The following is a 71,153-nucleotide window of genomic DNA, read 5'->3' on the forward strand; positions in this document are numbered from 1 at the left end:
TGGCATGCAATGATGCAAAATAAAAATAATCATTAATTCCCCTCAAATGCATCAAAACAGAAGTAATAAGCTTGTTTTGAAAATGTAAGAAGTAGAATCTACAGATGCAAATTTCGAGCAACTGGGTCATGATTTCTGGAACGAGACCCTGGTTTATTTATTTTTTTATTTTATTTTATTTTTTCTACAGTTTTCTACAGCCAATATCTCCAAAACTCTGCAACTCACACCAAAACAATATAGATGGATAAATAGCACTACATGCCACGGGAAAAATAGATATTTTTGATTCTGGAGTTAACCCTGCTTTTAATGCTCATACATTTGAATGACAGACTTGGGCTTCATGTGCAACTGGTTTGCTGTCTTTATTGATTCTACCACTGGGGGCGCTAAAGTCAGGCATTTTCAACTCCTACAACAGTGACTTTAAAGAATCACTAAAAACTAAACATGCATACTACAAGGGAGATAGACAGAGTATGAAATGAAAATAAAAGTTTGAGGATGATACAAGCGTTAAATCAGGAGTGTGTGGTGCAGACCTCCCCCCTCCTGCAGCCTCCTCCCCCCCCCCTCCCCTCTCAGTGTCAGTATGGAGTCAGGCAGTCAGCCGTGGTGAACAGTCAGTCAGTCAGTCAGTCTGCACGGCGGACTTCACGAAGAGGAGGTGAGGCCCCGACGCACAGATGAAACAGGAGCGACACTTGAGGAATAAACACACAAAATGTCCAACAAAAAGTCCTCGCTGATGCCCGGAGACGTGGAGAACCTGCGGAGAAGACCCTCGGCCGATACCTCAGGTGAGAACAAACTACTTTCTACAGTCATTCATGACCTCCATTCAACGTTTGTCCCTTTAAAAACGGATGTAAAAACACAACCAAAATTTGTCTTTGCGTTTTGTGTTCGCTTCTTTGTTTCTTGTACATTTGACTTTGTCTTAATCAGTCATTAAAGTCACCTGTGCTGTCAAATTGACCTCAGTTTAAGTCGTTTTAATCAAACATTTGTTTGAACGTCATATTAAACCTCTTAACTTCTAACTTAAGGTCACCTCTGCTTTACCTTTTATGTTTAGGTTTATGTGAGGATACTTTAATGGCCTTGTGATAATCACAACTTCGCAGTCACACTATTTTATTATCTTGCTCACACCATGCTTGTTTGGTGGTTTGTTTCATTAGGAGGAAAGTTTAAGACCGCAGAGATGAACAACCATTCATTGTTTCTGTCCTACATTCTTTGGCCAACACAGGCCTGTCATCTCCCCACAACTCATGACTTATTAAATCTCCCAGTTGCACCATTAAATAATCAATTTTTATTTTGTGTACCTTTTACTTTTACATCTTTTATCTGGCCTGGGGAGTAATGGTGAACACTTTCCATGAACAGCATTATAAGTAGTTGACTAGGCCTGCATATAGTATATGAAGCATACCCTTATTTTTAATTTCAAAGCATAGCACAGTCCGCTAAGTTCTCTTATCTTTCTCCGTTGCAATGCATTGATAATGTGATCAGTCATGGCAGTTGACAGCGGGGACACCCTGCATGACTCTCAGGAGGTTTACATTAGTCACACACATCTTCATGGTGCAGCCTGAGGGCGTTGGTGTTGTATGTCAGTCAACTTCAACAACTCTAGAGTGTAGGGGGTGTAGCTTTATCATTTCCCCTCTTAATTTCAGTGTTTTTTCGCAGATGAGCTGGAAAATCATGTGAAGAATATTGTGTGATGTACAGTGGCTTTTCAAAATCTGTCCTCCGTGACATTTACTTTTTCAGAGAACTATGTAGATCCTGAGCAGCATCACCGGTTTCCACGGCAACAACCCCAAGCCGATTTGCTCCGTGGTGGCTCCCAGCATCCAGAGCTAGGCGAAGCGGCAGAGACGCCCTCCCCAGATGCTGCTGCCCACCACTTCTGCCACTACACACCCAAATGTTTCCTCACCGTCCACAGAGGTGAATGAGACATTAGCTGATACTAGAGCTGCAACAAATACTCGATGAATCGATTAGTTGTTAACTTAATTTCATTTATTTTGGTCATGTCTGTCTGTTAATCACCAGCTATTTTGGCATCATTGATTAATCAATTTTTTAATGTCCAAATTTTCTGATTTCAGCCTCTTAAATGTGAAAATTTTCTGGTTTCTTTACTTCCCTATGACAATAAACTGAAGAAATATGAATTGTCAAATAAAACAAGACATTTGAGGACATGATCTTGGCTTTGGAAAATGATGATCAACATTTTTCACCATCTTCTGGACCAAACAACTAATCATGAATATTGGAAATTGAACAGATGAGACAAGGGATAAATGCTGTTTTGTCTTGATGTGGATGAGTTTTCTCACAGTTGTGATCTGCACAGGAGGACACTCGAGCCGGTCTACACCATCACGAGGTGCCCGGACTCCTCCGTCACGGTATGGAGAAGAGGGTTGGCATGAAGGCACTACAAAGACCACAATCAGAGCTGAGAATGAGGTGGAGGCGCACAGGGAGGCCAACAACTACAAGGTGGGCTGTGACAGGGTTAAGGAGACACTTTTGCTGCACACTTTTACAGCTACCCTTAGAAGATACGTACTGTTGCATGTGGTTTGCAAACAATTGTGATATACTGCTTCATCAGAACGTTGCACCTTGAATTTTGAGGAAAAACAGGTGATGCCCATCAAGCAAACATTCAAAAAGTCAATAAAAATACAATAAAGCCTTGTGTCTAAACACTGTGGCAAAGAAATCAAGGTTTTTCAGGTTTGTGTGACATATTTTTAACCCCAAATCACACTTTTTTCCAGTTTGGCTTCAGGAAGTGGAAGGGCAATGTAACGGAGAGGCCCATTGAAGACCGATCAGACGTCGTCAAAGAACTCTACTCTGATCTTAGCATTGTGAAGCCTCGAGAAGGTCTTTTCTTTCTTTTCTCTTCTCTTCCTGTTTGCACTTACCTACATATCATTACAGACAAACACGGGGTTGTTACTGAAAAGCACTAACCTGTATTTATGAATTCTCTTCTCTCTCAGGCTCAGTGTACACCTTTGGGAACATAATTTATGTATTTTTGTTTGGATGGTGGATATCTCTAATCTACTTCCTCATGTGTCCAGTAATGTTTCTAACAATCCTTGGTGCCCCTTATGGTATGTATCCTAAAAATGGCTGTATCACACAGAATATCGCAGGTTCCTCTGAAATTAAGAACATGATGCTATGTTGTTTTTTGCTTCTTTTTTTTTTAAGGCAAACTTTGTTTCAAGATGGCGAGGTACTTTATCTGGCCATTTGGGAAGTCACTAGAAAAGGTAGTATGATATGCAGTATTCTACCTTCTCAAATAACTTTGTGTCTCAGGAATCCAATATTTAAGTGACATGCAATGTTAATAATGTTCTTGATTTATTAGTTTTTTTGGTCCATAAAATGTAAAATATTGTGAAAAAAATCACATTTGAGAAACTGAAATCATAGAATTTGGACATTTCTCTCTTAAGAAATCACTCAAATGACTAATTAATGACTAAAATAGTTGACAACAAATTGATTAACCGACTAATTGTTGCAGCTCCACTTGCAGATGCAGCTGCCTCTTGTTCTTCAGACGATACCGGCAAGTAATTATTCACCTTATCCTGTTGTCATCTCTGTCTTTTTCAGGCTTGTGATGTTAAGAGACCCACGTTGAGGCCTCCAAAGATTGAGGTCATTCCTGAGGAGCAGGACAGTGAAGACAGCAAAGACCCTGTCAGGGACAAGGACACAGAGCCCCTTCTGGTGTCTTCCCCTATCCCTGTTCAGATCCCCGTCCCAGAGCCACCAGCTAAAAAATCTTCTCACTGGGTTAGAAAGTCAGAATGACCTTAACCACTGGGTGCAATGAAATGTAATATTCATATAAATATTAATCATTTTCAGTGTTCTTTGTCCTTCTCTGCAGCGTCGCATCAGTACTTATGTTTGGTTGATACTGGGTTACCCTGTCCTGGCTGTGGTCCATGCCCTTGCCTGTGTTCTCTCCTGGCTGCTGGTCTTCACCATACCTGTAGCCAAGATGAACGCTCGCATACTGACCACCAACCTCCTCATGGCACCAGAGGACATTCAGATTCACAGACTGGAAAAAGTACGTGGTCATTTTCTGAAATGTTGAAAATTCATAAAATCAGATAATAAGATCATTCTCCAAGCAGAGCATGGAAATGCATCGTAGAATAGTGTCAATATTAGTGATAGCATTTGGTAATAATAATATCATAAAACATAATTAGCTATGCCAATGTCAGTGGTTAGTCAAGAGACAGATGTCAATGCAAGAATGTGCGATATTTTGCCTCTTTCTTTCTGTACTGGTCACGCTTTTCTACTATAGACTTTTTATAGCGTCCGTGTTAGCCATGGTAACGTGTAACTGAAGTTTTCCACATCTGTTAGTGTGAATGATGGCACTGGTTGTTGCAGAGTGTAAATGGCCAATCTAATGCATCTTCTATGGCTGTTCAACCAAATCACAAAGAACATAGTTGTCACTGACACCCATGTGGTGTGTAACATGTACTGTTACAGTTTTTGATTGTATTTATAAAGAATAGACAAATAGAGACTGACAGATTAACACGCACAAAATGTTGCTTTTTTTTTGCACTGATTCCAAAAAGACAGTATCCCCACTAAGCTGTTTATATGGCTAATAAAAATTAATATTCCACTTAATTCCCATTTACATGTAACCATGCATACATAAGATTTTCAAATCTAATTTTTAAGTGCTTTTAGTGTCATAAATGAAATTTTGGAGACAGCCAGGATTACACAGGTGATTATCTTAAAACTTCAGCACAGCAAAATGGTGTGCATGACTAGATACTACTACAGGTATTTAATTTGTGTAAACTGTTCCCATTAAACCTGATCTGTTAATTGACTGTTTACATCTAAAATATGTGATTGTCACTTGTTCTCTCTTGCAGACACATGGGTGCGAGACCAGAGTCATCTTGTGTTGTTATCAAGCATTCAATGTGTTTTACTACAAATACACAGTCCAAGGAATCAACATTTTTGCTCTCAGTATCCTTTTTTTGGGTTGTTGGAGTACAGTGCTTGTGAGCAAAATTCTGAGGTCACTTCAATGTCATTTCTGGAGCTGAGACTTGGAAACATCTAGCCATCCTTCTCTATATATTTTCCATCTTCAATCAGTTATAATTTCCAACAAGGCAATGTTTTAACAAGTTTCCACTGTGTACTGTATAGCACTGGCCTGTCCGTTCATTTGTTGTCCTTAAGTCTATGTTCCCTACAGACCTGCTTCCACTGGTTTTGATAACTCTAATTATTGGCTATACTGACCATGAACATACTTTCTTCAGTGCTGAGACCAAGTTTGCCATGGCCATCACTTCCATCATTCCTCTATCCTACTATATTGGCATGGGTATAGCTAGGTAAGTTTTTTTAATACATTTTTTATGTATTCCTACCAATTCCTCATGAATTCTGATGACCACTATATTGTTGTTGTTGGTTTTTTATTGGTAACCATGCACGCTCCCACAGCATTTCTGCACAGAGTAACTTTGCCGTGGGAGCGGTGGTGAACGCCACGTTTGGCTCCATCACAGAAATGACGTTCTACATCACAGCGCTGCTGCAGGGATACCGTGCCTCCACCAAATGTTACGAAGAGATTGTTAAAGCGGCGCTCACTGGCACCTTGCTCGGGTGTATACTGTTCATACCTGTAAGTGACTGAGAAGGACAAATAACATGTGTACATGTCAGTTAAAGGGTCAGTGTGTAGGATTTATGTGCATATATGGGAGAATATTTATTTATATCTACAGAGGACATAGATACTCTTCCATGGAGTCCACTACAGTATATTGTACTGCCCTGTTTCTACAGTAGCCCAGAATGAACAAACCAGACACTGGCTCTAGATAGGACCTTTCCCTTTTTTTATTTCAGGGCCATCATAGGTTCTCCTGCATGCTAGGAAGGCGGGGGTAAAGACGATGTGTTTGCAATCTGCAAGCTAACTTCTAGATGCCACTAAATCCTACACACTGATCCATTAAACATAGCATTATGATTCTCTCTGTGAACTTTACACGCACTAACCTCTTGCTGACTGTCTTTTTGTCCACTGCACAGGGGATCTGTATGATCATTGGTGGCATTAAGCACAGGGAGCAACGATTTAACAGCCGTTCAGCTGGAGTGAGCTCAGCTTTGCTCTTCATATCTGTAGGAGGTATGACCTGCATGGCAGCTGCACATGTAACTAATTTTTAAACAATACGTGCTCCACAAGCAGATTCATAAAACTCTCGACTTGACCTTCATGCTGTCATATCGTCTCCAGGTGTGTTTGCTCCCACGCTGTTCTCAAAGACCTTTGGGAATCTGATGTGTGAAAGCTGCACCAATGTTCCAGGGAATTCCAGTGTGCCTTTCATCTGCAAGGACTGCCACTATGACACGGTGGGCTTCTTTGCTTAACCTTCATACAGTATAACTTCATGTTTTTTTGGCAAGTTTGAGAACATGTAATTCCAGGTCATCGCCTTGATGTTTGTGTTCCAGGAACTCAGACCATGAAAATTAAATCTTTGTCTGCCCAAATTAAATATTTTTAAAAGGCTTTTAATAATGATGGGTTTACAAAAAATATGGAACACACTCTGAGGCTGAGCTCATCTGAGATGGACTGATGGAAAATGGAAAAGTGTGTCGGTTTGAACAAATAATATCTTGTGTTTTTACTGTATTTGATTATAGGTCACTCTTTGCAAATAATTTCATTTTGTTTTAATTAAAATTTTACTAAGTGTCCTAACTTTTTTGAATTGGGATTTGTAATTTTCACTTTTTGTTTTTTTGTTTTTAACAGAGTCAAGCTGACCCACATTTGATTCTGTCCCAAATTGAGTAAGTCCGGGTTTTACATACAGATTTATTATATTTTGCAGCAGTTTTTCAAAGCAATAAAGTCAAAAGTGTTAAAACTAATTATTACATTTTAAAACAAAATGTTTTCCAGGCCTCTGGTGTACACAATTTCTGTGCTGCTGCCCGCTTCATACCTGATTGGCCTCATCTTCACACTGAAGACCCACTCGCACATCTATGATATCCATATCAGCGATGGCCATGGGGCCCAAGCACACGGTCAGTACGCAAAAGAGGGCACCAGCACTTCCCACCCCACTGGTGAGGTCACCACTGGCCGTCTCCTTGCAGCCAACTCGTGTATTAATGCCAGCATTGTTGCCACCGGCCAGGTGGTTGCAACAGGTGTGTGTGTGTTGTGTGCATGTAATCTTATGGTTGAATGAACATGAAATTGCACTGACTGCCTGTTGCCTGCTATATTCACCTGTATGTGCATGTCAGGAAAAACGTTTTCCCCTGCAGTGAGGTAAGGTTGTGCTTGTGCATGAAAATAGCATGTGAGGCTGAAAAGCATAAATACCGGGCCAAATTCAGACTTTGAACTTGATTGGACGTGACAGCAGAGGAAAAACTTCTCAGCAGTGAGGTAAGTCATAAATGTTAAACGCCTGTAAACCTGCAAATGTGTCTGCCACCTGCAGGTCATCATGTAGTCCACTGGTCCCGCTGGAGGGCTCTCGCAGTGCTGATTGTTGCCACGGTGTTGATGGCTTGCTGCGCTGACCTCAGCACACAGAATATTGAGCCCATGCTGACCCATTCCTCCATTTCTCAGGTATTCAGAATGATTTATTTATAAAGAGGAATGTATTAATGAAACTGAGAGACAATTTTTTGCTTCCAACTTTCACAAATAATTATAGCTCAATGTGATGACAGATTGCTTCTTTTGTCCAACCAACAGTCCAAAATCAAGACTCTTCATTTCTGATCAGAAATGGCAAAGAAAGCAGCAAATTATCACATTTAAGAAACTTGGACCAGCAAATATTTGACATATTTGCTTGAAAAATGACTGGAACAATTACTTGATTGTCAGAATAGTTGGCGATTAATTTTATTTTGATCAAATAATCGATGATAAATGATTGAATAATCATTTCAGCTCTCAACTAAATCCACCTTGCTGTTGCCAGTAAGAGAATTAAGAAGACATTTTGTTTTATGGAGCTTCACTATACCTGATATGTATAGAAAGGAATGCATTGTTAACCTCATTGTGTTTCCTTGTATTTTACACAGTACTTCATTGGTGTCACAGTGTTGGCCATGGTGCCAGAGCTTCCTGAGATTGTCAATGGGATCCAGTTTGCACTGCAGAACAACATCAGCTTGAGGTACACGGAGTACTCTGTGTTGCTGTGGTACCATTTTAAACAACCACCTGACTTATTCCTCTTTGTAAAGTCCATACTTTAGTTTTGAGCAGGGGGCGATCCAGCAAGCAAACACATATATTTAACATATAATTGACAAAAAATGCTAGATAGTTAAATGTCTAATTTTCAGCATTGTATTTTATACTTTTTTTTCATAAGCTGATGCATTAAATTTATCCAACCATTGTTAAATGGAGTGTTAAAAATATTTAAACTTGTATATTCTTGTGTCCACAGCCTTGAAGTGGGCAGTTGCATTGCTGTGCAGGTCTGCATGATTCAGATTCCACTGCTCATACTCTTCAATGCCTTCTATGTAAGTGTCCAATTTTGCATTTGTTTTTTTAATAAACAATACATTTCTTATATGACTTGGCTTTAACCTTTTTTTTTGTCCAGGATGTTGGATTCGTGCTTGTGTTCAGTGACATTCACCTCTGGGCGAGCATCTTCAGTGTCATTCTGGTCAACTACATCTTCATGGATGGAAAATGTGACTACTTTCAGGGTAAGACATGATTTTTCCCACATTAGAAGCTGAAAATTTAGAGACCAACAGAGAATATTAGATATACTATCAAGAAAAGCCTCTGGTGAGTTTTTCTCTGCTTTAATTGACATGTAGATTATAATAAAGTCTCTTTTGTTTGCAGGCACTGCTCTGGTGGTGGTCTACCTCATCCTTTTGTCCCTTTACTTCTTTGCTCCTTCACCACGCTCTTGTTGATTTTCTTTCCAACAAAAAAAATGCATGCCTCTATAAAGATAATACACCGATCATTTACATTCAGTTAGAGTGTGTGTTCAGTAGCACAGAAGATAGAAAAAGAATTGCGTTTTGAAAATTTGACAGTGGAGCTGTAAATGAATAGCTGTCTGCTTTTGTCAATATGATGCTGACACCTTCCCAGTTCCGTCCGTCACAAAACTTTGTGACGTTTTTGCTCGTTTCAATGTAAATTTATCATGAATCATTGTAATATGTGGTTTGTATTGGACAAAATAAATGTCAGTTTGTAAACCTTTTTTTTCTCCCAACTTTTTCACCACCTACATCATTTTTTAGCTAAGGCGCTTTCTTTTGAAAAAAGATTCCACCATTATAATTTATATAACATTTTCATTTGTTATATTTTTGATACCTTGGTTTTATAAAGCTTGTTATTGATATCTTTGCACATTTAGTATGCTCAACTAACGTGACAAACGGCATGCATGTTATCATGTACATTCATGACAATACAAGTGGAAATAGCAGTTCATGCAAAAATAGAAAATAAAACAATTTGGGTTTTATTTCTGTTACGCATCATGCTTATTATTACTACTTAGCAAAGGAAATGGGGCAGGTGGGGAACAGAAAGCTATTTACAGAACACTTTTATTGACAGAACTCCAATACAACATTCACACAAGCCTACTGTACAACATTTTAGTGGTCACCTTTAAAACTATGTCCCAAAGAAAAGGTTTGATGATGTTAATATAAAAAGCAGGTAATGACATCATGCAGAAAGTAGTTCTGTTGAGCGGAACAGAAATAAAAGGGGCAAGAAGTGCAGGCAGATCAAACCATAGGGCAACATCCCATCATGGCTCTCAACTAACCTCTCATTCCTCTCTATAATCACACTTTGTTCAAGATGCAACATTATTTGGCATTGATTAAATCCACCAATTCAACATAGGAACTGTATTTGACACAATGAATAAGTGCTTTTAGGATAATTCCCTAAAGGCTTGATATAATGTCCTGAAGTTCACTCTGCTTAACAGGAACAGAATACAAAGCTTCTGTGTCCTTGAAACAAAATACAAAACTGCTGTTTTTGCCACTGAGATGTTGAGTGATTATATGTAAAATGGTTAATATGTACTTAAACACATTTTCAACATGAACTCTTTGTTTAAACATGCAACGATCTTATACTGCCTGTATTTGTGAAATTTCAACCTCATTAAAAGTTTGAAAAAGGCACTGCAGTATAAACAAGTGTTTTAAGTGTGTAAGCCTGCTACTAAAGCGACTCCCTGTGCAAAATGTCATCAACAGAGCGGGAGTAAAAGTGTGAACAGAATTAAGTCTTTATTCGAATAAACTCATTTTAAATTAATTTTAAAGAGCACCAGATTCACAGTGATGTGTTGCATGGTTTGGTTTACAAATGAGAAATGCGAGCAAACAGGATGGAAATTAAATCATTCTGAAGATAAAAACCTTCCTTTTTTGCACATTGGTTCTGTAACATTGGCTGTGACATAATGGAAAATACAGGAAATACAAGGGCTCAGGCATTGAACCCCTTCTTCACACGGTAATGAAGAGCATACAGTGTTTCTGCATGTTTTAGCTAATTTACCATAAATAACACGACCATTTTAAAGGCATATTATTTTTTTGAAATGTTTTTCATTACTTCCAGACACTGGTTTCCATTTCATATAGTATAAAAACACTCAGAAAGACGTGTAATTTAAGATCGGTAATCCCGCATACTAGAAAAAAACTCAGCTTCAAGGCATCTGCCGTCACTAAATTTTTCAAACTCAAAAGTTTTGGGTGCTTGAAAATTAAAATTTTGTGGGGAGTTTTTAAAACTCAAAGAATCAAGTTGATCTAACAAAGAACAGTAAATTACCTCAACAAAACATCACTAGTGGATAAAACCTTTTCAAAACTTAAGAGTTTGAGTTGAGCGAAAAACTCAAATCTATTGAAGTAAGTTGCCTTGAAATTTTGAGTTTTCTCAACTTTTTACAGTGCACAGTGAACACCGTGTCTGCTTTTATTCATGTCAAAGTTATGTTAGCATAACTTCAACAAATAAAAACACAAATCAGTGCAATGACTGCTATGTTGACTTGATGTAAATTACAAGCTGCTGGAAATTGATTTTCATACCACAGGGAGAAAACTGACATAAAACGGCTGCCTGGAAGGCCACAAAAACATTTTAAAAATCTAAAACACTACAGCATGTCAGCAGTAATGAAAATTACATATGGACTTTAAATTGGCTAAAACATGTAGGAACACTGGTATGGTCATTTGGCAAAACCACTGTCTGCCACTTTTTAGGCTAAAATGATTACTTTGCTTATAGGATCTATTAAAAAAGGTAAATGTCCACAAATATGCAAGACAAAGTGTGCAAACAGCAATATCAGGTGATGAGAATACCCCCAGAAAAACAGATTTAAGTTCTTCAAATAAATACACATGCATTCTTCCTTTGCACAGAATTCTTACTTACTGTAGAAGGCGGAGTTTTTTTTTAAATAATGGGAGAAGACAGTCTTTGAAAGCATGACATGGCAAAATAAAGTATTTCCAGCTGTAACAGTTTGATGGATGAGAAGCAGGGATTTAGCTTGACACAAAGGCATCATGTAAGGAACAATGGTGGTGGGGGCAGAGGGGGTTGATTAAAATCCTTAAAACATTCCACATTTATATTCTTTATCATCACTGAAACTGCAGAAAATAAGAATAAACGGAAAAAAAAGGCATCCCATTGTTTTTGGTTTTAAGGCGGGGCTACGTTAGGCAGGGGAGGGGGAGGGCGTTTTCCCGAGAATTTTGCTGTGGATTAAACTCTGTGCTCTGTCGTCTCCTCCCAGTCCAGCCCCAGCCCATCCCATCCATTCATGTGTCCGTCGTCCTCCACTGTGCGGCCTATTTCAAGCGTTCAATGAGTTCCTGTGTGAGGCCCAGGTTGAGCAGCTGCATGGTGGGTAGTGTAGTCAGGTGGGGAAAGGCCTTGAGGAGTTTCTCCCAGCAGAGCTCCAGCAGGCTGGGCACAGCCAGCCAGATCTTAAACAGAGAGCCAGTTCTCTTGTTCTCATGGATATTCACCACACCGCCATGGATGTACATGCAGCCAGCCTGCACACGGAGCAAAGGACAAAGAGAAAGATTTAAATTTTATATACAGTCAAGCTAATATAAAAATTAACTGGGGCTTAAGGTTTAAAGCCTTTACATGACTCACCGGCAGTGATTTATAAATTGTAATTAATTAATTAATAATTCCATGTCCATTGCTAAACACCTGCCTAAGAAAAGGGGTTCATTTAGAAGCATTGCATATAGCCTCAAGGTCTCCATGCCTAAATGTTTATACTAAGACCAGATATATACTTGCTATTTAACAACATGATTGTGTTCACGAAGCGTTCATTTCTGAGAACTTGCATAACCATTGATCCAAAATACGTGAGGCAGCCATGGTGCGTAGGGTTGTGTGTAGGTGCGTATACAGCCGCGTAGTTAAAAGTGAGTGTATCTCCAGGCTTTCATGGCAGTTACTGTCAAAATACAGCACATGTTCACTTCAATTACCATGGTTACACTTCACACTACACTACATATGATTCCTTAATCTTACCAGACAGCATTATTGTCAGTGTTAGCTGGCTTCTCTGAAGTGGACAACAAAAAGAAAGCAAAAAGAAAGGCGGGCTGGACACAAGATGTGAATGTTTTTCTCCTTGAAGAATACAGAAAGAGCAAGCACATAATCCAAAGTGTATTTAACTCAGCCATGACAAACGGACACAAGGAGTTGTGACAAGAAATTACTGAAAAAAAATTTATGTGAGAAATATGCTGTGATACAAACTGGTGATGAAGAAATGTGAAAATATTACTGTGACAGCAGGAAAGGAAAGCCCAGCATTGAAACTGCTGATTTTCAAGGAAATTATATCATGTTAACATATGAGAGACGTATGTTACTGTTCGGCTAGATTACTACAAAGTGGCTAGTGCCAACATCAGATCTACTTTCCAACAAGCTGTACATTGGTTATAGTGTTCAGTTGGTTTTCTCTGTTCTGAAAAAAATATCTTGGTATCTAATCTTCCTCTTCAATCACCATAACATGCAACAGGCACAGAACTTAAGGAAATTAGACCTGCAAAGGGACTTGGTCCCTGCATATTTGAGTTCCATGGGTTACACAGGCGACTACGTTACCAGCCTATAATTCACTTGCTGTTTACATAATGAAGATTGGTACCACTGATATAGACCTAGTGTCCTCATACTCTCATTAATTAAGCTTAAAAATATTTAGAGAGACCAGGAAGGGTGGTGTTGTACTAACTGGGGTGACAGCAGCACAGTGGAAGTAGGCCGGCTCAGGCATCACTGCTGGTAGTTTACTCCACTGGACAGTCTGCAGGTTGATTTTCCACAGATCAGCCAATATCAATTCCCCATTGTAGCCTCCACAGATAAATACATCTATAACAGAGAAAACAATAAGCATCAGAAACTGTTTATTTAATTGTGCATGTGTTATCTGGCTTATGACTTATCTTAACACTGAAGGTTTAACATAAAAGAATGTGATATCAAATGTCAGGAACACCTGTTTATCTTTGAGGCAAAATAAGAAAGCTGTGATTTTTAACCAGGTGATACTGGCTGCACAGCACTATTGAAAAAATCTCACCATTTCGTATTTGTACACAGCTATGGCATCTCCTAGGAGCAGGATATCCTGTCAAAAGCACAGACATTTTAGAATGGTGTGAACAAGAACCATACAGGCTTAGATAATAAAGAAGTGCAGACTACAGACCTATTTTGTCATGAGGTTTAGTTGTAATCTCCTCCCAGGAATTGGTCTCCAGATTGTACGCATGTATCTATTACAAAGAGACAACATTTACTGTGAGTCTAAGTCAGTGTTTAGTGCAGTGATTAAGATGGATTAAGCTTGTGTACAAAACAAAACTGTAACATAAACTGCAATAAACAAATCTAGGCACGCTTTGTCACTCAACTATATTTGTAAAATCACTGCTGTCTTTCTCTTTCCTCTTCTTCAGCTCACTAACAGGTGTGCTATGAAATAAAAAATACCACATATAGACCAAATACTGCTCCAGCTGTCATTAAAATGAAACTAAGTTGTTCATAGATTTGTGTCTGAAACAATCTAAGTTTGAAGTTTTGCAGACAAGCTAAATGTGTTTGTTGAGTCACCGTATGTGGTGTAGTACCTTGTCCAGAGGGTAAGACGTCCAGGAAGTTCCTCCTCCCAGAATGTAGATCCTCTGTCCATCATGTGCTATTTCATGCCTGTACCTGTAACACACCCAGCAGCACACCATATCAAGGAGTTTTACACCCCTGGAGAAATCCCTAACTTGTAGCAGATTTAGGTATAATAGAGGCGTACCGTTCCTCAGGCAGGTCGTCGGGAGGGTTGTTGGGCTTGAGGTGGATCCACTCCCTGGTGGTCAGGTCCAGCCTGTGCAGGTCTGTGCTGTAAATGTAACCTGTTGTCCCTCCAAACACATACAGGAAACCATTTATGATAACCATTGCCTGAAGGAGAAAAGATATGAAATAACATTATCGTAAGAAGCAGCTCTCATTAATCAGATTTTATATATCCATTGGATCCAAATGTGATTGAGTTTGGCCCTGAAAACTATCGATTGACGAGATGATTTATGAAGCTCCAGAGGAGGGACCAAGTTTACACAAAGCCAGAAAAAATATTCAGGTACAAGAAAAAAAATATCACTGGAGACTACAAAGGAGAAAAGTCTATACACCGTTTTAGAATATTCACTTTAGAGGCAACATTTCAATCTACGCTTTCGATCTGAGGTAGATCTTGTTGATCAAAGTGTTGCCTTTAAAGGGAATGTGCTACAAGAGACTTAAAATGTTTATTTGGAGCCTAACAGTGATTTATGAGGTTACCTGTCCATAGATTCTGTTGGGCTTCTTCCCCCGACAGTTGAGCAGTGACCATCGCTTGTACTTCACATTACAAACATGTACGTCATTGCCGTTATTTTCACCAAAGGGGATCCCGGTGCCCCCAAACACCAGGAGGTTGTTGCCGTGCAAAACAGCTGAAAAAACACAGCAACTAAATTTTCACCTTTTTATTAACAGAAAAAAGAAAAAACACAATCAAATATCAAAATGTTGAAAACAATTAGATACACAATGTTTCACCAACCTGACATAGACGCCAGCTCTGTGGGCATGTAGCCTTCTGTTCGAATCTGCTGCCAGCAGCCTGTGGCAAAGTGATACCGCCAGAGCTCCCTGAACAGTGGATAGTCTTCATTCTCTGAGCCTCCAGACTCATCGTAGTCAGGGTTGTACCCTCCAAACACATACAGGTTAGTGTTGTCTGCAACACAACGATGACCACTGCGGGCAGGGGGAGTACGGTGACCTGGAGAGGGAGGAACAAAGTTTCAGTGAGATAGGTACAAAACTGGACTGATAAGATGAACACATACAACAACCTATCAAATACAAGTAAATATAGTGAGTTGAGGTAAAGTAAATATGATCCACTTGACTTTTCACCTGAAATCCTTCCGCTTTGATCAATATGGAGTCATCACATTGTGCAATCATGATAATAAAAATCTGACAAAGAATGTTGAAAGATATCCCAGCATGCTCTGAAAGGAGCGGTTAACACATGACCACGGGTCACTAGGCTAACACATATAAACAATGCCTTCATGGTCACATGCACAACATTGAGCAATTGTGAATCTCAAGTTTCCCTGCATGACTTTGAACTCATTGTGAGAGAAAAACTATAGGCAACAAACAAAAACATACAAAGTCCCAGTAAATCCTAGCTGGGAGGCGATAGTGTGAATACCCTGTGTAGAAGTTATCTAACTAAAATTAAAAAGTAGTCAAACAAGTGGCTAGAAGAAGAAAACATGTACAAATTTATTCATCTGCTTGGTGGCAAGAAGTTCAATGACACTTAGGTAGGCATGTCCTCCTGATTATACTATATATATGGGCTATGTAATTTACTGCAGTCCAAATTAAATGACACTCTGACACTAAAGCAGACAGAAAAAGAAGTCTTCGTATCATACAGTGCTGTAGTTAAAATAGAAAAGACATTGACAGCATTATAGGTTCACAGTTTTACCTTGTAAGGAAAGCTATGCAAATAACAGAAAACAAAACGCCATAATTTGAAATACTGAGATGCTTTGGCTTTCTATCAGCAGGTGCATGATTGCAGAATACAGAGCACATTAAGCCGAATCTAATAATGTACCTCTGTTTAATGTACTAAGAATAGAACTGAGGCCTACCTATAATTCAACACTGATCAGATGTTCCAGGCAAACAATGCATTTTTAATAATCAGGGCTTGCAACGGACTAGAAAAACAAAGCAATTAAGGGTGACATACAGAGACAAAGCAGAGGAATGTAGCAGCAGTGGGATGATCAAACATCCACACTGACACAAATTTAATACCAGAAACATAACACAAATGAGCAAGTTCATTACTTTGATGGTTTTACAATACCATCTCAAACATAATGAAATAGTTCAGGATTGTAACAGACCACAACTGCTACACATCTGTCCAGGTCTGTTATGCTCATTTGGCAGATGCTTCTGTCCCAAAGACTTCCAGTAGGAGCATTCAAAGTCAGGTGGAACAAGTCTCATGTATAACCAAAACTTGGCAGTGCAACCCTTCTAAATAAGCAGCTAAAAGTGTGATCAGTTTGAGATTAATGTCACATTCACATTCACTTCTGGCATGTGAGACAGGCCTAAACTTCTACCAACATGGCTATTATATGATCAGAAGAACTCATCTTTCTGTCTGGGAAGTCAGAGACATCTGTAACAACTAGTTATTTCTATTGATCTTTTAGAAAAAAAACTGTAAAAATTCTCAATAACATTTCACAGCAAGAGTTTGAGGTTTTTAAGGAATTTGCCTCAGGTTTCTTTTAGCATTTGTTAGAAATGTCAGTGCATTTAACAAAATATGAGACCAATCAGGAGTAATGAAAGTGTGAGTTCAGTGGGAAACAATATAAGAACATCATCTAAAGAAACCAGAAGAGCTGCAATTTAAGATTATTTTAATTACTGATTAATCTGGCAATTATTTTCACAACTAGTCAATTTATTGTTTAGTCTATAAAATGTCAAAAAATGTGAAAATGCTTTTTCCTGGAAGTTGGAAATGTTTGGTATTTTTGCTTGAAAAATGCCTGAAACTATTAATCTATACTTGGGATGAAAACACACCAAGAAAAGGATTTGCACTGAAGATTTAACACAACATTACAACCTAATACAAACAGCTCAACAGAAAATGCAAGAAGTCAAAGAGGAGTTAATTACGGCCGCACATATAGGAAAAAAGAATCATTCAGCTATTGTTTTGACATATATTGCAATGACTGTTTGTTAGGGTCTGTAACAAAAAAACGTGTTTTATTACATCTGGAGCATCTCTGCAGCACTACAGTACTTCCTTACTGCTGTTTTGTCACACATTTCTCTTTTTTATAAGTAATATTTCGATTAATTGTGCATCCCTAGAGTCCACACATGATGGACTATCTGACTCTAATGAGTATATTCTGCAAGTAATAGTTATCAATACATCCTTTTATAAACCGATATAATATAATATAATATATAATTCTACTTTTTTTTAATTGATGCAATTTACTGCCTATATTCTCTTGAAAACGCAGACGTAGCATTGTCATTAAGCCTTCAAATTGGTGCAGATACGCAAAACCTGGTAGGTTAACTAATCAATGATTATGTCAGGCCATATACTAATTAAGCTGGTTGTACAGCTGAAAGACAGGATTTTATATAAGGTGAAATAGTAAGATAACCAGCTCTCATTTTACAATATATAGCATCTTGGGTATAGTTGCTAACAAGCTATTAAAAATAAACCTGCAGAACTGCTGGATGCTGCTAGCTTAAACGTTAACAATATCACCAGTATGAGCACCGTTTAAATTCATGACATACAAAAGGTGACATTGTATGTGAAGCTGCTAATCTCAGTCACACAGTGATTATTCGACTGGTAAAATGTGCTAATGTTAAATTAAAACCTGTCGTTAGCATGTCGTGCTAATGTTGTTGACCGACCTGCCAACGTCTCACCGTGCGGCGGCCTGCCTGTCAGTTTCTCGAATTTATTGAGCTGGTCCGGACTGCGAGCTCCTTCAGCGTCCGACATCTTTTCCGTTACAATCCACTCCTGGAGAACGTCACATCGAATAAAAACTAAATCTGCTAAAGTGCTGATAAAACATTATAAATCATCCTACATCTCAGTCACTGAGCAGAAGCCATTCACAAATGTTACCCCCTCGGCTGTGAGACGCTCGACCAATCAGGGGGCTTGTTATTAGGACGTTGCGTCGTAAGAAAGGGGCGGGACTGCGCGTGTGTCCAAAACAACAACAGTTTTTTTGTTTTGTTTTTTTGTCCAAGTGCAGTTGATCTTAGGTGGTGGAAGTGATTCAGGTGGGTCAAGGTTCAAATTTTATTCTATTAACACTGTAGACAAAATTTAGAAATAACCAACTGAGGTAATGAGTCCAAATTCCGCCAACAGAACCCTACACACTGTAGATTTTAAAAAAAAAAAGCCCACAAATTTCCCCCCTTTTCAACTACATTTATTCAATCATATTTTATTATTTTTATCATCTGTTATTGTCATTTAAATGCTACCAGGTATACAATTCCATTGAAGAATACTTTTTTTTTTTTAAATGTAGGTAATTATTTGGGCCTAAAACACAATAATATGAGAACCAGCCTTAGACACACCATATGTAATCATAAAATGTAAACACATCATAACGTCATTAAAATCCCCCAAATCCCATAAATATTTCCAAGGACCTGACCTCACTGTCCTCAATGGTGTCAGCTTTTTTTTTTTTTTTTTTATTAAAGATGGGTTGAGTCCAGTTGGAATTCAAGATGGCCAAATAGTGCCCTCTACAGGACACATGTTGTGGCATATGGTATGGCATGTTGTATACTGTATGGTGCTCTGAAACTGTTGTTATGATAAAATATCAACAAAAGGTTTGACAAACTAGCAAGCCTGGATTACTGGGCAAAGAGGGCTCACAGTTCACTTTTGTCGTGGGTTCCCTTTGAGGATTAATTCAGCCCTGCTTGGTCATTTGGTTGTTATAGAGCATTTTGTCTAAGATTTCAGCTGAAATGTTTTAACATAATCTGGTACATCAGATATTATTATGGCAGATATTTATTGGCTATAATTTCATTACCAGAAAAATTAAAAGCCGACTGAGACAGAGTGTTTTATATATCCCTACAGAGAAATATAAATCAAAATTGATCACTTAAGGTGCTCAAAAGTGCGTTATTATAGTCCGTGTAAAACTTACGAACAAAATCAAATCTCTTTTTAAGGGGGGGAGTAATTCTGTAGATTTTTTTTTTTTTTTTTTGTAATAAATAATTCCTACTCGATAAATACTTATAAAGGACCAATATAGATCATATGAGTGAACACCTACAAAATTCAGCAGATATTTCAGTGAAGAAGCCAGGCAGGTTCAGCTGACTACAGTGTTTTTGTTGTGCTGGGGGTCCTTCAAGGCGGAACGATTGGTTTCAGGGTTTATTTTCCGGGGAACTTTCAGAGCCGATCATGGCGACTCTCGGCGGCAGTCGTGGGGATCGTCTCGGCAACTCAAATCATCAAAAGTCTTCTTTCGTATCTCCTGAAAAAGTCCGCGAAATTCTCAATGATGGAGTGTCATCTACGAATATCGGATCCAACAGGTGCATTTTTAACGATGGCGTGCTGTTTGTTTGAATTAAAGTTGACATTAGCTAGTTTGGTTAGCCACTTAGCTTGGCAGCTCTGCTACTTTAGCCGCCTGCTTTCACTCAGCGTGACAAGCTCCCACAGATTTATGAGCATGTAGGCCAAGAGCAGGAGTTTTGACACTATTATTACTTCTTGCATGTATTATTTGGTGTATTTATCTGACAAGTTTGTGATGGTAGGTCTTGTTGTTGTCGTCGTTGTGCTATCGCTCACGTGCAGAACAGATAAGGGGGGTGGGGACCCAAAGTTTCACTGTAACATTGTGCTCTTTTAGTTTGCTATTGTTTTGTGCAGAACTGTCCACTTGCTGCCCAACAATGAAGGACAGGTTAAATACATGCAGCTGGATTTTCTGCTGTGCATCAATTTGACTAATAGATCTTGGTTTGATCTTGGCCAGGAAAAATGGAGCTACTCTCCATTTTCTCTGCAGTTACGTAACTTTCATCCAGGTGAAATGTTGGATAACTGCATCTCACTGCCTTTTGAGTTTGCTGCCTGTTTTCTTGGAATTCCTGTTCTTATCAGTAAACTGTTCCCTGATCCATTATCTGTTTAATCACATTTGGCAAGGCCTGCACCCATGGCTGACACCAGATCCCTGTCTGATTGAACTGCTTATGTTCATTTCACATTTTATATCAGTATCGACTTATTTTGCACTGCTGTCTAGAGCCTGACTGACAAAGGAGTTTTGAGGTCAATATTAATTTTAAAGGGGAAAAATCACAAATTACGATGTGGTGGACGATATAATTAATTTTGGAGCTACATAATCATTGCTTCTTACACTTGCCAGGGAGCATTTCTTGTCCTCATGAATGTTTCCCATTGTGCTAAATCTAAGTCACCTCAAGCATCGTTTTCTGCATCATATGTTCTGTAAAAAAAAGTTTCCCTGTTGGTGCATATTGGTAAACATATATGCCGATACAGGTATTTCCATGATAGGCCCATATCAGGCTGATATATTGGTTGAGCTCTGCTGCTCTTTATATTTTTGCACTGTTTTGTGCATTTTGCACCTTTTAGTTTATTCATCCTGTCTGTTGCACTTTGTGCACTGTTCTACACGTTTTATACTATGCTTATTGATGTCCCCTGTGCTCACATTCAGATTAGTGTTGTTAGTATCTAGTAGTATCTAGCTAGTACCTACATGGCACAAAATTAGCATCAGCTAAATGCTGGTAACATACATAAATATACATGCAACATATACAAGCCCTAGTCACTACTTGCCATTTGGCTGGTGGACAAAAGAGTTAATTTTACACCCTGCCTGCGATAAGTATTCCTCACTAACTATGCTAGAGAAATTAGGAATCTTCCAATGTACAGTATACATCAATTAAATCCAACTGAATCTTTTTTTGTCATTTAAATAACTGTGTTGAGTCTAAAGATCTGTTTTTCTCCTTTTGTTGATTTCAGTGGACAAGGGAATTTGAAAGTTCTGGAAGTAAAAAGCAACACTCAAGCACCTTGTGAGGCAACGAACAAAGAGGCCTTTTTCTCAAGAGTGGAATCCTATTCAATATCCTTTTACTCATTTTGACTGTTTGACCCAGTATGAGGCATCCATGTTTTTTATATATTATACAACCATGTGATCATGAGCAGAAATCTACTTTGATTCAGAGTAATAATGGAAGTGACAGTATGTGCTGTGTGTGTGGGTGAAATTTTCCTTAGCATAGCACTGTTTGAAATGGGCAGGCAAACCCCGCATACTGTCCCCCCTGATGTGCGCCAGATACGGCTGGATTAACGTTGGCTGTGACATGCTGAAGTGCTCCAGCTGCCAGGCTTTCCTCTGTGCATCGTTACAACCAACTTTAGACTTTGAAAAATGTAAGTAAAACTTTCAAATGACACAAAAATACAGTGTCACACTTTATTTTGGCAAGGTTAGGCTAATGTTGCTGGTCTGGCAAAAAAATAAAGGTCAAGTAACTTTCCCTCTGTCTTAAATAGATGAATCCCGCATTGCAGAGATATCCAGGCAGCTTCAGACGCAGCATGAAAAGTTCTGCCCCTGGCCTGACTTTCCATGCCCAGGTAGGAGCAACCATTTTGTATTGCATATGTATAACAGTATAAATCAAAATGACTGCATTCCAGCTGAATTGTACTTGAATTATCCACATGATGGTCAAGGTGAATGTTGACGTCATTTCAGAGCGGTTTTGGCTGGTTCCAGCCTGTGAACCTTCAGCACTCCTCACTGCCTTCTTGGAGCGTTTCCAGAGCGCCTGTCTCCTTGCACAGCAGCTGCCAGCCATGAAGCCAGAGCAGCTGAAGTCCATGGTGAGGCAGGAGAGAGGTGTTTTTAGATAGTGGCAAAAATGCCCTCTACAACATTATTAACACTGTTTATATTACAGAAAGCACTTAAAAGAGTACTTCCAGGAGATTCTGGAAAGGATAGCTGGGATTTTTTGTAGAATAATGTGAATTTTATGGGTAGATATAGTAAAAAAAAGAATATTTTCAGTTGTTTGCATGCAATTAATGTCCACTGTTTCCTTGCAGTCACTGACTGAGGATGTTGTCAGTGTTATGCTGCAGCTGATCGAAGAAGAACAAAAAAAAAAGGGAGAGACTGCTTGTTCTGAACCTTTGGCTGTCCAGGTGGCTGCATGCATTGTCTCTCTCTGTGGCTGGGCTGCAAGGTGAGATGAAACATTTCTAAGTGTTTTTATGTGACATTTTCTTGTACAAAGACACTGATAGTGCTATAAATTAGAGGAAGCACACACAGTAGCTAATTTTGGATGTCAAATCCTCGATGATGTGCTAGTTGCATTAAAAAAAATACAATTAAGGGACAGGGAAGGTCATTCAGAAACTGAGAGAAGCATGGCACAAAATTAATTGCACTTCTCTGTTGATCAGTATGTCTGAGCTCTGGATTTCTCTCCCTTAGCCCAGCTCTGCACGCCATGAACCTGCCCATCCTCACCTGCTCATATTGTATGCGCAAGGTGGGTTTGTGGAACTTCCACCAGATGGAGGGAACAGGAGGCGATGGAGATGCCTCACCAACCACTGTGGGTCCCTCTGTTCAGGCAACAGGTCCTGCCTCAGTAGCCACACACGAGGTCCAGGGGGACCAGCCTGCTTCTGCCTCATCCACCCCTACTACAACTCCATGTCGCATGAAGCTGAGGAGCCAGGACTCCACCCGCTCTGACCAGGCAAGCTTTACATATTAAACTTAAGCAGAATTACTTAACTGCATGTATACCAGTGGCAAATGAAGGCTATGATGTGCCAGGCTGCTTAATTTAATATGCTCCGGTGTGTGTGTTACAGGGTGAGGGAACCTCCTCCCCCGTGGGTTTGCGTGCCCGTAGCAGAGACTCGCCGAGCCCCAGTGAAGAGCTGCCAAGTCCCTTGACCAGAGGCAAAAGGCCCGCAACTCGCAGTAGAGGACAAGGGGACAACTCAGGGGGAGATGGCGTTGCCAGCCTGCAACAACCGCCTAAACGATTGTGCTTCTCAGCAGTTGGTGGTCCAGTAAGAAATAACATTACTGCTGATTTAACCCTGTTTCTTTTTTTTTTTTTGGCGGTTTTGTTACTGCACAGGGCTCCATGTGCAGAGGAGAAGTTCACATTTCTAATACTATGCAGCCTGGTCATTGGGACACTGTTTTCAGAATATTTTATTGCTTTATTTAAGATCGGACTGTACAATTCATCAGATTAGAATCACAGTTTCAATTCCTCTATGCGCTTTCATTCTTGCATGACACATTAAGCCACATTTACATTCAGGAGGTATGTTATGTTAAGGTCACTGCTCCCAGACTCTTTAAGCAGCCTCAGCAAATGACGATGATGGTGATGGATTGTCCACAGGTAGAACAGCCAGAAATTATACTGAAATGACGATTACTGTCTAGTTTGAACCTAGTTTGAAAGCAATGTTTAATTGTAATCATAGCACAGGAGTTTATACATTTATGCAAACGCATGAAATACTATCACATAATATCACCATACCTGACAAGCTCACATCGGCACAAGGAGACCACAGATGCTGTATCTTGAGATCTTGAGATTGGGGAAAATCACAGTTCTCACTTCATCCAGTACTTTACCTAATTCCAGAGTTTGTGTCGGTGCTGCAAATCTTTGAAAACACCTGAATCTTAATGTCGTGTTTTCAGGGTTTTGGAAAGTGCTTGATGCTGCTTAAACTGTATTTGCATTACTTTACTAATAAATCACAATCTGACTGAATAGTTGGCTTTTTAGGTAAAAAAATAAAATGAGTCAGAAAGAGCCTACTTGCTTTTTCCTTTCACACAAAATGAAGATGACTCAGTTCGAGACGAGCCTTACCTTGCAATGCTTGAATAGTGCTTGAATTTTACTTTGGGAAAGTTGTATAAACCCTGTACTTCAACACAAGGCTGTATAACTTATATCCTAATGTTAATTCAAGTACCCCACAACCTCTCCAGGTCTCATGTACTGAGGGTATCAGTTCTCCACTGCAGCCCAGGTTCAATTCCAATATGCAGCCCGTTGCTGCATGTCATCCCCTCTTTCTCTCCCCTTTTTCCTGCCTTCATTTCATCTGTCTTTAATCAAATAAAGGTGTAAGAAAGCCCCTCAAAAAATCTGAAAACTGATTTTTTGATTGGCTATTACAAGTATTTTTGACCTTGTATTTCAGGATGGGCTCCTACATAAGAATGCATTCGACCCCCTCGCCCAGCACAGAGATTGGTGCCCCTGGATCTCTGTGAGAAAGGAGAACGTGGATCCAGGGACAGTCTCCTTTTTTGATGGAGGTGCTGCACTTCATCAGCAGGGCTGGAAGGCTGCTCTCGACCTCCTCGTGCCCATGAAGAAGAACTCTAACACAGCAGGAGGCAGTCCAGCACTGGTAAGTTAAAAAGCATTCTCGACAAAAATGACTACATCACATCCTTCAGAAAATCTGACATCTCCTTATTCTTTTTCTTCCCAGGGTCCTCGTGACAAGTCTAAAAGGGTGTTTGCTATATTCCGTCAGTGGCAGGTATCCTCCTCTCCGTCTCAGTAGACTGTTTCCATCCGAACAGCATTGCAACACTGAATTGATGAACTGACCTGCCCTCTTTTTGTGGTACAGAGTCTGTAGTACCAGCAATGACAGGAGTGTGAGTGTCATATCATATCAATTGTATGCCATCCCGTAAAGTCGTGTTTACATTCAAAATGTTTTTGGAGGGAAGGGAAGTTGATTGCGTCTTTAGGCAAAGGAATGCGTGTCTTCTCTGTGAACAGTGAAATATGTGAAGGGTGCCTGTGTGGCATTCAAAACATTTGAAGTCTGTGTTATGAAAATCGGGATGTGCAGCCTACACAGGCCTTGTATCACGTGTATACATAAGTAGACAACAAGTATTAGAACACATCTCAGACTGGCCACAGGCAACGCATCTACAACAAACCTCACATGAAGTCTGCTTCGGTAGTCCTTCATGACATCATGATGGTCCAGCTTTCTGTGGAATATAAGAGACAAGGAGTCCCTGATCGTGAGAAAGGGCCAAATGGCTTGACACTGGAAAGGCTATGTTTACCTTCAATGTATGTTAAGTCATTTGCAGGAGTGGTAAACATTAACCTCAGATTAGCAAAAACAAAAAACTGTGAGGAAGTCTTTTTGTGTGTGTACTGTTGTGGATATGAGTTCTCTTTTCAAAGAACAGAATCCTTTTGGTAGTGAAATGTTTGTTTTCATTTAGTCGATGCTAAAATCCTGCTTATTGCAGGAAAGGTAGAACCATGTGCCATGAACTTCCAATCCATTTTGAATTAGATTCAGGATGTCTGTACTATCTTTATGCCTTCCTGTGACATCTCATTGCTAATTCAGTCCTCTCTATTCTGCATGTGCTTTTATCTCTATAGAATTTCTTAAAAGTGTTTAATAAAATCCTCTTCTGAAAGTTTGTTTCACTTTGCACGTCTTTCCTCGGACACATCAACTAAACAGTGGAAGTAGTGACTCTTCCTAGGTCCCACCCCATTTTGCACTGTCCTCCAATAACAGTGGATCGAGCCTGGTGCCTCGGTCAACTTTGTCCTTTCCTCAAATATTAAGCTATGTTAGCAAAACAATAGCTTATTATCTAGCTAATGATTGATATAGAATATTGTTTTGCTAACATTAGCTAACTTAAGATGTGAATATATGTCCCCCAGCAACCCCTTTCAGCCATCTTCAAAAATGAGTTTCTTTTCAACATAGACAAACCTTGCACATAGCATATCCAAATACAGCAAACAGGAAAGGAGAAATTTGACCGATACCAAGTTAGCTCTACTTTTATTGGAGCGCAGAGAGACAAGAGACAGGATTTGGATTTTACATTGTAAATACAGGAAAAACATTCAGCACATTCAGGTAGAGCAAACCTTTTAGCTCCCACTGATGCAGGTTACACAGTGACTGACTTCTGAGAGGTTTCTCAGTGATTTCACATGGCTGTTACTTGGGCTTATTAGCTCATCTATTCAATTTGTTGCTATTATGTTGCCTTTCAGTACTCACTCCCTGGCAGCCATTTTGTCGCCTGTAAAACTCATCTGTTTGGCTTTGGGGAATGACAGTTATACAAGCACTGTAGGTTCCTTAGACTTGTCTGTTTACACAAATGACAGTTCACTTTATTGAAGTGTAGCCTTGGGACTTGATTGTCTGTGAAAAACTGATAGTACGAAAGCGGAGCATTGGTATATTTTTAGCCTTGGTTGTACTAGTAAAAAGATTCTCTTGATTTGGTCTTATTTGTTAACTGTAATACTGAACATTTTGACCTCTTAAGTCTCATGTGGCATTTTAACATAAGAATTTTGCTTATTTAATCCTAAAAAAAACAAAGCAATGTTTATGTCTTTGGGAGAATGTTTTCCTCCAAGGAATGTCAGCTGTGGCCAGACATTTTGAGGTGTATCCTCTGGCATCCGACATTGTGGAGAACATGGAGGACAGGCAAACCCAAGAGAGAGCCAGTGCCACAGCAATGAGGGCAACCTTTTGAATTACAAAATCCTAAGGCATGTCTCAAAGGAGCGGTTTGCCCTAAAATCTAAAAATACTTATTTTTCATTTGGCCTTTAGTGCTATTTAGCCGTCTAGATAATTTTGGTGTGAGTTGCAGAGTTTCGGAGATACCAGCTGAAGAGATGTCTGTCTTCTTTCACATCTAATGGAACCAGGTAGCACATGGCCTGTGGTACAGGAGTACATCTGAAAAACACAAAAGCAATGTTTATTTCTAGAAATCATGACCTGGTTATTCAAGATAACCCACAGACTTTGTTTTGCGCAGTTTCATGTAGGAACTACTTTCTTCATACCATAGAAAATAGTTCCTATTTGACACTGCTCACAGAAAGAACTGTGTATTAAACCTAAGATTTCTATATGGTTGTTCTTAATGCCTGCCATCAGGTCAGATTTTCCTTTAAATCAGTGGAAATGCACCTGCCTTTACATTTCTCCACCCATACTTACAGTGGGTTTTATGGTGGCTGGTTAAAAGGAAGCAGGAGGAGACTTTTATTTTAATATATCATTTTTATGTTACATTTTGTAGTTGTTATTGTGGAAATGCAGTGCTTTTGTCCACAGGGAACTCCACAATCAACAAAATATTAAAGTTCCTTGTAGTAGCTTTAATAACAAAGCTAATGTAGTTTTTTTTGTTTGTTTGTTTGTTTTTTTGGCACTTTAAGCCCCACAAGCTGAGTGCCACCTCCTCCCATAACATTCGGGACAAGTCAGACATCTCTATCTCCAAAACTCTGCAGCTCACCCCAAAACATACTAAATGGATAAATTACACTACAGGCCAGAGGAAAAATCTGAATTTTTGAATTTGGGTGAGCTGTCCTTTCAATAGTACTATTTTTTCTGTATCTTGAGTTTTACTGTATTATTTTTAAATTCCTAAACATAAAATAGCAGTGTAAATTATGTCAAATTGCACTTTAATAGGAAATTTAAGCCGCAAAACCAAAGGTTTTTAAAATAAAACTACAAAGATGGCCATTTATTGTGACGGTTGGTCGCACATATATGACGTCGTCCGCGGAGTGATCCCAGCTTGTCAGAACCATGGTCAGAACGCTGAGAGGCAGTGATCAGCAGAGGTCTAACGTTAGCTCAGCTACTCATTAGGACAGAGAGACATTCAACTGTGAAGACGTTTTGCGGTGGACATTTCCGAAAGCAAATGTTAACTTTCGGATAGTACGATTTGCTAGACTGTCTAGCGTTTCGGGGGGCTAGCTTTCAGTTCACTTACTGGTGCTCTGCGGTGGAAATAGCAAAAATGTCGTCTCCAAGTCCGGGTAAAAGGCGAATGGATACCGATGTGGTGAAACTGTATCCTTTTCTGAACATAAACAACAGTCTCTCCAGTCGCTGTTTAGCCAGCTATGTCCTGTATGTGGTGATATGACCAAACCCTGTTTATTGACGCTGCTTCTTGTTTGTCTTGGTAACTCAAAGCAGAAAGAGCTTTCATTGTGAATCACTGGTGTTTTTGTGTAAACAACATTTTGCTAGCAAAGCCAAGTGTTAGCTATTTCTGTCCTGCGAACCATCAGCTGTATTAGCTAATCACATCGGTCCCATACATGGGTCCTGTTAGCATTTTTCCAACTCTATAGCATATATTTCTAACATGAACGTTAGCTGTCTAGCTTTCTGTGTATATTTGAAAATGATTGTAACAGCCGAACAGACGCTAACGTTATTCTGCTTTTCCAGGAATGTCTTTCATCTTGTTGCACCACCAATAGATCTGAATATATAAACACCTTATGGCAATTTGGTTTCTTTGTCCAGCCTGTTGTTGTTAGGGGAGTTAACAGTCAAACTGCCCCTTTGACACAGGAGCTTGTTTACATAACGTAAGGCTAACGTCAACTGAAAATGCTGCTGTCTTTTGTTCTACTCGTTAAAAAACGTTGGCGTTATTGCAGCTTGTGTAGCATTCTTGATATTGTTAGCTTTGCTTTGTAACGCTACTATGGGTTTTCTAATTGTGTTATTGCATCTGCCACTTGAAATGTTACCTTGTTACGCTAGTGAGCTGGCTGGCTAGTCTGCTGGTTAATTTCAACATCAAAATGGCCACCTGATCTGTGTGCCTCACTGTACTTCAGTGTCTGCAGGCAAATATGTGGAAGCCTAACTTGAATCCTTTTTAGAGTGGTTGTTATCTGTTGTTTCATATACATATTAGATTGGAAGTGAGAATGGCAGCTGTTTAAAGTGGTACAGCAGGTGTCATGAGTCGTTTTCACTGAGGAATGCTTGAAGTTTTAGGCAACAATCTAGCTAGTCTGTTCTGTTTTTCAAGTCCTTGTCACCATGTTTACTTTTGTTTGTTCAACTTCACTTAGGGATGACAGAAGGGTGCTTTTAAAAATGAACCATAGCAACATATTTCCAGTCCATACAAGGTTCTGGAAGAACGGTATGAATAAGTAGTTTTGTTTTTGTCCCAGCACAGTGGAAACCAGCTTAATGATTGGGTAGCCTGTTACTAGCCGGAAACCACAAGAGGGAGGGACTTAGAACAGCTGATGGGATGGCTGTGCAGCTTAGTCAAATATGGGGCTAGAACTGGGCTGGTCAAAACAAACCAAAAAACAAGGGAAGTTGTCCCAACAGGATCAATGTATTGGTTAAAGGGGAAAAGTTTGAAAGTCTTGGTAATTTCATCTTCTAATTTTTCAATGAAATTGAGGAATTCTTGTTATTTTTCTTATATTGACCTGTTATATTGACTTATGCAATATAGATTCTGCATTTCATAATACATCCTGCCTTGGCTCATATCATCACATTAGAGTTGGCATATATATTGGAAACTGCATGTGAGGCTACAGTTAGTTAAAGTTCTCTTGTTATTTTGTCCTCTTGCCTGTGGTGTTTTAAGTCTTGTTGCTTGTTTGAGCAAGTTTGTGCCCCCTCCCCACTTATGTGTAGGCTATTGCAGCTGTGACAGAGTGGTGAAGCAGACAGAAGAAGAGTTAAGGATTGCAGCACACACATGCTGCCTAGCAGTAGCAGTGAGTACACCCCCTTTCCTTCTTGAGCTACTTGACTGACAGGCAAGAGCAGGTTTTCTCTGTGCCACCTGCTCAATTCCATACAATGATCTGTGTGTGTTTTATGATACCATGGGTCAGCAGTGGTCAGCAAGTGTTGAGGGAGACAGCTATTTGTGTTTAAATGTAGAGCTACAGAATTGAGATTTAGTGGCTCTCATAGCACATGGGTTCACTGCTGACTTGACTGTCTTGTTGGGTCAAAGTAGGGAGGGCTCCAGGTTACTGGTATGGGAAACAGTCCCGTCCTTCTGTTTGTGTCCCTAGAGCAAAACTAGGAGTAACAACCTCCTCTCTGTGCTCCCTGTCCCTGCGTCTGCCCCTGGTGTAACCAAAACCTGAAACTCACACTGCCTTTTAGACAGGAGCAGCTTCTTTCTTATGGGCTGACACTGAGAGCCCTCACGCATTAATTTGCTGTGGCCACCGGAGAGCTGAGAATCTAGAGCGGAGGCCATTAGGGAATTCATGAAAATGAATGTCAGAATGACCTCAGCATCTAGTATCACTGAGTTTAAGCTTTGTCCTAAGCCTGGCCGATGGATGGTTACCTGCTTTTAGCAAGAAATGTACAGTATTTATGTTTGCATTCCAGTAGCCTTAACTCTTTGTACTGTTCAATGAAATCTAGTCATGGAGGAAGCAGTGTTTGTGTTTGTTTACACTGACTTTACTCTGTATTTTTCTGTGTTTCTTATACTTTCACACCCCTTATTTATAAACTTACTTTCCTGACTAGGACCACTTGTTTATTGCCCAATTCTTGTCAAACTGTAGTCCTAAACCTTAAATTAGTGTCATCCTCCAAGGGCCCGCATAACGTTTGACCACTTGCTATTCAGTCTTGCTCTCCAGCATGTTGCTTTGATTTTGGAACATTATGTTCTTGAACAAGTCTAAGAGTGTGTCATTTCAAAGTGCTTTACATTCAGCTTGTTGTGTGGGGTTGACTGCACATACTGTGTAGGTAGTTGTGCTATTATTTGCATGTATTCATCATTGGTCTACTCGCTTTACAAACGCTTTCAAGCAGTAAGCTGCTGGAATTTGAGCACAGGTAGATCACAAAGGCCTAAGCCTTTTTTGAATGCTAACATAGGCTCTTGTGATGTCTGGCCTATGGATACTAATGCAGAGAAGAATGGTACAGAAAAGGATCTGTGTAGAAGTATCTGTAGAGCAGTTTATATTTAGTCAATAACAACATGAAGAACATAAGATACATTTGTATAATGTCTGATATGTTTTTAATGGTTTTTATGTGGTCACAAAAGTGATAACATGTTGAAAAAAAAATCCAGGTTGTTCATGTAAATTAATAGATTTTTCTGCTCAACAATGCTGTCATTTATCATTAAGATTCTCTTGCTTGTCATCTAATAGATGAAAAGTAATACAAATATTTTGAATTTCCATTTAAATTAATCAGGGCTCAACAAGAAGGATTGCCCACTTGGCCAGGGCACGTAAGTGCTATGTTGGGCCCGTAAATCTAGCAACTCACTTACCTAATGGACAGAAGAGAAAAAGGAAATTCAACTACTAAACCACGGGATAATAGATTCTTTAAAGTAATGTTTCATGCAGAAATGGCAGAAAATGCGGAGATTCCTTGCTTTTCTTTGGTCATTGTCACATTAAACAATATTTGACACTTGAAGACATCAGCTCTGACTTTGTGAAACTGGGGTGGGCATTTTCAGCATTTTTTCACATTTCATATACATTGTAGCCCTAGATTAAACATGGAAATAAACTTTAGTTGTTGTTATTTGATAACCATTAAATAAAACAATTTTTACAGGGGCAAGTAAAAATTGATGTTGGGGCAAGAGGATTTCTGACCCGCTTGCTTGACCGGGCAAGTGAATAGAAACATTAATGTTGTACCCTGAAAGGAACAATAAAGTGTAACTATTTACCATTTTTTTCACATGGCTTAAGGTAAAGAAACATACTGCATTATCTATAAGATATGACATTAATAACATCAAGTAGCAGCAGCAGAGTTTGAGACTTTCTGTAACATCAGTAACACCCACTTTGTTCGTCTCCTTGAAAATATACTTCTTTAGTCGCTGCTGCATTGTCTTCATGAAGTGTTTAGCTTTATGACAGCATGAGCTTGGAGATGTGAGATGTATATGAAACTCGTTACATCAAAGGGGACATTTTTATGTAAACAAAACTGCATTTCAGCTGAAGTTTGTGAGGTTTCAGTTGCTGCTAGAAGGTCTGAAAGGGATTGGATAGCAGTTCCGCGAAGCATGGCCACCAGTGAATTATATTTGAGACTGTGGGGAGTTGTTGGGAGGGGTGTTGCATGCTTCATCAGCCCCAGTATCCATCATGATACCGGGCATCAGTACTGGTGTGTATAGGTCTTTATCATTTCAGTCCAAATCGGATCGTTTGTTGTGAAGTTTGTGCTTTCATCTTTCACCTTTCAAGGTGAGTTTGCATTTATAGATTTATTTCAAGGATTGCTTTTTCTCCCTGAAGTGACAATTGAGGCAGTACCTGGCCTTCAGTAATCCTCATTTATTCAGTTGTCCACAGTCAGGGGGTAGGCTTCAGGGAGCAGTGTCCACCTCCTCCCCCACTGCCTTGCCCACCACGTCCCTCCACCCTCCCTGAGTGGAATACCAATCCTGAGCTTTATCTGCTCTCCGCTTGGTTTTTCGGCCCCATTGTGCCCCTGTAACATGACATCCGGACAGCATCAGCAGCGGAGTCTTTTGTGTTTCCCGTTTACAGAAGACCCTGTGACCTCCACCTCCCGCTGCTGTGTCAGACCATGTCACGGGCAGCTAATCTGCACCCAATGCTATTATTGCTGGACTGAAGCAACTAGACGCAGTTTACTGTAGGGAAGGAGCTAGCAGTTTTCAGACTGAGAGATTGATTGAATGAATAGGAGCATGATGGACCGATGATGAGAATGGGGAAAGCTCTGGTCTCGTGATGGAGAAGCAGAAACTAACAACATGCTTTGTTATGATGCTGTAATAGGAATAACTTTACAGTAATACACACAAAGAAGCTAAGAAGGTTATAGAAAATGGGGAAGCTACAGAACTATTTTGCATTATGCTGAAATAGCATACAATTTAGTAAAGCTGCAACGATTCATTGATTATGAATCCATTATTCACTTAATCTCCAACTATTTTAGCAATCAGTTAATCGATTTGAGTTTTTTTTTTATTTAGATAAAAAAGTCAAAATCCTGATTCTTTTAAAGAAAACTGATTTGTAAAGAAAAAAATGACAGTGACAGTTAAGTGAATAATTGGGTTGTGGGCAAAACATTTGGGAAATGCTGATAGACACCATTTTCTGACATTTTATTGAACAAATAACTAATCAAGTAATCAAGAAAATTATCGACAGATTAATTGACAGTGAAAATGTTTGTTAGTTGCAGACCTATACAGTAAATATAAAGGCACATGACCTACAAAAATGCAAAACATATTGCAGTTCATATACTGTCAAATTATATATTGTTTGAATGGGAATCTACAGTTTGTTTGGTGATGGGAGTTCACCTCAGCCATGTTTTTTCATCTACTTAGTCTTGCTTCAGTAGGCACTGACCATACTACTAACCCCAAAGCCCAGTTATCACTTTGTAGAGCATGTTTATTGTGGCTCCAGGTTAATAATTAATCTGTAGTAAGAAGCTCAAACACTGCCTAAGACAATGTAGGGAATGGCCCACCTACTGTACATAATTGACCTGTGATGGTATGAAATTAAGAGGGCTGAACTGAGATATTCATGTCTTGGAATTCTGATAATACTGTATAACACACCTAAATTCAAATGCTGTTGTTTTTTTAATACAGTAAAATATGGTGTAAGGCTATGTCCAAAATTCCATACAATATGGCATTTACTTTTGAACAGTATGTGAGAGTTTTTAGTATGTTCTAAGTAAGGATGTCAGTGAATAATCATTATTCGATTAGTTGCTCAACCACATAAAAAATGTATTTTTCGTTCAAGAAATGGCAGTGATTGTGCCTCATTTGACATTGTTTTGTCTGGCAGAGCCATTTGTTGAATAAGGAAACTTAAACTTCAACTTGAAATGAGGAAAATAATTGCATTTTGTAGCTTATTAATTATTAATGATTAATCAATTTTTAGTGTTTTCAGCTATCAGTTAAAGAAAATGTACAAAATTTCCAAAGCATTAGTATGAAACCAATAGTATGTATAGAAATGTCACAGAGTGCAAGCACTAGACACTACGCTGGCATAAATATTCCAAAATCCAGTGAAGTAGTGACGACAATATAACAGACAAGGCAGATAGCAATCAAGGCAGCTTTGGTGTAATGTCAATAAAGCTCCAATTTAATTAAGTAAGGAAGGTTTTACTTTTTTAGGCCTAATATATTTTTCAAATTGGTTAATTCTTGACGTGGGTTACCATGGTTATGCCTCTTCAACCAGCAAGGAGGCCCTCAAGATGTGATGTGATAAGCTCTGAGCAAAAGATGCATACTACTGTTTCCTTACACAAAAGTATGTTGAACAATAGTATACATTGGGTCTGTAGTGCATTTTTGGATGCAGTGTGTTTCTTAAGATTTATATGTTGTGGTTCTTGGGCTGTGCTCTTGTAATTGTATAGGACAGTAACATTTTTCTTCCACTCCCTTTTGTCTTTTGCCTTTTGTCTTGATCTCTTCTTTCTGTCAGTCTGGGAGCTTAGAAATAGCACTGTTTCTGCTTTTCTCTATCTCCATCTTTTTATGATTGCTGAGTGTACATACTGTACAACTTTGCCTGCATCCATGCAAGCATTTTTAAAAATATGCTACATCATCCATCCCTAACCAAGCTCTTGCTCTTTTTCCTTCTTATTTCTTCATGAGTGGACAGAAGGTAACTTAGTACATTGTGGATGAGGCCCCTTCCAGTTTCGGGGGGTGGAGCACCTTGATTGACAGCCCTGTTTTGGGGTTCCAGGAGCAAGGCGTCTTTGACAGTAGGAGATTTGAGGCCCTCACTGTTAATCCCACAGTGCAAACAGTGAAGCTTCCTGCACGCATGGCTGAGTTCCCTTACAAAAACAGATGGACTGAAGTTCCTCTCTTTGTTTGGCATGATTTTTTTTTCTCTGGCACTGGGAAGCTGCCTCTGCCACTCACGTGCACTCCTGCTTTAATGTGGAAAATCGAAGGAGTGAGGATAGGCTAATGACATGTTCGGTCATATGTAAGCATATGGGCTAGTTACACTGTCCCCAGTTGTGTTCTATGTATGAAGGAAAGAAGTCTTATCAAATAAGTGCAACCTACACCATCCACACCCTACACTTGACTCTATCTGGTGATCTGTCTCTGTGCGTCTGGATCATGTTGATAAAATTAGCCGTGTGTCTGTCTCTCAGTACAGTGAAATTCAGGTTTGTAAGCAGTTTCCTCATCATGTCAGTTTTGAAATTTGGGTTTTTTTTTTTAATCTTTGCAACAGACAGCAAATCTGGGTTTGCTCATTAAACAGTTGCCTCAGATTCAGGCCATTGTTTCTCCTGCCCCGGCTCAGTTCTGTGATCATTAATAATCATGTCGTTTGTATGTACATGCACGGAGCTAACACGCGTGCATACACACGGAGACTCTGCTTTATTGCTGTAAATAGACTGTTGATTTAGTGAAGGGCTGAGAGGAGGAGCAGCTGAAGGATTCACGTTTGATTGCAGTGGGTGGGCTCTCATCTCTCACCAGAGAAGACAAAGAACTTAGCCTGTGTAGTACTGTGCCGCTCCAGCTCTCACACAGGGAGGTAGCCATCAGCTAGCATGGTATACACATGCCTCTGTTTAATGGAAACCAAATCTGCTTTGCAAAATTATTGTAATATTTTGGGCTATCTATTGAGCATTGAGCTCTCTTTTTTTTTAGGCAGATTAAAAATAGTAGGTCTTTATTTGTTTCACTGCTCGTGCAAATTGTGGATTGCAAAGACAGCTATTAAATTTCTGTGAATTTTCAAAACAGTTATTATTATGTTAGTTGAAAAGGGTTTTGGCCTCAGGATTGGATGGTATACATCTGTCTTTACACATGTCTATGTGAGCTAAGAAAACCTTGCCTTATTAACACTTATGCCTGGGGCAAGTACTACATGTTGGTCTACCTGTTACATAATCACATATTTTAAGTTTTATGAGGGCTTTATTGTTTTTTCCTTTAAAGTAAATGTCATAACCACAGTTAGAGATTTAATCTTTTGTCTGTGTTAAAATGATATTGATCTTTTTAATTTTCAGAGCAGAAATAAAATTTAGCTATTCATAGAATTAATTTACTTCCCATCTACCATCCAGTAAGTCCATCACTTAACAGCTACCAGACATTTACATGTGGATTTCAGCGAGTCTGGCCTCTGGGGCCATATGTCCATTGATATGTAAAACCTGCTTCAAGGTTTTCTTTCATGCAGACCGCACATGCTGGCACCCAGTGCTCCGTCAGTATTTAAATACTTTATGTGTCAGAACGAGCTGGGTGCTTTGAGAGCACAGTTTAAGCTGAGCTTTGCAGATAACACCGTACTTGAGATGTGAAAAGGATAGTTGTTAATTTAGACTCCACATTTTGAACTAGATGTCAGTACAGTAAAGAAAAATGCTTCTCCTTTTTTCTGAAACACACCCAAACCTTTGACCAGTCCAAAGTACAGCCCGTTCACATTAAACACACATACAGAAATATAATTGGTGCAGGAAGCTACCCTACTTGATTCTATATTAATGACATAGTTGTTTGTAGTTTAATAAACATAACCACAACACATAGTGCCACCTGTCAGAATGACTGGTAGATAGAAAAACATAGCAGCAGCATGGCTGTACCAAAGCCAAAACCTTTTTACTTAGAGTCAGCCTTTATGGCCGGTTAGTTTTGGAGTGATTGTCACCAATAGGGCTGTCCACTAGTCGACCGGTAGTTATCAATTCAAGCCATTAGTTGACAAGTTGTCACATGTTTATGATATTAATTTTATTATTTAAATATGTATTTTTAGGGCAAGGAGCTTAGCTGCCTGTTAAATATGAACAACAAAAAAGGAAATGACTCTGAGTGTGTCAGAACAACCAGAAAGGAGACTGAACATTTTGTTATTTCAACTTAGTATAACCTCACACAGTGTTTAAAACTTGGGAATAAATAACCTCCAGCTTCACAAAATCAAATACTGTTGGACTTACCAACAATATCTATGATGTATACTTACAAATTAAATCGCTAAGTTATTAACTCGCTAGGTTATAAACTCGCTTCTTAACTGCTTCACACTTCCTCCAGCCTCTCTAGAGAGGTCTGGCTATGCAGGACTATTGTAGCCATAATCAGAGTTCAGTCAGAGTGCTGTAATGTTAAATCAACTCAGGTGCTGTATTCCATGCCAAACTGATCTCCATTGATAACAAATGCTGTATCCCATAGGACCACTAACTTGCTAATGACTGCTACAGTACAGTTAGCACAGTGTGCTAGAAAAAAATAGGTCTGTGTTGCAGCAAGCCCCCTGGTCTAATGAAAGGCGCAACTGCAACCAACAAATTAATCAAAAAATGGTCGACTGTGACTCGTGGCACTGACAAACAGTTAAATGGACTATTAGGGGGCAGCCCTAGTCACCAAGTTCCAGTACAAACCAAGTGCTGTGGTGCATTTCTCACTATGAGTCTAAGCCTTATGACTGTAATCAGAAGCATTTGAAAACTGACCATCTGACCAAAATTTTTCAGCTGATTTAAGAACTGTCCAGTTTAATTCCTAAGATCATTTGTTAGGCACCATTTGTTGGCAAAGTGAAAGTTTTGTTGATAATTACAAAATAGCTGGGAATATGGTTGGGCAAAAGTCTAACTGTTAAGCATCATATTGACTTACACTTCATATCATCTAGTGAGCGCTGAGGAACTGGTCTTTTTCTGACTCTGACTCTGACCAGTGATTTTGGTGATACTATCTACAGCTTTTCTTCTCTATCCACCCGGTCCAAACTTGACCCCTGTGTCACTCAGCCCTGAGGCATGTCACTAATTCTAGCTTCAGGACCCATCACTGCACCTTATACAGCAAGATGGTCATTCCTCACTGTGTGGTTATTACAACACTGGAACATTCTAGACTGTAAGATCATTTCTGGCAAATTTCCTACAAGAGGCTTTCCTTTTTGCAAAACAGTCATAAGCTTAGGTTGCACAAATCGCTGCAATTGAAGTTCCTTTTGTCAGTACAGAGGCTAGCAGAAAAAAGCCTGCTACACCATAGTACTTTATCCTGGAATGATTTTCAGCCCAAGCTCAGACTTGAGACTCGTATGACTTTTCAGTTATTCTAAATTAAGAATAACGATTTGTTGATTGCTAGCTGCAGTGGCTTCAACTAATAACCACATAACTAAATATTGCTGCCTGAGTAATGTGCTTTATTGTATTATGTAATGTATTTTCTGTCATTATTTCTGTTATGATCTGATGTTGTTGTTCCTGCTGTGTGTTAGATGCTGCTATTTCAAAAACAAGCAAGGGCTGGTTTGTTCAGGATTAAAATTTGTCACATGTAACCAATTTCCTGTCAGAGATCAATGGAGCTTATGTTGTGGGTTTAGTGATAAGCAGAAGTTAAAGTAAGTTAATGTGCCTTGCTTTTAACATTTTAACCTAAAGAAAGCTGCATGTCCTGAACTTCCCAGATCCCTTCATATGTTTGTAGTGTTTTATAATATGGTATGTATAGTTCTGTTTAAATCTTAGTAAACGTGAGCTTTATCACAGCTATTGTAGCTTAGTCCTTGAAGAACTAGACCACTCTTTGTGGCTAATTCATTAGTTTTGCTTTCACAAAGAGCAATCATGTGTGTAATCTGTTTATAAGTACGTTGTTATACAGGTTATTAAAGCAGTAGATTCCCTCAGTAGATCTACACAGCTAGCGGGGAGATCTCTCATATCTCTTATGTGATATGGGCAGGAAAAGGAGGAAGTGAGAGCAGCTGGCGTGACCGCAGGCCTGTTACTATCATACCAGTGCACCTCTATTCAGTTATCAGAGCCAGCCAGGACAGCCACAAACAGCCAAGACCCCCTTGCCTCATAGCAGAGCTGAGAACAACCAGGCCATACATTCATAGTGAACGCACTAAGCTAAAAGGAAGCCTGGTTATTCCAGAGCTTGTCTAAATAAGATTTTGGACTGTGAATAACCGGCAGGATGCATAGCATTAGCTTGTATGAGTCCCGCACGGTGTTGAACACCACAATTTCCGAGCAAAAATGCAAACATATTTAAATTCCTTGTTGTTGTTGCACCTCAGTTACCATACTTGTAAAGAACTGTAAACCAACATTTGTTGCTGTCTTTTTTGTTTGAGTTCTGTCAGGCTGGCTTATTGATTAGCTACGTTACCCAAAATAAAACTTGGTTTGTGAAAATGAGTATCTCAGCTTCTGTTGCTGTGATGTTTTCTATTCCTCCCACTGTACTGATTTTAAGCAGTTTGTCAAATATAACTAGCTAAATTTATCAAACTGACTGACTTTTGTTGGTTCCACTCTGATTTAGCTCTAAGGACGTATTTAAATCTGGGGTGCAACAGGCAAGTTGAATATTTATAGTTAAATATTATTTATTAAGTACTATTAAGAGCTTTGCAGACATGAAAAAATCTTTAATATCAGATTGGTATAGTAAGATGATTATTGTCATGTCAGTATGATAATGAAAAAGTAGTATGGAGCCATCTGTAGTCTGGATGAATGGGAGCCGTTGTTAAACTTGGACTCATGCCTGGTTCATTCTCATTTTTGTCCCTTTTTAGCTCACCACGTATTCACAGGATTATCTGTCTCCTGAGTCAGTGAGCTGGGGTTTGAGAGGTTTTCTGATGGTTCAGTTAGGCTCCAAATCTGCATTCAAATTGAGTAGAGACTTAATGAGCAATAAAAGAAAGTAAACAGCAGGGGGAAAATGTTAGCCTCAGTGTGAGAGACGGAGAGGGAGAGTAGAGGAGTGGGTCAGTGGGTTTGGCTGGTGTCAGCTGCAGGGGAAAACGGTGTTTGTTTGGTGTTGAACTGATTAAATCACACTTGCACAGCAACACCGTGCCTATCACTCGCTCTGCCTGCTGTGGCAGGATGGTTGCTGTGCTACAGTAGCTGCCTCTGTTTTCAGGCCGCCGAGTGAAGTCGAGGTCATGCAGTAATCCTGCTTGACTGGGTGCAGTGCACTAATACATAGAAAGTTTAATGCACAAACACAGGCACTTTTATACACTGGCTGTGATTTTAGAAGAAACACTGCACATGGATGGATGATGTTGTATGCTGGCAGAGACTGCAAATGAGCAAACCTTCTTACACTCACTTTGTTGTTGGTTTAATATTGACTTTATTGCCTGTTTCATTATTGTTCCTTAGCTGCACAAGGCTGGTTTCTGTTACTTAAGAATTCTTTCTCTCTAGCTTTTGTAGTAATGAATATAAGCTTGTACATTTCTTTTGGTAGTCTATACGTGTAACTCTTTTGGCGGAGGAAGCCTACACATTGCTTACACCCTGAGGACAGCTGCTATGTTTCCTGCCTTTCATCTGCAAGGCCTTTGATTGTACATTGTCGCTACAATCTGTGTGTGAGGGAGGAGAAAACGAAAGAGAGGTCGCTGCCTCAGAGTTCATCATCTCCAAAGAAAGATGTGCTCTTAAACAAATGATTTTGTGGGGTTATAGTGTTTCTTCTGCCATTTAAAACAACTAAACTGACTAATTAACTTCATCCAATCACTATACATGTTTTCTGCCCATGGCGTCTCCCTATCCAGGGTAACACTGCTGTCCAGAGCAAACAAAAACTGTTTGATATCAGCATGAACTTCACCTCATGTAGATATGCTGCAAGGCATCTTACCTTTCTGAAACGGAAGCTGTATTCCCTAGTGGCAGGAGATGACCTAAGAATTTGCCTTGCTTCTGATGCAGGTTACGTTATAGCCTCAAACCTCTGAATATACTTAGTATATTTATCATATGTAGACAATAGACAGTCTTTTGGAGAAACAAAAAAAATGTTTTGCATGCTATGCCTGAGACTTTTGCTAACTTTGGCTGGTGCTGGAACATATTTGCAGCAAGTGCAATAAACAAACAAGGTTTTCATGATAATTGTTGTGAATTTTGGTGTAATTTTCAAACAAACACTCTTAAGAACAAAACTGCATATGCTTAAGTCTTTGTGCTTATACAATAAAAAATCTTATGCTGATATTGACCTGTCAATCACTAGGGAATCTGCATTGACTATGAACTATTATACCATACATTTTCTTGGTGAAGTCAAATCTGGACATGGGTTCTGTCCACATCAGTATGTGTCTATATACAGAGGCAAAATCATCATCATCATCATCATCATCAGCCTGTAGTCCACAGCAATGATGTCATTCATATCCACAGATCTGCCTGCCAGGCCAGATCAGCATTCACCAGGCTGAACTCTTTTCTCTCATTATCTCTGCATCACTATCCCTCTGCCTCTCCTTTGGCATCACTCTTTCCATGTTTCTTTCACTTTATTTCTTCAGCAGCTCTCTGTATCATCTTCTCATGCTCTCTTCTCCCCTGTTTCAGCCCTCTGCTCCACTGGCTGACCTTATTCCACCCTCTCTTTTTATGTTCCTCTTCCCCGCTGGCTTTTGGGGGGTTGCAGACTATTAGTGTCTTTCGGGAAGACTTCTTAGCTTTGTTTTCCCAGTGTGCAACACAAGCACTGTTTCTTATGTTCAGTTTTTGATGGTCTTCTTTTGTGGCGAGCACCATTAATAACTGGAAATTCAGCATGGTGTCCCTTCTGTTATTTAGTAACCTAGTGCTGTCTCCATGTCTTTAGGATTGTTTGATATGCTGCCTTTCCTGTCTTTTCAGCCTAGTCTGCCCCAGAGTCTCTGTACATTCCCTTTAAAAGGATTACTTGAAGCTGGAGGTGTCAGCTGGTGGTCAGAGTATTGTATTCTGATTTGTAAATAGCATAAACTGGTCAGTGGAGTCAGCTCGGTCTTTAAATTTGTTTGTACAAGACTTACAGATGTACAGTATTTGAAGAGACGGTTTGTTCTTTTTGTTCTGATATTGTTATCATAAAGCATGTTGGCACTTTTTGATTGCTTTGTTTTTCAGAAATTGAATATAAACAAAAAATCAAGTAAGCAAATAAGAAGCTGAATTGGATTTTTTTTTAGCTTGATTACATCACCCTGTTGATGAAAGCATAGTGTGGACTTTTCCTTCCCCTCCTCTCCTCAAAAGAAAGATGAGACGGGGAACTGCTTTGAAACTAGCCACTGCCTCCTTTTTGCCAGATCAACATCTTCTGCCTCCAAAGAGAGAGATATTCGAGCATAGTTGACGCCACATTGTTTGACAGAGTGCCGTTCATGATTCCCCATCATGTTTGTTTTCCATACTTAGAAAGGGGTTGGTCAGGATGGGCTATTTTGATCCAGGGTCAGACAAGGATAGCAGCCTGGATGGACCAGAAAAAAAAAAAGACAAGTCTAGACCACAACTGTAAATGCTATTTACTGCATATTTGTACGCTTAAGCATTTACATGTGTTTTATAAAGTTCAAAATCAGGATAATATTGATCTAGTGCTTGGGTAAACGTTTTAAAGAGGCTAATTGGTAGCCTGAAAGTACACAGTGTTTTCAAGTGAGTGTGTTTTCAAGATACTATGTCATTATATGTCATAAGTCTTGCAGGGAAATGGTGTTAACAAAGGAGGCCATGTTCCTGTTGCAGTTCAGGGCTTTCTGAGATACAGCAATGAGGATGTGTGTGTACGTTCTTCTGGATTGATTGGGCTCTGTGTATCAGATTAGAAGTGTGTGTAAAAGGATATTGACCTCATGCTATCCACAGATTATGACTTATCTATACTAATCCAAGGTGGGGGGATGGACAGATAGTCGTTATGCTGGGAATGGGGAAGAAGTAAATGCATAACATTGATCAAGAACCTGTTGTTAGGAGTATATTTTCCTAAAATTTGTTGAAACTGTTTAATCTTGCTTAGGTGACAATGAATGTGTGAATTCCCATTAATTAGGGGTGCACAATTAACCCAAATGTTATTGTAATTACAATATATTACTAAGTACGATATCCAGATCAAAGAAGCTGCAATTTTTTGACGAAGGAAAAATATGTGACAAAAAGACATATTGAAGTACCAAATGTAAAAGAAAACACAAAACAAAACATTTGTTTGGTACAGACTGCAACAAATGTCACAGCAGTATCTGTCAAAATAATCGCAATATGATTTTTTTTTATTACAATACCGTGCAGCCCTAACATTAATATACAGATAGAATAAATTACATGTGTGGACAAACAGTATATGGATCGATCAGTAACTAACTAATTAATCAGTGATTTATATTTTGAATTCACTTGAGTGGAAAGTAGATGCTGTAGCACAATACTTTACCCCCTAAATATCAATTTAACATTAATGTGCATGTAAACACACTTTATAACCCAATTTGTGTTTCACTTGTCAGTGATTTAGGTGAAACCAGTTTGCCTTCCCTTCACCATAAAATGTATCATGTCACCTCTTTTTAAAAACTCCAAACAAAAAAACTCTGCAGCAGTTACAATAATTGGTATGTACTGAATGTCCTGCCTATCTAGTTTTGTGACTGTCCACTTACCTTCTTTCTCAGTTTGGCTGACTGGAGTGACTGTCAACTACACTCAGTACATCTTCTACCCCATCAAACAGTTGGGAATTTACAAGCTCGACCAGGAACTCCCTTCTGTTTTAACAGACCTGCCAAACTCCTTCATAAGGGGGAGGGAGCTGTTGTTGTGAGTGACTTGCAGTTATTTACTGGGTGGAAGGAATGAGTGCTTGGAGCTTTGGGTCTCACGGTATGAAACAAAAGGCCAGTGGATTAGACCATTGTGTCATGATGACATGGAGAATGGCCAGAGTCTTATCAAAGTGTGTTTACAGTTTTGGGATTGGCTTTACTACTTAGGTCCAGTGTGTAAAATTTACAGGGATTTATAAGCAGAATATGGCAGAAATGGAATATAAAATTGAATACTGAAAAAAAAATTCAGAAAGACTAACTGACATGATAGACATTGATTTTGAACATAAGACTCATGATACAATCTCTTGAATTGAATGATTCACCTTTTTCCTATGGTCTAGTGTTGGAAAAAAACAAAAATTGCAATAATCCTAATACCAAATTGCAATACTTAAGAATTGCATTACATATAACTGGAACACAAGTATCATGATAGTGTCACATTGGTAGATAAGTATGTTGTCCCAACAATTACTGGCTCTAGACACGGCCTTTTGCGTTATGCATGAGTTCTCCTACATGCTTGGAACAGAAAAGAGATGAACTGTTTACAGTCTGCAAGCTCACCGCTAGATGCCTTCAAATCCTACACACTAGTTCTTTGAAACTGCAGTGAGAAATAAGGGATCATTGCAAAGAAAATGTTTGTTTATGTATGTACATATATATATATATATATATATATATATATATACACATATATATGTGTTGTGTATTTTGTACAAAAATATTCCCTAATATTGGTATTGGCGTTGGGCCCAGAAATCCTCTATTTGTGGGCCCTAGTTACAATGGCTGACAACCCTGACGTTTCGCTTAAAGCTCTGCAAAATATATGTGTATGTGTGGTGCGTCACTTGGTGGGAGGGGCTTAGTGAAGCACTATGAGGCGGAAGGTCTGCATTGTGAATGTGCAAATTGCCTACTTCAACTTCTAATGTGTCTGTGTGCTGTTGCTATGGTTGTAAACAGGCAAATCCTCAAAGACCACACCCGTATTAATATGAGTAACCCAGAATTTTTGTAGTAAGAGCAGGGTTGGTGAGTGATGGTGGAGACAGATGGAAGGCGCCCAGTTATTTGTGACTCTTGACTGCTCTTAAATTAGCGTGCACATGATTTTGTTTGTGTGTGATGAGTACGTAACTTGCGTTCACATCATTATCATGTGAGTGTAACAGTACGTGAGAAGTCAGTCGGTGCAATATGAGATACTCCCTGTCCCCACCTCATCCCACTCTCATATGGTCTCACTACAGTACATGAATATTTACAGGCTTCTATAACCCCGACCTTTGCATTTCTGCATACTTGTAATTTTGCTGTCTTGTAAAGTGACCGCGTGTTTCACAGTATCCTGTTAACCCGTAAGTGTCAACTAGTTGTGTGAAAGATAAAAATCAAATTTTGCACAGAGAAACCAGATCTTGTCTGGCTTCTCAGTCAGTATGGCCAATGTCAAATAGGCTGCAGTATAATCGGTGTTGATTCAACCCCACTACTAGCTTATGTCCCTCCCTCCCTCATTGCCGTCTTCTATAACATAACACACACAGTCCATACCATCCCCCTCCTCAGCGTTGCTTCTCTCTCTCATGTGGTTGTACACACACTGACTGACTCACACACCAGTAGTTTCACTACTGGTTAGGTGCAGAGATGTCCTTACATGAAGGGCAGAACATGGTGAGCTGCAGAATGTAAACATAATGCTTGTAGTCTCACTTGAGTCTCCCTATTTGCTAGTTGTTAGCTAGTTGTTGCTAGCATGCTTTAGATAAGTATTGTCTTCCTGCTGTTAGTGGTCATTTATTCTGCCTTTGACTTTGCATCAAAGAGCCTCCTTGACTCCAACACGAAACAGAAGAACAGAGAGGTTCCTCTTATGTCTTGACAATGACACATTTCCTTGTTGAAGCCAGGGATTCAGTCTGCTCTTCGCAGACTCAACCAGAGCTTAAAATAACCTCCAGTTTGATTTAACCCTTTGGGGGTCAGCGCTACTGCTAATGGGATACACACTCAATCAGGATTGACAAGCCAGCTGCTACTGTGGGGCATGGAAAACTGATTTTTATCCCATCTTTTGTACATTCTGTTTCTAATGTGTTGTGTCATTCTTTTCAGTCTCATTTTGTGATCATTTTCCTCTTTCTTTTACACTTGTTTATTTTCTCTTGAAGTCTCTCTCTGCCTCAGTTTTATTTCCTGTGCTTTTCGCCTCTGCTCACATGAAAGGGAAATCATTTCTCTGTGATTATTTTGTGTTAGAGCAGAGATCAGAAATGATCAGAGCACACACACATTATATAACTGTAATGTGGGATTTGCCATACGATTCTCTGAATGAAAATAAGGTAATTTAGGGTTTATTATTATTGTAATTGTGTCTGTAACTGGAGTTGCAGAGGAAAACACTGGATGGCTATTTCCTTCGCTAACCATAACAACCTTCTGTGGTAGATGATGTGGGTATATACAGATTGTCTAAACCTCAGCCTGTTAATAGGTTTGGAGGATAATGATAATAAACCATAAATAAGGTAGTAATCACAAATAAATCAGTTAGGTCAAGTGGTCTTTTTTTGGAGCGCCAAGATTCTTGCATCCCATTAAAATATAGGTCATGAGCTAATCTGGTGTTATTATTATTCATCTCTCATACTGTAGTTGACATCGAAGCATCTGTACACCGGAGTGTTTACAGAATCTACATTATCTGCAATCTGGAGGCAGTTAGGTTCAAATTATTTTGAGAGTTTTCTACTTCATCACAGAGCGCTGCAAAGGAAGCTGTCAGACTCAGTTTTGTCACAGTGCTTCTCACTGGCTGGATTGTTTGCGTATTTGGACTGATGGAGCCGCTGTGGCCGGACTGAGCAATCTCCCATAATTTAATCTGAAATATGGGCGAGTTGTCTCCGCTAGCGTAAATTATGAAGAACAGAATTACATGTATGTGACATTAACGTATGTGTGTTTCAGGTGGAGGGAGATTCTCCACTTAAGTCTCTGGAAACCAGTGGAAAAGGTTGGGCCAGTGGATGATGATATTGCCCATTGCAAGGGGTGACAGTCATCGACCACTGAGCCCTCTACAAGCATAACGTTGTGATTAAAAGCCCTCCGTATTTGAGGTAGTGTGTCCCCTCAGAGTTGTTACATAAGTTCCATTTTTGATATGGAGACAAAACAAAAAGAAGCTGTTCCTGCTGTTCATTGCACTACATCTCCATGTTGTGGTTATGATTTTCTTTTTAAACACAACTAAGGTACAGGCACATGGTGCCGAGTCAAAGACCCTTTTAGACCCAGCAATGAAATCATCATCTACTGTGATGTTTCACTGTGGACATTGTCATATGGCAATGCAGTAGCCCAACCCTACTGGAAACCCAAATCCACAATGGCCTTCCAACTATGTAATTAACAGTTGTATGTGCAGAATAGTGTACATGTAAAAGTATTACAGATTAGTTTTAAACCAAATTCAAAACATTGCCATTTATGGCTTTGCAAGTGGACATTCATTACGGAAATTATGCAGTATGAAGACATTTTGTGGGTTTTTTTGTGTTGTTTTTTTACATTTTAAAGCTGGTCACCATTTACTTCAGTTGTACTAGATTATTTTGTGAACTCATCCTCACATCAGCACAGGGGTGAGTAGATATTGAGTGAAGTTTCACTTTTGGTTTTGGTATTGCTTTAATGAAACACTCAACTTTGATATCATATTATGCATTTTTACTATTTAAAGCCAAGTTTCCAGAGGCTCTAAGTTGGCTTTTGTGCATCAGATTGTTTGATCACAAGCTTCATAATAAAAGTTTAATAAGGAATTGATTCTTACAAACTAGGCTAGCAATATATTGATACTGATAAATCCAGATATTCAGGTATTTGTTAAAAACTATTACGATATTCAGTTTTGTCCAAATTGCCCAGCCCTGCAAAATAAGTTGTTTTATATAATCCTAATATAGTCTAATGATGAAAAAGTTTTGTGAGTATAGGTGGTAACAGTCAGGCCCTCTTTATAAGAAGATGGTTTTCTTTACTGTTTCACTTGTGCTTCATGTCCAGGAGGTTTGTTAGAGAGTGACAGGAGGAAGGAGGCTTGCATGGTGTATGAAGCATGGCTGAATATAATCTATTAGCTAATGTGAGTGGGCATGATTTTTTTTGTTGTTGTTCTTGTGGAATCACTGGCTGGCATGCTTCACATTGAGTGTGGGGATAATAATTCGACGTGCACAATGACAAATTGACGTGAAGCTATTGATTGTCATTGGAAGTAAGTCTCCAGGGCTAGGGGTCAGAACAGAATCCAAGAGTAATTTTCCTACATTGATTTGTTTTCATTATCTGTCAGAAGCTATCATTTCTCTCTTTAGTTTTCATAACTCTGTATGATATGAAAGAATGATGCAGGGAGGAAAAAGGTCAGTCTACTCATGTCTTCCTTACAACAGCTTGTGATGAGATGTTAAACTGGAAATAACTGCAGCTGAATTACCATTTCACAGAGGCCAAATTGTTAGTGATCCTGAATATTACAGAAAAATTGTCAGGGGTGTGTCTGTACATGTGTATGCAGTCACGTGAAGGTGTTTTCCTTAACAGACTTTACAGCATTGAGAGCAAACATGAAGTCACCATCCTCAGTGGACTCAACGAATTTGTAGTGAAGTTTTTTGGACCACAAGGAAGTAAGTGTTTCTCTTTTCTGAATTAACAAAGGCAATCCTTTATTTTTTCGAAGCAGTGTAAATGCCATTTTGATGACAATGAATATGAAAAACTTCTGTCATTTAAATTATGTTGAAAAAACTGACATAACTTGACATTAATGTACACAAGCTTGTCAAAATCATAATTCAAAAACAGGACAAATTGTATTGATATTTGTAGGATTTTCTGTTGTCAGTATTCCATGGCACTGACATGGAGTTTTGCAAAGTACCCATCTGTGCCAGTCTGATGTCTGTGGAACACTGGAAATGAACAGTTTCCCCCCTTTTTCGTACTTAGTAGGTCCTGACGGCCCTCAGATTTATCTTTTTTTATTTTTTAGTAATTTAATGTGGGTAAACAAGTTAATTTTGGTTTACATCATTAGATTCGTAGTGACAAAACAGAGATAAGTTTTTAGTTTGCAAAAGACCTCTACTTAATTTTAAATCTGGATTTACACATTTTAATCTCTGATTGGAACTAATCTTTGCAGGTGCAACCCCGTCTTAGCATATTTTCTTCTCTTGGTTCAAAGATATATGAAACAAATGAAGAAAAATGTATCTGTGTGTCCACCACTTGGGATCTTTAAAGTTCTTCCATTAATCACCTATGACCAATGTTTAAAATGTTTAAAACTAGTTGTGAAACATTGCTATTAAAAGCAGATAATCGGACCACATCTCATGTTTAGTTTAACTCTAAACAGAGTGTGAAGTGGCAATGAATGCTGTCCTGAGGGCAGCCGGCACAGGAATCTCAGTCATTCTCTTGTTAGGAACATAAAGAGAGGTTCGTCACAGCAGGCCAGGAACGTAAAATGGATTGAAACCAGCCCTGAGGCCGTAGAGTGTAACACAGAGGAGCCAGGCTTGAGGGGAATTTGGATGAAGAGAGTAGCCTCATCAGCAGGAAATACTCCTTCTGTATGCTGTTCGTAACATCTGTCGCACTGAAACCACTACCACTTACACATCAATAAAGAGAGGAAGTGGGTGTTTGACCCTGTTTATGATGCCTCAAAACTGTGCCAAATAAAATGGCACTGTTGTCTGTCCACATGTGTGTATGGACATGCTCGCCTCCATTCATCCTCAACAAGTGTGTTTTCAGTCATCTGTGGTGCTGTTCAGTTCCAGTACAGCACATAAGGGTCCTGTTACACACAGCTATTCTGGGAGAACATCACACACACACCCGCACCATCTCATTCTCTTCCTCTTTGATGTCAGTGTATTATATGAAGCGATTTGGAAGAAGAGAATTCTCCAGGGCTGAAATACATTACTGCATAAAATAAAAGAAAATGGCAAAGAGAAAAGTGGTTATGTGTAGCTCATTTCTCAAGTGGCCCTCGCTCTGTTGTGTTTCTGTGCAGAGGAGAAAGGAGCGTAGAAAATTGATATAACCCTACAGTATCTAAATCCACTGGAGTGCATGAAGGATAGAATATGATGTTCAATGGAATGAAAGTCTCTCCTCTGTCCTCAACAGTGTTCTGTCATTATGCTTTGTGTCTTCTCCTCATGTACAGCACCGTATGAGGGAGGCGTGTGGAAGGTGCGAGTAGATCTTCCTGACAAATACCCTTTCAAATCACCATCAATAGGTAGGGGCTCTACCATGGCATGAAGGATTATAAGATCACATTTTAAGGGTTCACTGTCCTCATTTCTGCCTTCCTTTTCAGGATTCATGAACAAGATTTTTCATCCCAACATTGACGAAGCGTAAGTTGATTTCAGTCATGATTTTCTATCAATACCAGTATTTGAAATGTCTGTAGCCCTTTTTAAATAGACAACCTGCAATACTGCGGTGTAGAAGACCCGTCATTACGCCAGCTTTGCTTTTTTACACTGAACCAAAGACGGCATTCTGGAAGCAAAAGAGACGTGACGTGTAACACAGCAGCGTTGTGTTTCTACAGCAATGTGGGAAATTCCTGTCTTGAATTGGCTGTATAATGGGGTTAATGTTTTTCATTTGTTTCTGTTATTTTGACACTACAATGGCAGTGTACACTATTGGCTTATTGTTTCTTAACACTCATATAAAGCTCATCTAATGACATTTGCTTGTTGTTAAGTTGTAAAAAGATGCCCTGTCATATTGAAAACTAAAAACATAAGCTGAATTCATGGATGATCCACTCCAGACATGTATTAATCTATATATAAATTGCTCTACTTTCAATAATAATTTGTGCGCACAAAAAAGCCCAATTATCTTGTTAAAATCTCTGAAATGACATCTACTCTTTCTCAATTAAAAATCCAGATTCTGTAAATAGGCCTATAAGTTGAACTGCTGGACAACAGGTATTTCCTACCTTACTGTAAACTCAATTTCCAATGCATGTGTACTGGAGGCTTCAGGTTTCCACATCACACATTTGGAAGTTGAATATTGGACCAGGATTGATTTCCAAACTCATAGGCCCATGCCTTAAAATTAGTTTTTTAATGAGCACAGACAGACATTCCACTTTGAGCAGATAATTGTTTCAACAACCTCTCTGTACATACATCATTCTGGAGGGGAATATAAATATTTCTGAAAGTTTGTTTTTATTTTGTCTTTTCATATTTTATGGTTCTAGGCTATGAAATGGTTGAAAAGATCCACACGGTAACTTTTATATGAGCCACGAGTTTTGGCACAGTGTATTAACAGCAGCAAATCATACAAATATTGAACCCGGCCAAGCTCTTTGTTTCTCTGGGCCTGTTAATCCACTGCTTAGTGGCCAGATCCTCTGAAGGACACCGTCCATGAAGGTTGGTTTCTGGGAAGACTTGATGGACAGGCTGAACCTGTGCCTCCTCCCTACACAAGTCAGTGGTGATTCACAACGACTGAAAATTCAGGCAGTTGTCATCAGAGGGTTTTACATTTATCAACGGGAAACAACTGACAAGGTGTAAATACCATGGGTAAACTGGGGCAAGTTCCATGATACTCGTGTTTACAGTACAAGTTGTGACGTCTCAATTCAACACACAATGGTCAGGTAAATTGTAAATACACATCAGGTTATCTTTAAAGGTCCTGTGTGTAAGACTTACGGGGGTTTATTGGCAAAATATGGCAGAAATTGAATATTATATTTGCATGTTTTCATTGGTGTATAATCACCTGAAAATAAGAACTGTGCTTTTGTTACCTTTCAAATGACCAGTTTAGATAAAATTGAGGTTGACACCTCTGCTGTGAGTCATTATGATGAAAAGCTTTATCAAAATAATGACTTGGATACTAAGTCATTATGTTGAGATACTAATTATTTTATGTGTTAACAATTACCAAACAAAATGCATTATAATAAAATCTTTTTAAATCATTATTTTCATTATTTTATGTCCTTGCTACCTTGGCATTTGCCCTTTGTGCACCCGAAAAATGGCATCTCAGCCACATTTGCAAAAGGACCGGCCCTGTTGGAGCAGTTGTATATTATCAGTGTAGATAGTGGACTTGAAAGGATCCAACCACTGAGCTGGGACACACATTGCATACAGATCCCCTCTGGCCTCTCCCCTCTAACTCTGTTTTCTTCTGGCTTTCCCAGGTCAGGGACAGTGTGCTTAGATGTCATCAACCAGACATGGACAGCCCTTTATGGTGAGTAGCCCCCCGCTGCCTATGTGTCCATATTAAGTTTCCTCACTGGGGGTTTTTATGATTATGTGCAAAGAACTTGACACAGTGCCATCGACACCAAAAAGTTGACTGTGGGCTCCTCGCTATCAAGTATGGACACATTAGGCCACAATTGCCCCTAATCTACTTACTGAGGGGAGAAAGGAACACTAATGAGGTAATACCCTCACTCACCAAGGTCAGAAACCATTCAACCTTCACCAGGAATGATTTACTGTGTGTCAGCTGTGAGAGACAGGGACATGTTCACATACTCCCAATGGCAGCAATTGTACTTGCTGTTTGTCACCACTTGCTCTTCTCACCGTTGCTGTGTGTCTTTCTGCTGCTCTGCATGCCCCTGTGCCCTTCTCCCTATTTCCCCATTAGATTCTCGTTACACACAGCAAAGATAGCTGTTGAGCAATGTAAATGGCTTCACAGTAATATCCCTAGCAGATGTTTCAGCATCCCTCCCCATTTATTTTCACTGATGTTCTGGATATGACCCTGAAGAGAGTTTTTAAACCCTAAATGGTGTTAAAGCAACTTCATTCAAAATTAACTCTGATTCCAGTGTTTGCAATGAGGTAGCTTTGTCTGTTTTTATGTAGAATCGATTAAAACCCTTGCTAGATTTGTATTTGTGTGATTTTACCTTTGTTTGTATTCATATAAAATGCCGCAGATTTTGTTGTCGAGTGTCTGAGGAAAGAAATGGACAATGGAAGAATAAGCCAATCAAACAATCATTGTCTGTAATGAGTGTCCACAAAGCGAGAGGGAACAAAAGCACCTGATTAAATCAGCTAAACATGATAATACCACACAATAGACTGTAGGGAAGTGTTTGTTTTCCCAACTTGAATGGACCCAACGGTGACACCTAGGAGATGAGAGCAGAATTGCAGGTTTTTTCCTACTAGGCCTCAGCTTTCTCTCAGAGCTGAGGAAGCTGCTGAGGCCTGCTAGCAGAGAGCTAGTGAAAGGGATTAGTGTGGTTCTAGTCTGTGGGTCAGGCTGAGGTTTTTACATTTGTGTTCTTGTTGCTAACATAAACACCATACACCATATGTCTGTGATCCTTTTATATGATCATCACTGACTGACAGGTGGGAAAATTGATTATGAGCTTTCCTGTGGCCAGTTAACAGAGGCAGCAGTTTTAGATGAGACATATAATTGGCTGAATATTGGTTGAGCATTTCTTCATCAGCTTCCTTCAGATTAATAGTTGGAAGAAGCCTGACATGAAATGATCAACAGATTATGCAACATCCTGATTACTCATTTCTTTCACTTGGTAACGTAATATTTTGTCGTCTTCTTCCCCAGATCTGACCAACATCTTTGAGTCCTTCCTGCCCCAGCTGCTGGCTTACCCAAACCCCATCGACCCACTGAATGGAGATGCAGCTGCCATGTACCTTCACCGGCCAGAGGAGTACAAGCAGAAAATCAAAGGTTCAACCTAATCAAAATCTCAGATCCCTTTAGAGTCTTAGATTATTACACGCCTGGGAATTTAATATCTGACAGAATATACAGTATTGTTTAAAAGTTTGGAATCACCTGACACAGAAGTTTGATTCTGTTAAGTAGCTGATAAGGCTACTCCATATTTTTTGAACTGTCTTTCATGCTTTTAGGCTTTACAAACTCCTCTTTACAAATAGATGATATTTTCTATGAGGGATTTTGTATATGGAGAACAAAACATTGTATGATCAGACTGACGATAGAAAAGGCAGAAAAGAGAAAGATATTTCAGGGCAACTGTTAAATACGAATACAGGAACACGTCAATCATTGGTAAAAGAAATTAGGAGCTTAGCATCAAAATCTGTGATTTTAAACAGGAACATGTTTCTGTTTCAGTGTTGGGCACAAAAACGCCTGTAACAAGCTGTAATTAACATGTGGGTTGCTTTAGCTGAGCTTTTCTTAAAACTTAACACAATAATAGAAAGTTGGTTATATTTAGAACATGTGTTTGTCCTCCCCAATAAAAACTTTAAAGTGGCAGAGGAGTTTTATTTTGACAAACTACTTACTGCATTATTTCCTATTATATTTTGAATTGTCACCTGAATTTAGTTTTGGTTCTTTCCTTCTTAACAACATTTTTATTATAAATAGATACAGAAAAGGCAGAATTTGGCCCCAAAGGGCCCAAAGAAAAACAGGCTCCAAAAATATTTAGAGCCCAATTTCAAGCATAGCTTTGGTTCAGTAATGATCTGGTGTCACTTGTTCTGAACTGGCCAACAAATTCGACATCAAATTGTGACTAAATGAAAGTTTTAATCATGGAATTATTATTCTTTCAGGGCCAAAGCTATTTCAAATGCAAACAATACATTTGGTGTCTGAATTATACTGTATATTTTATCAGTGTCACACTAGTCATTGTTGAATGAAAGAAGAAAAGCATTAACGTAACAGGTTATTCCAAACTTTTGAATGGTAATGAACCGTAAGTCATCTGATCATTATTAATTCTCAGTTTCTCCTGTCTGACCATGCTCTCTTTTCCCCTTACAGAGTACATCCAGAAATATGCAACAGAGGAGGCTCTGAAGGAGCAGGAAGAGGGGGCAGGTGACTCTTCATCTGAAAGCTCCATGTCTGACTTCTCAGAAGACGAGGCCCAGGACATGGAGTTGTAGTGATAGGAGGGCTCCCCCATCCCGCCCCCCTCCTTTAACCCCCACAGAGACTATATTTGATTTCCTAACCATGAGAAAGCAGACTTATAATATTCATATTTAAACAAGTTGATTTTTTTATTATTATTATTACTACTAAACAAGGATTTTTATGGATATCTAGCCTTTTGGTGTGTTTGACACCCCTCCCATTCTGTAGCTGTTTTCTCCCCTCACAGACGTCGCGATTGCTCTCACATTCTCTCCCTGTCATCATCTCCGCATTTTAAGGTGTGTCATGTAGTCGTAGGCAGGAAACGTCCCCGTGAACATCTCATCTCTTCACCCAAATTTCACTTTTAAAATATATATTTCCAGTTTGACCTGAATCCTGATTTCCTTTCTTTTTCCACAATGCTAACTGATTCTGACCACTGCAGAACTACTTAGGTCTTGCTTGCCCGGGGTCGCAGCTTTACAATATTATCCTGTAGTTTAGACAGTATTTTTAAGGTGCACAATCACACATGAGGTGTCTTAGCACACTTTGCAGAAAAATACAAAACGTGTAGTGCCAATAAATCAACTCTGAATGCTTCCTAAGCATATCTTTTTCAACATATTGATTGAGACATGTCATTTTCTTTAGATTTGGATGCTACCTAGACATGTTACTTATCTTTTTGTTACTCTTTGTTGACCTGTTGCAGCTGCCTGTCTACATGTGCCGCTGTGCAGTGCAAAATAAATGCTTAATGAGGTCAAGTCTTGGAAAACAAATTAATTAAACACATGTCTCAGTACAGGGTCAGTGACAATGTGGTGACAAAGATGTGTTGGGTGCCGGTGTTGATTTGTGGAAGCTGCATAATCTGTACGGCAAAGGCAAGATGAAAGTGGCTTTACTCAGAGATTCTGGTCAGACTCACTTGGTATAATGGGAACTGAAAATAGAGCAGAGCTACCCTTTAACCATCTGACCATGTATGAATTTCATATTTTCGGAGGAATCTCAGACACATGAGCACCAGACGTTCTCACTGTGCAGAATTCCACTGTTGTACAATCATCTGTACAAATTTCTGTTAGTATTAGTGGTCAGTGGCAACTTTTTAGAAATAAAAAATGCACCAGAGTCTTAGTAAAAAGCAACAAAAATGGTCATGTGGTTATCGAGTGGATCTGAGGGGAAAAAAAAGAGTGATTTACCGAAGATTCAGGTTTGTGTAGTATATCGGTCCTCCTCACATTCCACTGTTACCTGGAGTTTGCTCCAATGCATGCCCTTCATATTGGTCTGACCTGTGGTATGTACCCCGACTGCATTGACTGGACTCCCACACTTCATGTCTGTCTTTATTTGGATCACTAGTTTGAAGAAGATTATAAAATAAGAGCCCAATATGTGACATTTTAGGCTTGTAGCAATTTTTCGTTGATGGGGATTAATTTAACGTTAATTTCATGTGTACAGATTTGACTTATCTAAAAAAAGAAAAACTGGCGTCGTTGGGACGTAAATCCATGATGTGTGGAAAGAGATTGCAATCGCAGCTTTGATTTTTTTTTTTCCTCCTTTTATTTCTTGTACATTTTTTGCCCGATGGGGGGGTCAACATGTTTGGATTTTTTTTTCTGTATGTACAGCATCTACCTTGTACAGTGATCTCTGTAGCCTCATGAAAAGTCAGTGTTGAACCCAAAACGCTGGCCGAGTGTTGCTTGTCGAGGCTAACATGGCAGTCAAACTACCTAGAGAAACCTTGCATTGCAGTAAGAATCACTGGTTGCTTTGTGGCAGATTGTGGATCCTCGAGTGGAAGATTTGAGGCTGAATCCTACTCGGGAGGTCCCCTTTATCACCTCTGATTTTGACTCCCTCTTCTGTGCCTCATCACAAACAGGAATCATTGAAGAACTCCCCAAAAACCTTGTTTCCAAAAAAAGCCGTGAAGGTCAAAAGTAACTAGCAAAGCACATTGTTTTTACTCATCCTACTTTTATTCTCCTCTTCCTGCAATTTGATCCTGTGCAATTTGTGATTCTACATTTTCACTCTGTATTGCAGATAAGGGCAGTGACCCAGGGCTTATGTGAGCTAACGTAGGATTGTTAGACTTTTATGGCTCAGGTTTGAAATACAGTTTGGTTGTATCTTGCATCGTGATTCACATTTTCACCCGGGACGTATTGAAAGGACGGAAATCATGCTAATATTTGTTGAACTGTGTTTTTTGACATGTCAGGATAGTTAGTTTTGCTGGGTGTCGACTTCAACTAAAACAACATATGCTATATGGCTGTATTACAGATAGAGTTTAGCTAGTTTGGTATACTTACCTGATAAAGCATTCACTGCTCATCTGATTTTTTTAGTTAGTGTCTGTTGTGTGGTTATATGTAAGATACTCCATAGACATGCCTGCTTGTCCTCTTCTCGCAGATTCAGAGTTGTACAGATGAGTGTGAGTGATTTCAAACTAGGGTGATGTTTGACCTGTAGTGAGCCTGATAGATCTAACTGTACAGAAATGAAAAGTATGGTTCAGCCCTTCTCTAAAAATACAACTTCAAACATAATTCTGTGCTCACAATTATCCCCGCAGTGACACTTCCTTGATTTGTTTTTAATTTCCGATGTTTATCCAATAAGAGTTCGACTGTTTAAAGCTATGGGATAGTAATTTCTCTCCTCCAGCCCCCTGGGGAAGTTTTGAATGTTAGCTCAAGGTTGGCTTCCTGCAGGATGCAGCCATTTTAACTGTTGCTGAGCTAATGTTAGTGATACACAACAAGGCAGTATAAAGCTATGTGAATGTTTTACATGTGTTGAGAGTGTTTGTGGCGAAGTCTGTGACCCACAAACGCTCAAACTGAACAAGCCTGCAAACTGACGATTCCTAATTCCCGTCCCTTCTAGCGGACCCTCAGTCAACTTTCTACTTTACTGTTTCCTGTACTTAGACAAGAAAACAAAACATTTAGATATGCGCTGTGTTTGAATGTGTATTGCAAGAATCTGGCAATAAGATAAATATTATAGGTACAGGGTTTACAATTCAATGTATTGCGATACTGTAAGCAACTTGATTTATTGCTATTTTTTAACTCTAATGCCAGAATTTTTGCACGTATCACGATACAGTGTTTTAATAATGGATACAGTATCACAAAACATAATATCGCTCAAGTGTATCAATATATTCATAGATCCTTAGCCATGTGCTAGGCTATGTCTGTGTCGAAAAGAAAAACACATTTTGAAGATGGTTAAAAGATGTTGCTGGCAGACCTGTCAAAGCCACACACACCCTGTGTTCCAAATCTCATACTTTTTCTTTTTACTTTTAGTGTGTACTGCATTGGCCCTTACAAAGTATGCACTGTTATATTCAGTATGCATACAACTGGGACATACTATTTCCTCATAACATTGCACCTTGAAACTGACCCTCTTACTTATATACCCACCACAAAAAGGATCGTGGGTCAGAATTCACCGAAAAGCATGCTGGCTTCCATACTGCAAAATCCAGCACATTGTCCTGCTGCAGTGGGTTGGTATTTTTGTTATACAGCATTGACATACTTAGTATTGAAACATACTGATAGTCACATTTTATGTTAGCTAATGGTAGCAAAATGCTATTAACTAGGTATCTAATATGCATCAATCATTAGCTGGCTAGTTACATCTGATAGCTGAATTCAAAATGTTACTGTATGTCACTTTTACAGGTCGCCCAGCAGCATCTTTTTGCCATCTTCATAATTTGGTTTTCTTTTTGACATAGAGAAGCTGAGCATCTAGTATATTTAAGTACAGCAAGCAGGAAAGAAGAATGTTGACCAGGTTGCATCAGGTACAGAGTTTGCTCAACTGTTATAGGAGCACAAAAGCATAAAAGGGGTTGGACTTAGGATTGTTTAATTGTACGCAGATCCTTACTCTCACAATTGGCTTGTTTTCTCCCTCAGCTGCCTATAAATTTGTATTTATTCATTAAAGAGATCTCCTTTTTTTGTTTTTAATCTTGGTCATCAGGCACCACTGTTGTAAGTTATGGTTCAGCAAAATAATGACAATGACAACTTGGTTTTCAGTTTTTTTGTTTTAAGTAATTCAGATAGGAATTCAAGTTTTACTTTACAATTGTGCAGTATTGTACTTGAGTGCTGAAAACACAGTATATCTGAGCTGAGAATTGTAATAAAATAGCACACAATGATGCAATGGTGCAACAAGGAACCATTGGTATTTTTGTCAAGACTCTTGTGTTTGGGTAAAATGATTATTTGCATCTTCTGGGCAATAAATTGATGATATACTCAGCTGTGGTGTTGCTCTGATAAACACAACAACCCCACAATTGCTTAAATAATTACTGCCTTTATGTTCCAGGTTGTCTTGAACTCAAGTCAAGAATTTAAACTCTCATACCAGTGAATGATTATGCTTTCCATTGCAGCTTAAATTCTAAATTATTTTTTGAAGAAGTATGGAAAAATGTTTATTGTGCTTTTATTTAATTTCCTTTTGGCTTTCTCCCTTCCACCTCCTCTGCTCTAAGGTGTACAGATGTCTTAACTCCCCACAGTTTTAAACAGCAACTCCAGATAACCACATTAACATGATGGGATTGATGGGGGCCTCACATTTCTAACTGCAGACCTGCAGAGAAAGACCAGTCCAGAGCCACAGCCCCACAGCCGTACTCACACACTCCCCAACACACCCTGTCGCCGGACACACTAAGGGTGAAGGGCCTCAGCAGAGCGAATGGACTGTTCTCTCATGAATCCATAGACAGGACGTCCAGGGCCCATTCTCTGTTTTATCAGCACAGCTGCAGAGAGCCAGCACCCTGATCCTGTAATATCACCTCCCCCCCCATGTGTTGACTGTGTCTCCTTGTGCACTTGCATGCTTCTGGTGTCGAGTCGAGGCTCGCTTGGTGCACACCTCCCAGTCTGTCTTGTGCTCGTGTGGATTTGTGCCCTGTGCTGGCCTATACTGCTGCCATCAGGGGATTTAGCAGGCACACACAGCATGGAAAAATGGCAGGTTTTTTTTAAATAGAAACTATGTATTTGTTACCTAGTGTGTGATACTTGAGGGTTAAAAAGTCAAAAGGTTTATTTTTTGTTTTGAAAAGTCCATCCTTGGTCTTATTTTTATCACCCTCTTTGCCCTCCTCTTGTTTTTTTCTTTGCATTGTGAAGTGGGCATGCTTGTCAAAAAGACAAAATGCTCTCTATTAATAGGCTTATAACCTCATAAATAGTTGTGTATAAAATAAACTGTTATAACTTCTTTTTTAATAAAACATTCAATGTGTATAAATGGTCTTTGTCTGAGGCTTATGATTTTCATGTTGGAAATTATTTCATGAAAGACCTCAAAACTTTATTGCAGAAAACATGAACAACAGCAGATGTTGCATATTATGTCTAAACATATCTAACAAGATGAGTTAAACTTTATTAATCCTGAAGGAAATTCTTGTCTCAAAGATTGCACAAAAATTATGATAATACAGGAGAAATTAATTTAAAGTACAAAAGGAGTAAATGCAAAAAACGGTGCCTAATAGAATAATAATAGAAAGCAATCTAATGCACATTCACACAAAAATTTTATTTTTTATGCAGCAAGGGTGCTTTCAAAGAGATCTATTTTTTTTTTTTTTTTTTTGCTGCTCTACATTTTCACACTAACCTCTATGAACTTTTTTTCTCCTTTTCCTGTTTCATACAAGTTGGAACCGGTGGAACGTTGAGATGATGAGATAAATGTCCAAATCCTCCATTGTGTTTCTGTGGGCGACTCTCCACGAATTCCAGCTGTCAGAAGCTAATGTCCTCTGACCACATTTAAGGTGAACAAAATTATTACACATAAACTCTTAAACTCATATATTCACTCACAGAATTATTTACTGGATTAATGTGAAAACGGATTGTTACATTATCTAAATTGTCTTCCTGCTTTTTAAGGTGTTTCCATACTATTCAAAGTTCAAACACATGCAAACAAAAAAGAAACAATGACAACTAAAACTGAAATTTGAATCTTAAATGTACCAAAAACTATAGTCTCCGACATAGGACAAAATAAGTGAGTAATTGCTATATCCTTTCAAGATTTTACCTAAATTATTTGCTTCAAAATTTCTTGAGCAGATAGCAATATCAGAATCAGGTTATTGCCAGGTAGGATTTCACACACATGGAAGTTACTGCATAATAAGAATTTGTCACAGAGCACTGAGATAAAAGTTTTTAAACAGCAATGAGATATGATGAGATATGAAAAAAGCTAAATAAAAGAGCAATGAGATAAAAGTCAAGAAGCATTCATAGAAAATTGACAATGAAATGTGAAAAGGGGTTTTCTAAATTCAAACCAAAACCCCTCAGTTACCATTACAAAATATTACATCATGTGTTCCTCATATGCCTGTGATAGTTGCTTCTCCACAAGGTGTCAGTGTGACACTACGCTCTACAACCTCCATATCAGTCAGCTTGTACAAAATGAGCCTCTGTCTGTATTGATCCCTGTGAGAGCTGTGAAACTTGAGCATGAGCTGAGAACCCCAGTACTCCCAGTCTGAACTGAATGGCTACAGCTATACAAACACAAACACAGCACTGTTTTCTGAGTTTTCCTCCAAAGCCAACATTAAAACTGTGGGTTAATTCCATTATTGTAGCCCGTGACATTGTGTGGACAGTGTCTCAACCCTTTAAAGTTTATAGTTTATATGGCACTGCATAAGTCTTGTATACTGCGGTGATCTGTGCCAAATCTGCTAAGCATCTGAGCTTCTGACTGGGGTTTTATTTTGAAGGGGACATTGGACGGTGTGAGATTAACCTTGCTGTGAGGGCAGCCTTCTCGTGCAACGATGCATGCAGTTTCACAAGAGAGCCAGGTGAGGGCGCTGGCTTCCTCATCCATACACCCGGCTCTCTCCTCAGCTGAAACCCCCTCTGTATAATCACAGCAGGGGAAAATAAATGCTGTGACATAAGGCTGTTTAATCCCCTCTCCTCTGAAAAATGTATTCTGTCACGCAGCAATCTGCTCGCTCTTCCTGTCTGTCTTTATTTCTGGAGCAGAGCTGAGACATAAAATTGCTCTCCGGTTTGAGATTTCTTAATGTTTGGATGAATGAGCACCGTGGTTATGCTATGTTTTTGAGACCCTTTTAGTCCTTGTCCCCTTTTCTTCAAGAGGCTCTTGCCTTTTGCCAAGCCGCCATTGTAAATAAGAATTTGATCTTAATAACTTGCCTGCAAAGCGTAATAAAATTCAGAATAAAAGAAACTGTAGTAAGACACTGGACTGAATTTATTTGCAGTGTATTATAAAGTGCTGTGTAATCTTCCTGTATACGCACCTGTGTCTCTGTACTGTACATCCTGTGCCAGGCCACGAGCTCCAGCACGTCCACATCAGAGCCCCAGAGGGTCTTCAGCCTGGCCAGGAATGTCAGTCAGGTGATCGACATGTGTCTGTTTTCCAACACAAGTAAGTGATTCTGGTGATACTGTGGGCACAAATTAAAGGAGGTCTTGGACGATACCATCTAAATTATTTTTCCATCACCTTATACAGCTGTTTTTACAGCAAGTAGTAACAAATGTGAAAAACTGAATTTATTTGTAAAATTGGTGCACTCATCCCTGGCTGACATCACTTAAGTTTTTATTTTGAAAAAATATGTCCCTCTCATAAACCACCTGATGTTAGAGTTTGGTTTAACAGCATGTCCACTTGAAAGACCAGTGGGAGCAGAGGGTATTTTAACGTTAATAATTCACATAAATTACGCTGACTTGTGCTCTTATATTGAACCTTGTATGCAGCATAAAGTGATGAAGGAAGTCAAGCTAAAACCAACCTGTTATATGCTTCTCTCAGCTCAGAGCAAATTGGCGATTGCTGATCAAAATTCGATTGCGCTCTTCCAGTCTAAGCAGATAGATCCAGGGCTGAATTTCACCACTGACACCCCCCTTAAGTTGTAATGAGTGAAAAACTAATATAGTCATTTTCAAAGGCCTCTCACCTTAAGACATCTGAATGAAAATGGGTTCTATTGGTACCCCAGAGTCTCCCCTTTCCTGGCATGCCCAACTTTCTGCTAATTCCATACAGTGTGGGGTAGTATAAATCCAATTTAGTTCCAATAATGCAGTTCTTGCAGAAAATCTCCAAAATGTCAAAGGTTTTTGATACCAAATCACAGCATACATTTTTCCATGGTGTCCCTAAAGGTCTTGGTGTCTTAATGAGGTGTTTTGGATGGATTTTCTACCATTTCTATCATTTCTAGAGTTTTCAAAAATGGTTAAATTCTGCACCAAATCTGTGTCAAAAATGGTACCAACCCAGACTCCTGCAACAGTTTATGAGACAGGCTAGATCACGAGAATGACCATCATTTGCTCAAATCATACTTGGTGTTCTTCGCTTCAAGTCCCATGTTTGAGGACTATCGTTCACAGCAGAATCTATGAGCTGTGAAAAACCCAACCCTCTGTGTTCACCCTGCTATCCTGCATCAAAAGAGGAGGAGGATGGATGGAGGGAGGGATGGATGGAGGGAGGAGAGGAGAGGAGAGGAGAGGAGAGGACGAGGCTATCTGTCTCTTCGCAGTCCTGACCTCCAGAAGTCCAGCAACCTGAGAATCTCAATGAAATATTTAAAGCTTCTGTTTTATCCGCAGTGCGTTGGTCAAGACAAAACTGTGGGCCTCCATGACGTAATGCCTGCTGTCTGATTGGTCCTCGCCGAGCAGGGTGGTCAGGTGACCTGTGCCGCTGTGGCCTTTTAAGGCATTACAATGCCCTGAGGCTCCACATTAGACTCATAGGCTGTCTGCTGCAGGTTATGATCAATCACTGTTGGCTGCGGTGTTTTCCATAGAAAAGCTTTTAGCAGTGAATCTACAGTATGCGTACATTCTTTAATGAAGGCCAGAGTAGTTCAGTATACACTCATCTATACTCAACAAAAATATCAACGCAACACTTTTGTTGTTGCCCTCATTTTTCATGAGTTAAGTAAAAAATCTAAGACTTCTTCTGTGCATGCAAAAGGTTTATTTCTCTCATATTTTCTTCACAAATTTTGTTAAATATTTGCCAAGATAATCAAACTGCCTGACTGGTGTGGCATGTATCTTGGACTGGTCACAATAACACCCCCCATGTATTAACTACTGGGCTATGGCTCTTTCGCATAGGGCTACAGATAGGCATTTCACCCCAGGAGGGCAAAGTCGTGACCTGCCTTACTCTGCCTCTGATTGGCTAGTACACATTGCCTTCACTGGTTGGCTTGATTAGGTTTGGACTTGAGGAGTGGTTAATGTTAGGGTAAGAAATATCAGGGTAAAGCAATCAGTGGCAGAATAGGGGAGGTCATGACTTTGCCCTCCTTGGGAAGCAGAAATGCATATCTGTAGCTCTGTGTGAAGGAACCATAGTTCAGTGCCTCACAACTGTCTTTTTTTCCACATAGGTTTACAGATATGCACTTTTCCCCCAGGAGGGCAAAGTCATGACTTGCACTACTCTACCACTGATTGGCTTACCCTGATATTTTTACCCTGACTCTAACCAATCACTTGTCATGCCTAAAAGGGTATCTGAAGCCCTAAGAGAAATAGCCATAGTTCAGTGCCTAATAAGTGTCTTTTTTTCAAGATACACCTGCACATTTTAGAGTGGCCCTTTATTGTGACCAGTCCAAAGCACACCTGTGCAATTATCATACCTGATACATGAGTTTCTGAGACCTCTACAGCACAAATATGATCCGTTCACCCCTGAAAAACCTGTTCTTTGCAATCTGAGACATGTCTTCTGCTCTCTGGTGGATTACCAGTGCACTACAGGCAGCCACTGGCCTGTGCGTGCAAAATCCAACATGGCTGCCCTCTGTGCAACTCACATGTTTGGCAGGAAAATCTTTGCCAATTAAAAAAAAAAAAAGGTTACATGAGAATAACAGTTATATTGTTACTAATATTTCAATATGACTATTTATAACCTAGAAATACTTAATTTTACCTTATTTTATTGTAAAATCTGTTGAAGTATTGTATTAAATATAATACAGTAGGTATATAATATAATTTATCTGACTCCCTTGGTCATTATTCTATTGAATATCATGATACAGCCTACATTATGCCTACCACAATCACAAATACATATAAAATAAATGAACTAATTAAAAATTGAAATGTCATTTTAAGATACACTTAGAGAGGAAATAAAGATATTTATACAGTATGAGTTTTGATATGCAACCTGTTCACTTATATTAAATAATTCAGATTATAATGTTCCTATTCCTAGAAAAAAAATTAAACAAATCATTTGAAATGTGCCAAATTTTCCAAAAGAACAATATTTGCTTCATAAATATAAATTACTGTGATCAATGAATTTTCATAAATGTCAGATATGACACAAACAAAATTAATGAGCCAAAGTAGATTTTCTTCTCTTATGCTTTTCCCTTCTTTTCTATGCTACTGGTGATCTGACAGCCCGTCAACCAATCTGGGTGAACCATCATCGACATGCAGACTCTGTGTTGGGTTTCTCAAGCCGGGGCTGGATGGCAGGCAACGGGCTCTCTCAGGTTACAAGCTCTGTTTCACTGGCAAGTGGGGGGTGGATGAGGTGGTGGTGGTGCAGCAGTAGCAGCAGCACGAGATACAATGATCCCTGAGTCTTTACTAATACATGACCCACTAACTAACCTGCCCCCGCCCACAGATCCTGCAGTGACAGTGGGGACCAGAGCATGAGAAGGCAGCAGAGACACTATGCTCTTCACTCCAAAACAATTATGTATTTTTGATTTGGGAGTGAACTGTCTCTTTAATATGAAAAAAAAAAATGTAAGCCTTTTTTTAAAACTACATCTGCTTTTGCAGTTTGGAAGCTGATGCCAATACCAGTATTAGAGAGCACAAAAATTCTAGCAGGATATTTTACAGTTTAACAGTAAAATTCATTGCCCAAAATGATATCAGAGCATTGAAACAGTGAACTTTCTTCAGTGTTTTTGGTCATCATAAATGATCATGAATAGAAAAGACAAACAGAAAATATGCATATAAATTAACCGTGAATTAAGAAAAGGGGATCAAATATATATAAAATGCTGGCTATAATATACCAGCCAACATGTATATTGATATCAATATAGATCAATATCACTGTGATAGGGTAATATCAGGCTGATATCAGGTGCCCGATATATCTGTCAGGTTCTACAAACAACCAATCAATTAATGGAGAAAATTATCAACTGATTAATCAATAATGAAATTAATCATTAGTTGCAGCCCTCATCTTTTTCCCTATGAGCAACCATCACTCATATCTTGTTTGATAAAATATTGCCTACTTATTATTATTATTTTAATTCGTGGCCTATTTAAATTATTTTTTGTCATGTATTCTAAATATTCAGAAATCTACATCTGCTGAATTACACCGTGAATGTGTCATGACAGCTTTGATTCATTACATTCTCTATAACATAAGATTATTATATTCTGCGGAATAACTGATATTTTCCAACATTTTTTTCAGCGTTTTCAGGGGATTTTTTCTTTTATGAAATGTGGTCTCCGTCTCTTCATTTTTCCGTAAAGTGATCTCTATTGTTGCCATTTAGTTTTTCCTCAGGAGCAGCAGACTGAATCTTGCCGCATTATTATTTCATCCAGCGTCCTATCATGTGGCCTGGAGCCCTTCACGGGAGACGGGTGGCGGCACAAACGCGCGGCGTCCATCCGATCCCTCCGCTGGCACCTGTCTTCTTCTGGCTCCCGGCACGACAGCACAGAACCAAATGAGCGTTTTAAATATTCATCGAGGTCTACTCATCGTCTCCTGTACGCGCACAGATGATACGCGGCTCAGGTTTCAGCTTTTCCAGGTGGAAACCACGTCAAAGCTTGGAGACTTTGGGCTCCTCGACGCAACTGCGGATTGATTTCATGGCCGCTATCCACCCTGAAAGGAGTGTAACCAAACCCAGCCCCGTCACCTCTAAATATTAGACGAGTTTTGTCCACCTAGTTATCTGCCTAATTATCAACAGCAGGTAAATGGACTCTGGAGGGTCATGGGTAGAGCTCGCCCTCATATATTAGGCATCCTAAAGTGAAGTAGGGGACATACCTGGGGCTCTCACTTCAGCAGGGGCCCCTCTGGTGCTGCGGCTCTGCGTAAAACCAGGAGGAGGAGGCCCAGGAGAGGAAACCAGGCCCCCATCAGGCCAACCTCAGGTTGTATGGTTTTGATTAGAAGAGTTTTTAATGGACAAATAGGCAGAAAATAACCATAAATCATGTGATAACCAAAGTCCCTCTTTGGTTTTTATCATAGCAAAGGTATTTTTTCCTGCTTTTCTCTCACAGGAAATGTTATGCAATCTGCAGCAGGCAGTGACCACTAGTGCAGGCTTTAAATGCAGTATTTGATAATCATTAGCCATCTGGACGTGGTCATTTGATCCTGCAGCATCTCGACCCAAGAACTGCAGCCTCAACAGCATCAGCCGACTCAAACTAATCCCGCCGGGATGCATGAAGGGGGGCTGGGAGAAGATACATGCGCCGAATAGTCTATCTGTATGATGTGTGCTCAGTCAGTTTAATATCTGAAAATGCAGCGCAAGCCATGTTCTACTGAACATTAATGAGCTATCTAATCTTCTGTTTAGTCCAGCAATTAGACGGTGGTCAGTTTGGTGGTGCAGCCGGCTGATCGCCCAGTTTTCTAGCAGGATAAAAACTGCGGGATCTAAATGGTTAACTTGTCATTTAGGTCAGTTTCTTTATCAGTTTCAGCACATTCTTTTGAATCATGTAGCCTGAGATTATTGCTCTAAGTTTTGTGAGAGAGCTGCACCCTTTCAACATTTCTTCAGCATTTTGTAGATTTTTTTTTCTTTGGATGAAATCTGGTCTCTGCCTCTTCATTTTTGCTTTCCATCCTCCTCATCCTTCTTTTTCATCATCTCTTTTGTTGCCATTTAGTTTTTCTTTTGGAACAGCAGTCTGAATCTTGCTGCATAATAGATGAGATGAAGACAGATAAAAACCTTGAAATATGGTTAACTTGTCATTTAGGTCACTTTCTCCATCTCTAGCCCTCTTTCTCTCCATAGAAAAAAAACATGTGTTCTGCAGGTGCTGGTAAAGTAAACTGAATTTTGATCTGTGCTTTAACCACAGGCCTGCAGCAGGCCTCCTCCTGCTGCCTGTAGAGGCCTTTTAGAAATTTTAAAAAGAGAAAAAACAGATAAAAGGTCTGTGCCAGACATTGTAATGTGTTACAGTTGCAGTGATTAGTCAATTAATCGATTACTTATCATCTCTGAAATTAATTACCAACTATTTTGATTGATCGTTTGAGTAGTTTTTTGAGAAAATAATGTCTGAATTCTCTGATTTCAGCTTCTCAAATGTTAATATTCTTTAGTTTCTGTACTCTTCTATGTCAGTAAACTGAATATCTCTGAGTTGTGGACAGAACAATCATTTGAGGACGTTACCTCTAGCATTTATTAGATTATTTGCAGCCCTTTAATATATAAATACTGAACTGCAGCAGGATGTTCCACTTTTCAGCATGCAGTAAATGTCTGAAGAGGAACATTAAGGGTTGCATTTAGATTAAATATAAAAAAAGTGCAACAGAGATCACTAAAATTGCTAATTTTGTGTATCAATGTTAAAGGGACTTGATGGCATGAAATTCAGCTCTGAAAATGTCCAAGTTTAAGTATTTGTCATTTTATCTGTAGGCTTAATTTAAAGGTGCAATGTCTCTTTTTTTATTCGCGTTTTTCTTATTTAATTGACCAAACACAAATTAATCTCTAAAATCAAACTATAGACATATTAATAAAATACAGTTGGAGAGATTTGTATGTCTCAACAGTAGAAAAGTGTCTGTCTTTTCTCGGGTTAGGACAGTCTAAAATCTAAACAGGGGGCTGGTCCAAATTATTCGTCAGAAAATCGTTTAATCCGGGAGACAAAACCAATCCTCATCCGCTCAAACTGCTGCAGTCCCCGGGCTACAACGGCACCACTTTTAAGGTCTCCTCGTCGTCTCCAGAGAGATCCACCTTAAATAGACTGGAGAGCCCGGCCTACCTCGGGCCGTGAACGCAGCAGAACAGGAGAGACACAAGCAGCTTGGATTATTGCTTTGCTGCGGGGTTAGATGCGTGAAAATGTGTCTTTTTCGGCCGGACAAATCCGTGGACGCGTAGCCTGAAGCAGGTGGAGGGAGGCTGGATGGAAGCTGCTCGGGTCCCGCTTCTAGAAAAACGTCCACTGTGAGGAACACAGGTACACACCGGTACGATCTGTACCCTCGCATGACATGTCATTTTAAAGGGTCGTGTGTGATTTTTCCACTGAAAAAATACATTTAAAATGTATCTGGCGCACATTTAAAATTATGTGAGGTGGTTTCTCACTGGGGGCCAATTTTTAAAGTGCATACATATGTAAAATTTTAAGTTAAAAGATTAAATATGTAGAGCTGCAATGATTAATTGATTATGACTTTATTATTAAATGAACCACTAACTATTTTGATGATGATTAATCAGTTTGAGTGATATTTAATCAAAACAAAGTCAAAATTGTCTGATTCCTGCTTCTTAAATATTAATATTTTCTGGTTTCTTTATTTTTTATGACATTGAACTGAATATCTTTGCGCTGTGGATATCTGAGGAGGTCATCTTAGGCTTTGGGAAACACTGATTGACATTTTTCACCATTTTCTGACAAAAACTAACCGATTAATCCAGAAAATGGTCAACAAGGAAATTTATCATTATTTGCAGCCCTAGAAATATGTTAAAACATGTAGGTAGTGTGTTCCAAATGTTTTGAAATCGGAATATGAAAGCATTTTCACATTTCAGGAGGTTTTGTTGTATTCCCAACCTGTTGTTGTTTCTCTGTGCGTCTGCGCCTTTAAAAAGGTGCAGGGAGCACCTTTCTTTCTGCCAGTGTGCAGCCTGGACGCGCAGGTAAAAGGGAGGAGGTTGGGTTTGGAGAGGGAGAGGGAGCCGCTGGGAGAGGAGAGGACAGGAGAGGAGCAGCAGGGCTGAAATTGACATTTGATACTCAGGAAGTTCAGGACGCCGCTTGGATTTCTTTTGTTTCATTGTAATTCTGCAGTCCTGCTGCTGCGGGCAACACGGAGCGACCGGAGGCTTGTTGTGTTGCCTCAACACTGCTTTAACAGTGGAACTCTTTTAAAAGATAATAATAGCTTAAAGGACTAAACTAAAATGTCTTGATGGTGTCCGACTACTTCAGTGCAGTTTGTAGCTTCAGGTATGGCGCACAACGATGGACTCGGAGGAAGGTATGAACTACTTTTTAATATTTTACACTTGAGCTCCAGTTAGACTGTTAATTATAGGGTTTATAGTTTATGAATATAGTCAGGGGGGATTACGCGTCAAAAAAAGGGAAGAAATGTCATTAAAGTGGTCATGTTGCTTCCAAAATAAAGGGATGTACACTCATCCTGAAAAAAAAACATGCCCCACATTTCTAGATTTTAAGATTTAGACCATTTAAAAACAGAAAAAGAAATGTAACTGTAATGGTAGGCCTAAATCTACTGCGTTTATTTTAACCATCCTCTGGTTTGAGCCACAAATAGTCCGAACAGTTTGGATTCGGTCGGAATAAAAAAAACAAACAAACAATTACAGTGTTATAAAATCCAGCTGTTCACCGTTAATCCCTGTAAATTAAATGATTTTGTAGCTATTTTAATGTTTTATGTTCGCTCATGTTGGAGGTTGATGGTATGTTTCGTTCACATTGCACCTGTTTTTTTTTTCAACTGCAATAAATACCAGTGGGAATACAGTCGAAGTACCACGGTTTTAGCAGCCTAATCCCGAGGATTAATACTGAGTTTGGTGTCTTGTGTATTTTTATACACGTCGACAGAGCATGATCAGGAT

The 71,153-nt window shown here is 39.2% G+C and overlaps 4 protein-coding genes across 7 annotated transcripts; 3 read left to right on the forward strand and 1 right to left on the reverse strand.

Annotated features, from left to right (window-relative positions):
• The first annotated feature begins 618 nt into the window (after nucleotides 1-618).
• Nucleotides 619-9,375, forward strand: cax1 (cation/H+ exchanger protein 1). Of its 3 annotated transcripts, XR_014768966.1 has the most exons (21): nucleotides 619-803; nucleotides 1,792-1,971; nucleotides 2,387-2,535; nucleotides 2,820-2,928; nucleotides 3,048-3,164; nucleotides 3,265-3,326; nucleotides 3,679-3,861; nucleotides 3,959-4,144; nucleotides 4,989-5,088; nucleotides 5,324-5,465; nucleotides 5,578-5,761; nucleotides 6,175-6,274; nucleotides 6,386-6,504; nucleotides 6,914-6,951; nucleotides 7,064-7,317; nucleotides 7,617-7,750; nucleotides 8,218-8,312; nucleotides 8,592-8,670; nucleotides 8,754-8,862; nucleotides 9,008-9,185; nucleotides 9,285-9,375. XR_014768966.1 is itself a non-coding variant. In XM_084710749.1 (20 exons), the coding sequence occupies exons 1-20, from the start codon at nucleotides 728-730 to the stop codon at nucleotides 9,079-9,081; spliced, it is 2,490 nt and encodes an 829-aa protein (XP_084566875.1). In that variant the 5' UTR covers nucleotides 619-727; the 3' UTR covers nucleotides 9,082-9,375. The 3 variants fall into 3 exon arrangements, 2 of the variants coding, with proteins under 2 accessions (XP_084566875.1, XP_084566876.1); XM_084710749.1 differs by having other exon boundaries at nucleotides 9,008-9,375; XM_084710750.1 differs by having other exon boundaries at nucleotides 620-803; nucleotides 7,064-7,191; nucleotides 9,008-9,375.
• A 1,969-nt stretch (nucleotides 9,376-11,344) lies between these two features.
• On the reverse strand, nucleotides 11,345-18,529 carry klhdc10 (kelch domain containing 10). Of its 2 annotated transcripts, none has more exons than XM_084710752.1 (9): nucleotides 18,311-18,529; nucleotides 15,345-15,566; nucleotides 15,080-15,234; nucleotides 14,547-14,695; nucleotides 14,368-14,452; nucleotides 13,944-14,010; nucleotides 13,815-13,862; nucleotides 13,464-13,603; nucleotides 11,345-12,240 (listed from the first exon to the last, which is right to left on the reverse strand). In XM_084710752.1, the coding sequence occupies exons 1-9, from the start codon at nucleotides 18,384-18,386 to the stop codon at nucleotides 12,031-12,033; spliced, it is 1,152 nt and encodes a 383-aa protein (XP_084566878.1). In that variant the 5' UTR covers nucleotides 18,387-18,529; the 3' UTR covers nucleotides 11,345-12,030. The 2 variants fall into 2 exon arrangements, with proteins under 2 accessions (XP_084566878.1, XP_084566877.1); XM_084710751.1 differs by having other exon boundaries at nucleotides 18,296-18,529.
• A 1,287-nt stretch (nucleotides 18,530-19,816) lies between these two features.
• Nucleotides 19,817-25,980, forward strand: zc3hc1 (zinc finger, C3HC-type containing 1). Its single transcript, XM_084711269.1, has 10 exons — nucleotides 19,817-19,978; nucleotides 21,462-21,564; nucleotides 21,731-21,881; nucleotides 22,005-22,088; nucleotides 22,210-22,337; nucleotides 22,563-22,702; nucleotides 22,957-23,227; nucleotides 23,346-23,549; nucleotides 24,717-24,929; nucleotides 25,014-25,980. Exons 1-10 carry the CDS (start codon nucleotides 19,845-19,847, stop codon nucleotides 25,086-25,088), a joined length of 1,503 nt encoding a protein of 500 aa, XP_084567395.1. The 5' UTR covers nucleotides 19,817-19,844; the 3' UTR covers nucleotides 25,089-25,980.
• A 2,157-nt stretch (nucleotides 25,981-28,137) lies between these two features.
• Nucleotides 28,138-56,233, forward strand: ube2h (ubiquitin-conjugating enzyme E2H (UBC8 homolog, yeast)). Its single transcript, XM_084710643.1, has 7 exons — nucleotides 28,138-28,424; nucleotides 48,707-48,783; nucleotides 50,343-50,417; nucleotides 50,499-50,538; nucleotides 52,380-52,432; nucleotides 53,786-53,914; nucleotides 54,995-56,233. The coding sequence occupies exons 1-7, from the start codon at nucleotides 28,372-28,374 to the stop codon at nucleotides 55,117-55,119; spliced, it is 552 nt and encodes a 183-aa protein (XP_084566769.1). The 5' UTR covers nucleotides 28,138-28,371; the 3' UTR covers nucleotides 55,120-56,233.
• Nucleotides 56,234-71,153: the final 14,920 nt, after the last annotated feature.

Source organism: Lutjanus erythropterus, chromosome 22 (genome assembly GCF_056507025.1).
Source record: "Lutjanus erythropterus isolate fLutEry1 chromosome 22, fLutEry1.hap2, whole genome shotgun sequence".
Taxonomy (NCBI): Eukaryota; Metazoa; Chordata; class Actinopteri; order Lutjaniformes; family Lutjanidae; genus Lutjanus; species Lutjanus erythropterus.

Bases quoted from the DNA above. Each gene is read 5' to 3' on its own strand.
- zc3hc1 (XM_084711269.1), top strand. From the start codon at position 19,845: ATGGCGACTCTCGGCGGCAGTCGTGGGGATCGTCTCGGCAACTCAAAT. The intron at 23,550-24,716 runs GTAAGAAATAAC...CTTGTATTTCAG, and splicing joins TCTCAGCAGTTGGTGGTCCA to GATGGGCTCCTACATAAGAA. The intron at 24,930-25,013 runs GTAAGTTAAAAA...TTTTCTTCCCAG, and splicing joins CAGGAGGCAGTCCAGCACTG to GGTCCTCGTGACAAGTCTAA.
- ube2h (XM_084710643.1), top strand. From the start codon at position 28,372: ATGTCGTCTCCAAGTCCGGGTAAAAGGCGAATGGATACCGATGTGGTG. The intron at 50,539-52,379 runs GTAAGTTGATTT...TGGCTTTCCCAG, and splicing joins CATCCCAACATTGACGAAGC to GTCAGGGACAGTGTGCTTAG. The intron at 52,433-53,785 runs GTGAGTAGCCCC...CTTCTTCCCCAG, and splicing joins GACATGGACAGCCCTTTATG to ATCTGACCAACATCTTTGAG.
- cax1 (XM_084710749.1), top strand. From the start codon at position 728: ATGTCCAACAAAAAGTCCTCGCTGATGCCCGGAGACGTGGAGAACCTG. The intron at 5,466-5,577 runs GTAAGTTTTTTT...ACGCTCCCACAG, and splicing joins ATTGGCATGGGTATAGCTAG to CATTTCTGCACAGAGTAACT. The intron at 6,505-6,913 runs GTGGGCTTCTTT...TGTTTTTAACAG, and splicing joins AGGACTGCCACTATGACACG to AGTCAAGCTGACCCACATTT.
- klhdc10 (XM_084710751.1), bottom strand. From the start codon at position 18,386: ATGTCGGACGCTGAAGGAGCTCGCAGTCCGGACCAGCTCAATAAATTC. The intron at 13,863-13,943 runs GTCTGTAGTCTG...TGCTTTTGACAG, and splicing joins TAAACCTCATGACAAAATAG to GATATCCTGCTCCTAGGAGA. The intron at 13,604-13,814 runs GTGAGATTTTTT...TCTCTGTTATAG, and splicing joins CTGTGTACAAATACGAAATG to ATGTATTTATCTGTGGAGGC.